The 55,000-nt window shown below is 42.0% G+C and overlaps 5 protein-coding genes and 1 long non-coding RNA gene across 7 annotated transcripts; 2 read left to right on the forward strand and 4 right to left on the reverse strand.

Annotated features, from left to right (window-relative positions):
- Positions 1 to 10,063: 10,063 nt before the first annotated feature.
- Positions 10,064 to 11,893, forward strand: LOC105184309 (GPN-loop GTPase 1). The gene is made up of 5 exons (XM_011143019.3): positions 10,064 to 10,218; positions 10,303 to 10,562; positions 10,670 to 11,034; positions 11,128 to 11,357; positions 11,468 to 11,893. Exons 2-5 carry the CDS (start codon positions 10,313 to 10,315, stop codon positions 11,808 to 11,810), a joined length of 1,188 nt encoding a protein of 395 aa, XP_011141321.1. The 5' UTR covers positions 10,064 to 10,218; positions 10,303 to 10,312; the 3' UTR covers positions 11,811 to 11,893.
- Positions 11,894 to 12,174: 281 nt separating this feature from the next.
- Positions 12,175 to 13,907, reverse strand: LOC105184310 (heat shock factor protein 2). The gene is made up of 3 exons (XM_011143021.3): positions 13,282 to 13,907; positions 12,991 to 13,105; positions 12,175 to 12,458 (listed from the first exon to the last, which is right to left on the reverse strand). Exons 1-3 carry the CDS (start codon positions 13,729 to 13,731, stop codon positions 12,304 to 12,306), a joined length of 720 nt encoding a protein of 239 aa, XP_011141323.1. The 5' UTR covers positions 13,732 to 13,907; the 3' UTR covers positions 12,175 to 12,303.
- A 522-nt stretch (positions 13,908 to 14,429) lies between these two features.
- Positions 14,430 to 21,987, reverse strand: LOC105184311 (tyrosine-protein kinase transmembrane receptor Ror). The gene is made up of 9 exons (XM_011143022.3): positions 21,117 to 21,987; positions 18,174 to 18,386; positions 17,979 to 18,067; positions 17,605 to 17,745; positions 17,227 to 17,389; positions 16,855 to 17,135; positions 16,304 to 16,477; positions 16,056 to 16,214; positions 14,430 to 15,973 (listed from the first exon to the last, which is right to left on the reverse strand). The coding sequence occupies exons 1-9, from the start codon at positions 21,172 to 21,174 to the stop codon at positions 15,671 to 15,673; spliced, it is 1,581 nt and encodes a 526-aa protein (XP_011141324.1). The 5' UTR covers positions 21,175 to 21,987; the 3' UTR covers positions 14,430 to 15,670.
- A 1,663-nt stretch (positions 21,988 to 23,650) lies between these two features.
- LOC112589992 (uncharacterized) lies at positions 23,651 to 25,018 on the reverse strand. Its single transcript, XR_003113915.1, has 3 exons — positions 24,422 to 25,018; positions 24,028 to 24,190; positions 23,651 to 23,736 (listed from the first exon to the last, which is right to left on the reverse strand). It is a non-coding gene; the product is annotated as an uncharacterized LOC112589992 (long non-coding RNA).
- A 2,750-nt stretch (positions 25,019 to 27,768) lies between these two features.
- Kap-alpha3 (karyopherin alpha3) lies at positions 27,769 to 33,068 on the forward strand. Its single transcript, XM_011143023.3, has 9 exons — positions 27,769 to 28,273; positions 29,292 to 29,394; positions 29,594 to 29,798; positions 30,005 to 30,165; positions 30,370 to 30,596; positions 30,677 to 31,042; positions 31,336 to 31,570; positions 31,720 to 31,811; positions 32,100 to 33,068. Exons 1-9 carry the CDS (start codon positions 28,202 to 28,204, stop codon positions 32,190 to 32,192), a joined length of 1,554 nt encoding a protein of 517 aa, XP_011141325.1. The 5' UTR covers positions 27,769 to 28,201; the 3' UTR covers positions 32,193 to 33,068.
- Positions 33,069 to 35,027: 1,959 nt separating this feature from the next.
- geminin (geminin DNA replication inhibitor) lies at positions 35,028 to 36,530 on the reverse strand. 2 transcript variants are annotated; one of them, XM_011143024.3, is made up of 5 exons: positions 36,361 to 36,530; positions 35,820 to 35,938; positions 35,619 to 35,746; positions 35,295 to 35,509; positions 35,028 to 35,212 (listed from the first exon to the last, which is right to left on the reverse strand). In XM_011143024.3, exons 1-5 carry the CDS (start codon positions 36,403 to 36,405, stop codon positions 35,153 to 35,155), a joined length of 567 nt encoding a protein of 188 aa, XP_011141326.1. In that variant the 5' UTR covers positions 36,406 to 36,530; the 3' UTR covers positions 35,028 to 35,152. The 2 variants fall into 2 exon arrangements, with proteins under 2 accessions (XP_011141326.1, XP_011141327.1); XM_011143025.3 differs by having other exon boundaries at positions 35,820 to 35,905; positions 36,361 to 36,526.
- Positions 36,531 to 55,000: the final 18,470 nt, after the last annotated feature.

Consider the following 55,000-nt stretch of genomic DNA (forward strand, 5'->3'; position numbering starts at 1 on the left):
AGTTTTTAAACTTTCTCCGTCGATATCCAGCCTTCATTCGTCGATATCTCCGCTTCTATTGGGAGTAGAGGGTCGTACATGTAGTCCAAAATGTAGGGTTTTGAAAGGGCTTTAATTTGGTACATGTCCGAAGCCTGTATCTCTAACCGTTTAGGAGATATCGAAGGTTAAAGTTTTCCAACCTTTCTCCGTCGATATCTCCGCTTCTACTGGGAGTAGAGAGTCGTCCATGTAGTCCAAAATGTAGGGTTTTGAAAGGGCTTTAATTTGGTACCTGTCCGAAGCCTGTATCTTAACCGTTTAGGAGATATCGAAGGTTAAAGTTTTCCAACCTTTCTCCGTCGATATCCAGCCTTCATCCGTCGATATCTCCGCTTCTATTGGGAGTAGAGGGTCGTCCATTGTAGTCCAAAATGTAGGGTTTTGAAAGGGCTTTAATTTGGTACCTGTCCGAAGCCTGTATCTCTAACCGTTTAGGAGATATCGAAGGTTAAAGTTTTCTAACCTTTCTCCGTCGATATCCAGCTTCATTCGTCGATATCTCCGCTTCTATTGGGAGTAGAGGGTCGTCATTGTAGTCCAAAATGTAGGGTTTTGAAAGGGCTTTAATTTGGTACCTGTCCGAAGCCTGTATCTCTAACCGTTTAGGAGATATCGAAGGTTAAAATTTTCTAACCTTTCTCCGTCGATATCCAGCCTTCATCCGTCGATATCTCCGCTTCTATTGGGAGTAGATGGTCGTCATTGTAGTCCAAAATGTAGGGTTTTGAAAGGGCTTTAATTTGGTACCTGTCCGAAGCCTGTATCTCTAACCGTTTAGGAGATATCGAAGGTTAAAGTTTTCTAACCTTTCTCCGTCGATATCCAGCCTTCATCCGTCGATATCTCCGCTTCTATTGGGAGTAGAGGGTCGTCATTGTAGTCCAAAATGTAGGGTTTTGAAAGGGCTTTAATTTGGTACCTGTCCGAAGCCTGTATCTCTAACCGTTTAGGAGATATCGAAGGTTAAAGTTTTCTAACCTTTCTCCGTCGATATCCAGCCTTCATCCGTCGATATCTCCGCTTCTATTGGGAGTAGAGGGTCGTCATGTAGTCCAAAATGTAGGGTTTTGAAAGGGCTTTAATTTGGTACCTGTCCGAAGCCTGTATCTCTAACCGTTTAGGAGATATCGAAGGTTAAAGTTTTCTAACCTTTCTCCGTCGATATCCAGCCTTCATCGTCGATATCTCCGCTTCTATTGGGAGTAGAGGGTCGTCCATGTAGTCCAAAATGTAGGGTTTTGAAAGGGCTTTAATTTGGTACCTGTCCGAAGCCTGTATCTCTAACCGTTTAGGAGATATCGAAGGTTAAAGTTTTCTAACCTTTCTCCGTCGATATCCAGCCTTCATCCGTCGATATCTCCGCTTCTATTGGGAGTAGAGGGTCGTCATTGTAGTCCAAAATGTAGGGTTTTGAAAGGGCTTTAATTTGGTACCTGTCCGAAGCCTGTATCTCTAACCGTTTAGGAGATATCGAAGGTTAAAGTTTTCTAACCTTTCTCCGTCGATATCCAGCCTTCATCCGTCGATATCTCCGCTTCTATTGGGAGTAGAGGGTCGTCATTGTAGTCCAAAATGTAGGGTTTTGAAAGGGCTTTAATTTGGTACCTGTCCGAAGCCTGTATCTCTAACCGTTTAGGAGATATCGAAGGTTAAAGTTTTCTAACCTTTCTCCGTCGATATCCAGCCTTCATCCGTCGATATCTCCGCTTCTATTGGGAGTAGAGGGTCGTCATGTAGTCCAAAATGTAGGGTTTTGAAAGGGCTTTAATTTGGTACCTGTCCGAAGCCTGTATCTCTAACCGTTTAGGAGATATCGAAGGTTAAAGTTTTCTAACCTTTCTCCGTCGATATCCAGCCTTCATCGTCGATATCTCCGCTTCTATTGGGAGTAGAGGGTCGTCATTGTAGTCCAAAATGTAGGGTTTTGAAAGGGCTTTAATTTGGTACCTGTCCGAAGCCTGTATCTCTAACCGTTTAGGAGATATCGAAGGTTAAAGTTTTCTAACCTTTCTCCGTCGATATCCAGCCTTCATCCGTCGATATCTCCGCTTCTATTGGGAGTAGAGGGTCGTCCATGTAGTCCAAAATGTAGGGTTTTGAAAGGGCTTTAATTTGGTACCTGTCCGAAGCCTGTATCTCTAACCGTTTAGGAGATATCGAAGGTTAAAGTTTTCTAACCTTTCTCCGTCGATATCCAGCCTTCATTCGTCGATATCTCCGCTTCTATTGGGAGTAGAGGGTCGTCCATGTAGTCCAAAATGTAGGGTTTTGAAAGGGCTTTAATTTGGTACCTGTCCGAAGCCTGTATCTCTAACCGTTTAGGAGATATCGAAGGTTAAAGTTTTCTAACCTTTCTCCGTCGATATCCAGCCTTCATCCGTCGATATCTCCGCTTCTATTGGGAGTAGAGGGTCGTCATTGTAGTCCAAAATGTAGGGTTTTGAAAGGGCTTTAATTTGGTACCTGTCCGAAGCCTGTATCTCTAACCGTTTAGGAGATATCGAAGGTTAAAGTTTTCTAACCTTTCTCCGTCGATATCCAGCCTTCATTCGTCGATATCTCCGCTTCTATTGGGAGTAGAGGGTCGTCCATGTAGTCCAAAATGTAGGGTTTTGAAAGGGCTTTAATTTGGTACCTGTCCGAAGCCTGTATCTCTAACCGTTTAGGAGATATCGAAGGTTAAAGTTTTCTAACCTTTCTCCGTCGATATCCAGCCTTCATTCGTCGATATCTCCGCTTCTATTGGGAGTAGAGGGTCGTCCATGTAGTCCAAAATGTAGGGTTTTGAAAGGGCTTTAATTTGGTACCTGTCCGAAGCCTGTATCTCTAACCGTTTAGGAGATATCGAAGGTTAAAGTTTTCTAACCTTTCTCCGTCGATATCCAGCCTTCATTCGTCGATATCTCCGCTTCTATTGGGAGTAGAGGGTCGTCATGTAGTCCAAAATGTAGGGTTTTGAAAGGGCTTTAATTTGGTACCTGTCCGAAGCCTGTATCTCTAACCGTTTAGGAGATATCGAAGGTTAAAGTTTTCTAACCTTTCTCCGTCGATATCCAGCCTTCATCCGTCGATATCTCCGCTTCTATTGGGAGTAGAGGGTCGTCCATGTAGTCCAAAATGTAGGGTTTTGAAAGGGCTTTAATTTGGTACCTGTCCGAAGCCTGTATCTCTAACCGTTTAGGAGATATCGAAGGTTAAAGTTTTCTAACCTTTCTCCGTCGATATCCAGCCTTCATCCGTCGATATCTCCGCTTCTATTGGGAGTAGAGGGTCGTCATTGTAGTCCAAAATGTAGGGTTTTGAAAGGGCTTTAATTTGGTACCTGTCCGAAGCCTGTATCTCTAACCGTTTAGGAGATATCGAAGGTTAAAGTTTTCCAGCCTTTCTCCGTCGATATCTCCGCTTCCACTGGGAGTAGAGAGTCATCCATGTAGTCCAAAATGTAGGGTTTTGAAAGGGCTTTAATTTGGTACCTGTCCGAAGCCTGTATCTCTAACCGTTTAGGAGATATCGAAGGTTAAAGTTTTCCAGCCTTTCTCTATCGATATCCAGCCTTCATCCATCGATATCTCCGCTTCTACTGGGAGTAGAGAGTCGTCAATGTAGTTGAAAATGAAGGGTTTTGAGAGGACTTTATTTTGGTGCCAGAACCAGGCCTGTATCTCTAGCTGTTTAGGAGATATCGAAGGTTAATGTTTTCCAACCTTTCTCCGTTGATATCTCCGCTTCTACTGGGAGTAGAGAGTCGTCAATGTAGTTAAAAATGAAGGGTTTTGAGAGGACTTTATTTTGGTGCCAGAACCAGGCCTGTATCTCTAGCCGTTTAGGAGATATCGAAGGTTAAAGTTTTCCATCTTGTATCTTTGATATCTCCGCTTCTACTGGGAATTGAGAGTGGAAATTTATGGTAAGATTAGGGTTGGTATAGGACTACATTGTGGCAAGAGCGCGTTCCTGTATCTTGAATCGTTTACGATATATAGCAATTTAAAGTGTTTAACTTGTGATATTAATATCTCCGTTTCTACTGTGAAATGAAAGTCGAGCTTATGGTCAAAGTAGGGTTCATATAGTACTATATTGCAAAAGAGCGTTCCTGTACCTTGAGACCTTTAGGAGATATCGAAGGTTAATTATGCTATCGATGATGTTCGCTTATAAGTTCCATTTATCTCAAGAGCGCTTCTCGGGAACATTCCGTTCGAAGGGTTAGTCCGCGATAAAAAGTTTCTTGCGATCTGAGGCCGCTGTTGTTTAAAGTTAAATTGCAGCAACAGTATTGTTATCGGTCAACCCTGAGACCGGCTGCTATCATCCATTTGTGACGAAATAAAAAAAAGCCAAACGAATGCAATTAAATGTTATTTATTATCATTGAATATTAGATGAAAAGTAGAAGAGTTATTGTCCGCAGCGGATAATCTAACATTTAATAAGAACGAGACAAAATTCGCATGTAATGAAATTCCACTTTTTAACGCTACCACGACCCTTAATTATTCTCCGAAAACGGCGTTACAACAACTTTGACATTCTGTACAATTAATTGCTAACATATTTTCTAATCGTACACATTCCTCCTTAATTAACATAAAGCTAACAAATATCCAATGCTTCGACAGAATAATTTTCTTTATTTTCAGTAATCAATAAGTAGTAAATCATTGTCGCGTACAGTTGAAAGGCCTCCTCGCATTTCCCTTGTTGTCCCGGAACCTTCGAGAAAAGAAAAGATGCCCAAGGGCAAGTCTCTCATGCTTCAACCGCCGCCGAGGCCCGCAATGTTTATATCGAGCCGATTGTGTTGATCGGCTCGCGAGCGACAACACTTTTTGCCCTTCGTTTGAAGTTCGACGAATTTTCCGGGAATAAGAAGTCGGAATTTCTCAGTTGGCGCTACTGTTCTAATATATCACTTCTTTTGTATTGATACATTAGAAATACATTAGAAAAGTGTTGCAGAGTTTTATTATAGTTATAAGTTTTACTTGTAAAAACTTATGTACACATATATACACATATAATAAAAAAAATAATTTGAGTTTGATACTTCTAAAAATAACACAATACGTGTTGCGCTTGTATTTGGCGCCTTTTTTTTTACCTTTTTGTTTAAAAAGGTAAGTTTTATATAATATTAAATATACGTACGTTTCACGTATAACGTGATTGACTTAGAGTACTCCGTGCCCACGCATGTTATTCATAGCGACGCATTCATACTTTCCCTGATCTGTTACATCGGATTCGATAATCTGCAAGGCACCTGAAACTTAAAATGTGATATTCTCGAACAGCGTTCCTCTCAGGATTTTCTTGTCCAAAGAAAGATCAATGATGTGATCGCAGATCTCGTGTATGTCATGTCAAAATAGAGACAGTTTGAATTCAGCGTAATATGATTCTTGGAACGTAAATAATTATTGTGAAGTTTGAAGCGACTCTCTCTCTCTCAGGCATGCTTTGAAAACACGAGTTGTTTTTATTTTCAGCTAACGGACGACGCAGGCATTAACATTGATCGGCAAGGTGGGGGGTAACCGTGCCTTCCCGATTGTTTGTTTTCGTACGCTTATATATGACTCCGTGATTGCGGAAAGGACATTGCGCCTCGGGCCGACGAACGACGCGCATGCCGCGACGCAGAACAGTGTCGGTTAATACGCGTTTCTTTGTCCCCGAATCTCACTTGCATGAGTGTTAGAGCTAGAGTCAGTGTGTCGCCAGTGCTACGATGGAATATCCGGGGGTGCTGCGACGGAGTAACAAAAGGAGGACGTCGGATCGAGAAGTCAGGATGGAGAGAGGACTCGGAGCGCGCCGAGAGATGTAGCCGAGGACAGCGATACATCATGTATGGTATTCGAGGTACCTCGAATAATTATTATTACGCAGGATTTTTCTAATTTTAACGGACCTTACTCGAAGTAAGGACATACCCGAGTCGAAATTAGATCAGCATTCATAGTTTATCATCTGAAAAATAGCTTGAGATTTGATTATTCGTTAAACTAATTTCACGTAACATGAGTTCTACTTTTCTTTTCTCGTAAAATATGAATGTCTATTCAAGCAAGGTTGCTGAGGCAAGCTAAGGTTTATGAATACAAATTTTTAATTATGTTCTCAATGAAAAATTGCACATAATTTAAAAAAAACTATGAATAATGATCTTAGAATCTGATATAAATTTTACAAGTGTTGATTTTTATTCGTCTAATAATGCTCAGATTGCTGTTTTCGTTTAGAATCTGCTAGAATGTCCGTTTCTCATTCTTGTTTATCTTTCTTATTGTACCGAATCAGAATAAAAATCTCTATTAGTGAAACAGCATTATTAGACATAACCGTTGTCTTTTTGCAGCTTCAGCTCTTTTAAGAGCTACAATTCTCATCATTTTCATTAGAAAAAAGAAAAGAAAAAAAAAGAGAAGAAAAAAGGAAAAAAGAACTTTAAGAATGATGAGAATAAAAAGTGTTTTTCATCCCCTATTTCCTTTAATTCTTATATGATTATTTAATCCTTATATATTTATCTCACACGCAGTTCTAACAAAGGCATTTCTATTTACGTTTTTATCTTTGTTCTCTTTCTTGCGCTGTTAAGCGAATATATAATCAGAATCAACAAAAATTGCTCATTTAAATTAAGAATATAAGGATTAAGTACATATACATTATCGAAATAAACGAGTATTAAATAACTGCGGAATATGTCACTGTTGAAGACTCATCATGGGCGAGACTGCGAGAGTAGCCAGATGTAACGTTCAGGTAGGACAAAGCTTGTTCACTATTGCGCACCTAGATATTCTACATTGATTTTTCAAATTGGATGCAATTTGCAGGATCAATGTAGAATTAATATTTCGACTCGGGAAAGACTCGGGAATGAGAACGAATTGTCATTGCACTTGGACAATCTTCTAACACTGATTTCTGGTATTGATCGACATTCGATTTTCGGTACTGATTTACTCTTTCATTCCTCTACAAGAAAAAAAAATTGATACGACTCGTCCATTTAACCGCGTTAATTTGATGAATAAATTAAATATTGATCGGTCTTCAATTTTCGGTACTGATTTATTCTCTCTTTTCTTTTATAAGACAAGAAAAATTGATATGAATCATTCGTTTATTCGAGTTAATTTGTTGAATAAGATTAGAGAGGTAAGTACCTGAAAAATGAGAACAAATTGTCATTGCATTTGGGCAATTTTTTAACGCTGATTTATAGTATTAATCAATATCCGGTTTTCGATACTGATTTAGTCTTTGATTTCTCTATAAAAGAAAAAAAGATTGATACATATTGTTCATTTATTCGCGTTAATTTGATGAAAAAATTAGATATTGAACGGTCTTTGATCTTTTTTCTATTGATTTATTTTCTCATTATTTTACAAGACAAAAAAAATTTATACGAATCGTTCGTTACCCGAGTTAATTTGTTGAATGAAATTAGAGGGGTAAATACCTGTAAAATGAGAACAAATTGTCATTGCACTTGGACAATTTTCTGACATTGATTTATGGTATTAATCGGTATTCGATTTTCGATACTGATTTACTCTTTCATTGCTCTATAAGAAAAGGAAAAATTGATATGAATCGTTCATTTATCCGCGTTAACTTTTTTTTTATTATATATAAGTGGTCCATAGGACGATTAAATATTCGAATACATGTTGCCGTATCAAAGTCTCTTCTATAATATACGATTTGACACGTCTGGGGACGCATGATGTATCGTTGCCCGCATCCCATTCCCTTCGTCCTACTTTTTTGTATAAAATGTCGAATTGAAACGTATTAAAAAGTATTGACATTTTGAATATGTCTGATTTTTGAATCTTTTTGATCTGAAGAAAAGGATTGAAAAATATTAGTTTCCATTAAATTTTACTGCGCTAAATGCGAGACGGTCTCTTTCACCCGAGTGCCTCACCAGGGAAATTTCTCTGGTACGCTAAATCCCGTAAGGTCATCAGTCTTTGTAGTATATCTCGTCGGTGCATAAGGTTTATATTACCTGTACATACATATTTTGAAACATTTTCTTTGGATATTATATCAAACGGATTTTGCTTGTCACGTAATATCCTTCGGACTACACGGACATTATTATTTTGATCAATTTGATTTCTTTGGTATTCATTGAATTATCCAGAACGCGCAACTGCCATGTTGAACGACTCAATTGTCGTGTGAAATGTTTCGATTTTCACAAATTCATATAAAATTTTTCATTTTTCACTGATTCACAGAAGCCTTTCACTTTTTATTAGTTCACGCTAGGGAAAAGATTCATGATCGCTGCCCTGAACAACTGCAACGCTTTTCGAATCATCTATGTCGGCGCGCTGTTACTCCTCAGATTTCTGTCATTAATAACTCGATAATTATTGCGAATCTCGCAAAATGGTATGGGACTTTTATGTTTGTCTCAACTCAATCTACCCTCACACTTCGGGTTGGCAGCTAATTACCGGACACTTCATATGATCTTCATGATATTAATCATACACAATGTCAATTCTTTTTTTTGTACATGTTAACATGTTAATTCATGTTATAAACGCGTAACAATGTGCGAGACCGTGCTCTTCAAATATGCTATTATGGTTGTAGCACGAACATAAACCGCCTAAAAATGGATGTAGCACGGACTGCCACCACATACAGGTTTTACCGCCGAAACCTGAATGTGAATGTAGCCTCGTAGTTCCCCTCTCAAAATGGATGCAGATGGCGACTTTTCCCAGTGCGAAAAATCGGTGTCGTCGAAAATACCGTGTTGGCCGCTCTCACGTTCCTTTCTGGTCAGACCTTATATTTAAGACTTCCTTAAGTTCCTTCCTTAAGTTATCTTCAGATGGTCTGAAGCCAATAAAATAATCCGTGCAGCATCTAAAGATGGATATAAGGAGGTCTCAAATATAAGGCCTGACTATGAATACGGGTATTAAGCCTTAAGAAATTGGCTAACCTTATTCAATTATTCTTGTAAAAATCGATTAGGATTGGTTAATTTCTTAAGGCTTAAAGCTTACTACACCTATTGTAGACCCGGCTTTATACCCTTATTCATAGACTACGTTTACACGGCTTCTAAAGTCAGCGGCACATGGTGCTTGATTTCGTGCTGGATTGCTTGCTAAATGAAAATACTGCATTCTGATTGGTGCATTTCCGAAGATGGATGGAAATGCACCAATCAGAACGCAGTATTTTCATCCAGCAAGCAATCCAGCACGAAAACAAGTACCGTGTGCCGCTGGCTTTAACTTCGATTTAATAACGCTAAAGGCTCGTCTACAATAGCTGTAAGAGTAAAGGCTCGTCTACATTAGCTGTAAGAGTAAGACTGTAAGGCTATAACGTAAGCTGTCAGCGAATGAAAATATTTCATTTCGTGTCTTGCAACCTTACAGTCTTACTCTTACAGCTATTGTAGACGAGCCTTAAGGGCAAGAGCACAGGCTTTTGCATAACGCATAATACACAACGCATAAGAGAATAAACCAATTAGTTTTCTTCATTTCCCTCCTCAGGATAGAAATAAAGAACTCTGGTTGATTCTCTTATGCGTTGTGTATTATGCAGAAGTCTGTGCTCTGGCCTTTTGGTTGTAGGTATAAGCAGTAAAAAATGGACCAACAATAATAGATTATTCTTATAATAATCGATTGTGGTTGATCTATTTCTTACTGCTTACGCCTAGAACCTTAGGTCCCTTGCACAATACCAGGCAACAAGCAATAAGAATAAAAATAGACCAATCACAATCGACTATTTACAAGAATAATCTATTGTGATTGGTCTATGAGCCGTATTCATAATCCGGTCTTATATTTAAGATCGTCTTAAGTTCATCTTCAGATGCTGTATAGATCATTTCATTGGTTACAGAATATCTGAACGTGAACTCAAGACGGTCTTAAATATAAGATCCGACTATGAATACGGCCCTATTTTTATTCTTATTGCCTGGCATTGTGCAAGGGGCTATATTCTTGCAGCCATTGTAGATGGGCCTTTAGACCAAGCGCTTGATAAATGACAGAATTTGAGATCTGGGATTCCTCACTTAGTCGATGAAGGCGCGGCGCGACACATCTTGGCTATCAGTCTGAAGTTAGCTACTGGCGTTCCATATTTCCATAGTCAAAGGTGCCTTTATATATTACAGAATAACAAATGCATAAATATATCTATAAGATTGCTGAGTACTAAGTTATTTTTTTTATTTTACAGACTGATAAATATGTCTGCATTGGAAGAAAAATATAATTTAGATACCACAGAAACACATGCTATGGCTGATATTAAATCTACAGTAGAAAATCAACATACAACAGAAAAAAAGATACCATGTATAATTGTACTTGGGATGGCTGGTTCTGGGAAAACAACATTTGTGCAGAGGCTAGTATCTAAATTGTATAATGATACAAAGCCATATGTCATTAATCTAGATCCTGCCTGTAAAGAGGTTCCATATCCTGCTAACATAGGTACCTAGAGAATTGTTATACAAGAATTATGCTACATTCAATAGTAAATATAATACAGTGAATATGTTATATTTGATTGTTTTGAAGAAAACTATATTTCTTTTCAGACATAAGGGATACTGTAAATTACAAAGAAGTGATGAAACAATATAAGCTTGGCCCAAATGGTGGCATAGTTACAACATTAAATCTGTTTTCTACAAAGTTTGATCAAGTAATTGAGCTTATTGAAAAAGCTAGTGAGGAGCATAGTTATGTGATTTTAGACACACCTGGACAGATTGAAGTATTCACATGGTCAGCCAGTGGGACAATTATAACAGAAGGATTAGCTTCTCAATTTCCAACTATAATTGTATATGTAGTGGACAGTGTAAGAAGCGTTAATCCAGTTACATTCATGTCCAATATGTTGTATGCTTGTTCTATACTTTATAAAACCAGATTGCCTTTTATTGTAGTTATGAACAAGGTATGGTTAAAATTTTAATACTCATGTTTATAATATACACATATAACTTTTGATTATATACAATCAATTGAATGCGAAATTAATACATTTTAGACTGATATTGTTGACCATCATTATGCAGTTAATTGGATGCGTGATTTTGAAGCTTTTGAAGAAGCAGTTGACATGGAAACCTCTTATGTCAGTAATTTGACACGTAGTATGTCACTTACACTTGATGAGTTTTATAAAAATTTGCAATGCTGTGGTGTTTCTTCAGTAACAGGAGCTGGATTTAATGATTTTCTTGAGTTGGTTAAAGATGCTGTAGAAAAGTATGAAACGTAAGTGTTGCTATTTATTTTAAAAACAGATTGTTACATTACTTAGTTGATAATGCATTATATCATCTCTTATAACAAAAATATCAATATAGCTTATTTCTTTCTTAAAGTGATTACAGAAAAGATTTTGAAAAAATGAAGAAGATAAGACAGGCTCAACGAAAAAAGACAAAAGATGAACAATTAGAGAATGCTAGTAAAGATGTAGCAGGTGAAAATGTACCTCTTGTGACAACTGTCAACACTGGTTGTGAAATCTCAGACGTCTACTTAAAGCATCCAGGTAATGAATCAAGTGAAGATGAAGATGGAACAGAAGAAATAAACAGGCGAAAGGAAGAGGATGAAGAAAAAGAAGAAGAATCTTTTACAGATTTCCTCAAAAGACGTAATATTCAACAGAATGCACGAGAAAACAAGCATCAATCTGATCCTAGTACAAGTAAAACTTAATAACCATGTAACTTGCATAATAACTAACTTCATGTATATAATTTTTCATATAAATAAATTTATACGAAAAGATACAATCTTCACATTAGTATGTTTAATTTATATAAAACAAAGTTCTAGAGTTTTTTACATCAGTCTGTTGTAAAACAAAATATTTTAAGCTTTATAGATATCACTTCATAAAGTATAATTAGACATTATTGTATTTACACAGAATTTTTGGTCTTGTTTAATATTTTAAGTATCATATAATCAATAATTCTATAATTATTTTTAAAACGATATCGAAAGTTCCATGTCTTTTTAACATAATTAAGTTAAATATATTAAACTAGTATTTTATATTTATAATGGAATCTATGATTCAAAATACAAAATATCGCATAACTGAAAACTCCATGTCTTTATGTTAGCAATGCAAATATTGTCTGAGCATTAAAACAAATAGTTCTAAGACAACTTCAATAATTATTTCGGATTCTATTTGCAAGTCTTATTTGTCCAATGTAATAATACGCCAAGATGAGATTTTTTCATGTTCGAATGATGCATTGATTGAGGGAGAGAATGTTGAATATTTCGTATTCCTCTCTATAGTGGGCCTCCAATTTGGAATTTTGTTGAATCTGATCTTGTGCAAGCTTGCAACTGAAACATATGCGATCGTTAACATTGAAACATCATTAATGTTATCAAAATTTGTAACAAAGTTTATCTGAATAATTATTATCCGTCACTTCTACCAAAGTATCAATATATAAAACAATGTATCAACAATTCAAATGATGTAATTGTTGTATAAGGTTTAATGAGTCAAAGCAGGATTGTATGAATGAATCACATACCAAGTTTAGGTCAGATTTTCATAGGTTTATACCATAGAAAGAAACCATTGTCTTGAATTTGTTCCAAATTTTTGTTTTAATCTATTCATTAAATATAACAATTTGTTGCATTGCTATTTTTATTGCTTATATCAATTGTCCATAATTAATTTGTAAATGATTTTTCATTAATGCATTGAATATTCAAATTATATCAAACTGATTAAAAGATTTTATCTCATATATTTAACTTTTATATTAATAAACAAAACAAGATGAACAACTCTTTTGTATAATACACCACAGCAGATAATTAAGTAGCCTAATAGCTTTAAGTAGCCAATATTCTATGACACCTGTATCCTGGGACTTTATCCTTTTCAGATTATTATGCTTCATTATTATCAATCTTTCTTCTTGTTTCTGTCGATATTCCTGAGTAATCTGCTCCAAAGTTTTAGTTAAAGCCAACTGTTGAAAATTATATTAATCTGGGTTACATAAATTTATATGTAATAATTATATTATTATATTTCATATCTATGATTATATGAATATGTATAAAACGTTTTTAAAATTATTTTACACTAATATATATGTTAATGATGTAGCAAAACTATTAGAAATAGGCGATATCATAACAATACCTGACACATCTTCAAGCGGGAGACGTAGTTGATCCTCAATCCTGGAGTATCTTCCGCACTTTTGGTAGCGTCGTGTTGGAAACATTTACCCTTGCTGCCGCTGGCCTTCCGGCAAACCTTGGATAGCAGGTCCGTGCGATCGGTGCGAAAACTGTCGTGCAGAAACTCGTGGACGTGTGGATTATGGGAGTTGCAAATCGGGTCGCGGCTGTGCGCGTACGTCACTTTGCGAAAGCCGTAGAGATTCAATTGCCTGATGAAACTCGTGATGTTGGTTGTCTTGAAGATGGGCCGTTGTGCGTCCAGATACTCTGTTTGGAATCTTTTGTAATCGAGCAGTATGGTATCGCCGTTCGCGCCCCATCGGATTGCGCCGGTCTTGCACTCGTTCACGATCTTCCAAAGCTTTTGCGGGAACCGCATCGATTGCAACACACAATCTTCGTACATTCTTCTTCACCGTCGTCGTCGTCGTTGTCTCGTAGTCGCGGCGGCAACGCGTCCGCCAAGAAATCGTTCGGTTCGAACGTGAATTTGAGAATGTTTCGAACGTGTCTGGCCGCGTCGTGTATCGTTGCACGCGTAACTCGCTCGATCCTGCCTCGAAACAAACAACTTTCGACACAAGAGACTGTCGTCGTGTAATAGACGACAATAATCCTGGTGATTTGCAGGAAAAGAGCCGAGAGCGTCGATCCCTCCAGCGTCTAAGAATCCGTTGATTCTTGATACTTGATGCTGCATTGTTTCGCAATTCGTTCTTCGCATCCTGTTTCAGTTCTATCCTACTTCCGTGATCCGAAAAAATCGGTTCGCTGCCAATTGGCGTCATGTCTATAGTAGTTTCGTCTCCATGGAATTAAAATTCGATGTATGTAAATCGTGACTAGTTCACTTTGCTGCATGCTTCAAGAAGTCGCGAGTTCGTACTAAAAATCTTAATAATCGTTCATGGGTGCATTTCACGCGCATTTCTTCGACATATCCGTCGAATATTCGACGTTCAAAATAGAGATGTTTGAAAGGTACGTGTTACATATAGAATATCTTTCATATATAAATCTTTTTCTTTTGTTCGCTTCCATCAATTTCTTCTTCTAGCGAGTTTCAAGTCGTGTCAAGAAAAGGGAAGATACAAGATAAAATTATCGAGCTTCTTAAGCTTTTAATAGAAATTACAGTTACAATACTATTACAATTACTAATATATTACAATTACCATATCAAAAACGTATGCGTAAACTAGTTTTAAAACGCCTTCCCTACTCGCTCTTTTTACAAGTCTTATTCTATGGACTTTGCAAGGTTAGGTACGTATATCGATATAAGATCGCAGATATGAAATTTTGCGTATGTGCGTCTTCATCAATTTGGAGAATTTACCAAATTATCGAAATTATGATATATTTTTGGAAACATCAGTAATAGTAGAAAATACGTGAAAATAATTCTAATATAAAGTCGATATTAATACTATCTCATGGGCATCTGAAAGCTTCAGTGTTTCAAGCTTTCATATTCCTGACATAACGAGTTTACATTTATCGAAAACTTAACGAAAATTGGATCGTTATCGCACCGAGAAAAATATCCGAAATATCCGATTATTAGTTTCGTCCGATAATACATCGTTCGAAATATATCGGACATTTGATCGGATAATAAAGTTAACAATTGGACGTTTTGGATATTTCTCTCAGTGCACGAAGATCGAAGTAGCGTAAGCATACATTTGTACCATGATATTAGTTCCGAGGTTTCCAGTTTATTAATCGACCAACCAATGCATTAACATGGACGATGATCAACTGATTAAAACGAATTGCTCCGGAGTCGATTTTCTTTTCGCGCCCTAGCTCAATATTCTTCACGAATTAGATTACGGCTTCCAGACACGGAAAGTCGATTCTGAACATATCGATCAACATCTGCCGCGAAAATTTGGCTGTATTTTCGGACAGATATCAATATGTTTGTTTCTGCCGAACAACGCGACCCAGTCAGAATCATAACGTTGATTCGACGTCGATGAGGATTGAATTAACGTTGATTCAACGTTTCAGCGATATCCAATATCAACGTCAAATCAACGTTATGGTTCTGACTGGGGACGAGACGAGAGAGAGAGAGAGAGAGAGAGAGAGAGAGAGAGAGAGAGAGAGAGAGAACTACGTGCCTCATATTCTGAACTTTTCAGCTGGCGGCACCGTGAACCGACGAGGACGATCTCACAATCGGAGTATCGCGAGTGTTCTTTACCTCACTCGAGCAGTTCGATTCGTCTCACACTTCTTCAGTTTCTTTCGCGCGTATACATCGCGTGCACCCTTGCACTCGCGTTCACTTCAGGAGTCAAAGTTCACACGATTTTGTCATCGCATGTATAGCATCAATCAGACAGCATCGGAAGAGTTTGCAGATACTCATGAGGAATCGCAGGGGCAGGAAGCAGATAACCGTCTGGGTCCAAGACATCCGGGGTACGTATTGTTACCGGTCCTTGAGGCGGTCTGGGCAACGTCCCTTGTTGGATCAGTTTACTCTGCGCCTTCTCCAACCTTTCCAGAATATCAGGGAACTTGATGCGATCCTGCGGCTTGCTCTTCCAGCAGTCTCGCATTATTTGGCAAACAATAGGCGGACACTCGTCAGGTGGTATCAAGACGGTTCCTTGACGTATGAGTTTCAACACCTGAAACGAGAATACGCGTTTCGTGTCTGTTGCAAGAGGTCTGAGGCGCACCAGGAGTCGGAGTTTCATCGGAGTCGCTCACCTCTTCGTTGCTATGGCCGTAATAGGGTATCTTCCCGAAGGAGAAGACTTCCCAGAGAACGACGCCGAAACTCCAAACGTCGGTTTCGAGGGTGAATCGCCCGTACATCACACTCTCCGGTGACATCCATCGAACCGGAAGTAGACGCGTCCCTCCGATCTGAAAGGCACGGTTTCCGCACAAGGTCAGTGCGGACTTTTACATTGGGAATGTCGCGATCGTCGCTTTGTCTTTGTGAACGAGTGTACCTTGTAGTAGTCGCACGTGTAAACGTCTCGCGACATGCCGAAATCGGCGATTTTCACTATCAGGTCCGAGCCGACGAGACAGTTTCGGCATGCCAGGTCGCGGTGCACGAATCGCTGCGCCGACAGATAAGTCATGCCGGCCGCGATTTGGATCGATATCCAGTGTAGGGAATCCTGCGGGAGAGAGAAAAAAGGAAGATTATCTTTACCAGTGAAACCTCGCTGTTAGTCACGCTTACGCGATATTTTTACTCTGAACTAACAAGCGGTAAAGTAATGAACGGTAATTTGTAATTTCTTACAAAAATTGCTCAAGTTCTCACGTAATGCTCTATACTTCTACCAACGAATGTTGAACAAGATTAAAAGAAATAGTTTAGTAATAAGTTAATACACATTCGTTCTTGCAGATGTTTTTTTCGAAAGCTTGTCATCTCGACCGCTCCCCGATGAAAACAGGTCGCGTTAATTGGCTCTAGTGTGAACGTTTGAAGCATGCACGGTGTCGTAAAAAGAGTCGTTAATTGGTTGTCGATCGCACGGTACGATACCATCGTCAACAACTGTAGTCCGTAGCTCGGCGATCTCAATTGCCGTGAATTCGCTCGCAGCACTTTGGCGAGGTCACCATGCGGCATGTACTCGAAGACCATGCACGGGCTGCTGCATGCATCGCGCAGCACCACCCCCTCCAGCGACAAGATGTTCGTGTGGCTGAACGTGGACATGATGTCCACTTCTCGCATGAAGTCCTCTTCGGTTTCGCGCGTCGCCGTATCCTTCAGCACCTTCACGGCGACAATCTCCTTCGTGTCTCCGTTGTGCCATTCACCTGCAACGTTTTCATCGCGAGAGAGATCTAACGACGTGTCGAACGACCAGCGAAACTGCACAACTGCTCGATCGTATGGCTCGGCTCATACCTTTGTAGACCTTGCCGAAGCATCCTTCGCCGATGTCTTCCAAGAAGACGAGGCTGTCGCGTTGTATGATTGAGACCTCCGGCGAAGTGCAGGTGAAGTACTGAGGATTCGGCGTGTATTTATTCGGTAACAGCAGGCCTTTCTTCAGGTTTATCGGAGTGCCCTAATGAAAGACGATGATAACGAGACGGTAAGAATTATTGGGACACGGTTGTTAATCTCAGTATGTGCAGAAAAAATGGAAAGCTACGGTAATGAAGATAGAGAAAGAGATAAAAATGACCTCAAAAAGATCATCTTCCTCTCGAATGTCGTCCATAGGTCAACCATAGGGTGAATATCTTAGGGGAAACATTATCTCGATGGGAAATAACTTACATCGAGAGAATTTTTCTGCGACTTGACGCTGTAACTCCGTCTTTTTACGCAGTATACGATGCCCAGTATAATCATGATCACTACGGCGAAAGCTACAGCTATCCCTATTATTTCAGGTACTTTGGGCCTCAGACCTTCCACCTGTTGCGACAATTGTGATTGATCCTCTTACGTTCAATTGCAACTAATCATCGAATTTTAATTAATATCACTGAGCGATCTTTAAATATCTCTTTAACAAACACTAATCTTACGCTAAATTTTATTGACTCTAGTCTAAATTTTCTTATTATTTTATTTTGTATTTCTTCCTTTTTTATAAATCTCTTCTTTCATAATTTGACTAGTAGATAGTTGATGAGTGGAAAAAGTACCTCTTCAGCCTCCGGGAGTCCAGTCGTACTGTTCGTACCGTTGATTTTAGGTGGTATTATGTTATGTATAGGGCGAGGCATTGGAGGAACTATGGGAAAATTTTTGAGTTATTCTTCAAATATGCGTCAAAAACAATGTTGATAGTCCGGCTTAAACTCTACTGCTGGCTGCTTGCAAAATAGATGAAGCTTTACCGATTGATCGTATCGGACACTTCAGGTCCGCTGTAGGTGGAGACGCATCGTGAGGACACACGCAATCCGATGTATTCCCCAGGATGCGGCAGGCCGCCTCCATACCGCAAATATCCGGATTGTCCTTGCATCCTTCGATCTTGACGAGTTTGTCAGTTATTTGCAGCAACAGCTCCGACTGCTGCTGATCGACCGTCCCGCTTAGCGATGATTCTGCAGTAATATTACCGAGATCAGAGCAATCGCAACTTCATGTGCATCCGGCGCATCGTAGGTTCCAGCTTCTGCCGGTGCAGAAACCGTCGCTCGGCGAATCAAATATATGCGCGGTAAATGTTTATTCCCTATTCTAACAGAACGTAAAAAAAATAACACAAAAGGGCACGATATGTTTCATTTCCAACAGACTTGCGATACGATCGATACATCTCTCTGCAAGAACGTAAAGGGTTGCGGCGATAATCTAATCGTCTCTCGTTTCCATCATGAGAAACGACCAAAAAAGGATACTTCTAAGGAACAAAGTGAGCGATATTCCTTATTTCTGAGTTACAACCACATTAAGTCGAAAAAAGAACGCACGTGAACAAATACAACATGTGTCATGTGGCTTTTCTTGTTTCTAGCACGAGGGTTTCACGGCGGACGCGCGGGATCTTCGCCGGCGGCGGCGGTGGCGGTGATGGCGATGCGCCGGCGAGCAAAGAGAGATGCTCTCGGATTCGCAGGACCATCGCAAACGGACTGTAAAGGGCAGCCAGGGAGGAAAAAGGGCTACATATTTGGATTGGGCACAGGAAGATAGAGACAGTGAAGGCATTCATTTGGTACTTGGAGCTTGCAACGGGTCAAAGCGTTATCTCTGCGGTCAGCGCTCCCCGACAACGAGTCTTGCTATGTGTACCTATTATCGCCCCGTATTCCTTCGCCTTCCAAAGTATCTCCGCGAGATTTCCCGTATTTACGAGATCGTCCGTTTTTACGCGCGCGCGCGTGCACGATTGACAGGGACGTTTCGACGATGAGCTCCCCGTCGCCGAAGTCGTCCTCGTAGTTTCCCGGTGCAGCGGCGGAACACAATTATATCTCGAGGCCAACACGTGCGGCTGCAACTCGAGCTTTCGTGAACGTGTGACGGAGACGTGTCACCAGCAAGGAGGCTAGTCCTCCCCTTCTTCGTCGTGACACACGTCGAAGTACTTGTACAAGCTTGCTGTGCGGGAAGAAGCTCGCAGATACAGTGCGGATAGATCGCGACGGTGATCGATTCCTACGATTCGTTAAGTTTCACGCCGACGATACAACCGCCGCTGCACCGCAATCAATTATCCCGCCGCCGCCGCGGATATCGCGATTTTCGCATTTACGCTGTATTATTGCTGACCTCTGCTCTTTGCCATTATATGCGCGACATAGAAACCACTATTGGCTCCGCTGACTGACCCTCGATAGCACGAGTAACGCGTAGTAAAGTCAGTCGAAGAATGATTGTTTTGGTCGACGCCTTTCTCGGCGAGGAGACACCCGCGCGTGCTGAGCGATTATGATGTAGCGCGAAATCATCGCGAGAACGACGATAATTTTCCGGCTTGAAACGCTCCGAGCGTTTCGGATTGCCGAGGGGCAATCGCCTCGAGGCCGGGGGAAAGTCGGTTTCGCGTTAAAATTAAGACGAGTCCCGGGAGACGCTTCGTGCATAAATATTGAATTCGAGAGCCAGCCGGGGGATATCTCGGCCGATGATGGCCGTTTTATCGGACGGAAAACTCTGACGGGTGCTTTCCGTTTGATAAAAAAGCAACAGATGGTAGCGACATTCGATCCTAATTGAATCGGACATATCGCCGTCCGATTGTTTTCGTTGGTTGATGGTAAATTTGGAAAGTTCGATGCGACCACGTGCGCCGAGTTGCTCGGTTTATTTGCAAATCCGAGCTTTAGGCCAAAGGCTACAATGGGGGCATTATGCGCGCGCGGGCGCCTCATCCTGCCTAAACTGTGTGATTCATGGAGGAGCCGAGAAGGAGAGAGAGATATAGAGGAGTATAGTGAGTGAGAGAGAGAGAGAGAGAGAGAGAGAGAGAGAGAGAGAAAAAGATCGATAAATCAGGAGGTGTTGGCGAAACAATACGTAGATACCAAATATGTACAGACCATTTCGAGGCCGGATTTTTGTGTGATTATCGTTAGTAGCGCTATATTTAAATCCGAGATAAAATTCTTCCGACGTCCGTTATCGTGCGTATCGTTATCGCCTTGAATCTCGAATTCCTTCGAGGGTAGGTACGGATATTATAGATAGTGATAGTGGACAAAAAAAGGGTCGGCCTTCACTTTTTCCGCTGAAGAGAAATGTTCGACATGTGCTCATGACATAAGTCAGTCGAGCCGCCGCCGTTAATCTCGTCGACTTGTTATGCGTCTCCTCATCGACGATAAGTTTCTCCGTTTTTACGTGTTCGATGTGTGAAACGTCTTCGCTGTCGTTTCGGTCGTTACCGCCAGTTGAGCAGTTCCTTATCGCGAGCGATGAATATAATTTGTAAAATTATATTATATCGTTATCAGCCTGCTGGATTCGCGATATATACTGCGCACAAATTACTACGGCCTTAATTAAATTTTACACACATTAGATGACTCTTGATCGTTCCGCGAACCTATTAACTTAATGAGGAGGGGGAACAAGCCACCGTGTGTATTCGGATTCCTCGGGAGAATCTTCGATTCTCAGCGTGAGCTACAACGCGTCTGCGAAAACAAGTCTCGGGAACAACAATATAATCGCAATGGAGGAGCAATCGAAGAGATTATACGTTTTCCGTCAATAGCGCTAATTTCATCGCGAGCATTACAAGGCCGCGGAAGCATATCGAATCGACGAGGCAAAAAGATCGAGGGAAAAATGTTCGTCGGCAGAAACAAAACGCCGTTCTCTCTCACCTGTTCGCGTCCTCAGGGAGAAGGGGTCTCTTCTTCGCGGCATTCTTCGTTGCGACATCGCGCGCGTGCTCGTAGGTAAACAGCCGATAAACGGACGAAACCACCCTCCGGCCACCGCAGGAAACAATTCCCCGCACTTCGTTTGTTACACTTTACACACGCTCCCTCTCTCGCTGTCCTTTTTTCTTTCGCTACGAGGTGCCAATTACCATCGACGCGCTAAGTGCATCGGATATTACCTCTAGCGAGAGAAAGAGCAAGAGGAGGAAAAGGAAGAGGCATCGCTGCCCCGTCGACAAGCACCATGGGCCTCGGGCCTGTCTGTGAGCGGAGGTCTTATTAAAATCCTGAATTGCCTTGGACGACCGCCTCGGATCATCGCGAGACGTTGATAAAGCACCGCGTCGCTCACGTTATCACGTGTGATGCGCTAACAGTTCGTCGACACGGAGGTGTCTCTTCACATCTTCATCCTCGTCGCATCCTAATCCGCTCAAGCCCGCGAAACGTTGTCCTTGGAGAATCTCCGTCGCGAGCCGTCGTGGTCCCGACCGAGGTCGATCCCGCAATAACGTCGGCTCATACTGCCGTGGCTGGTGAACGGAAATCTTTTGAGCACGCCCTTGAGGATAACGACGTTGTAGGTGGATGTTAAAACTTTAAGCCGGAAGCCGAAATCTCGTGTGGCCGGCCCAGGGTGACTCGGCGAGGGAGACGGCGGCGTGTAGGAGGAGACAGAAGGAGTGAGATGTATTCTCACTTCGATGAATGCTTAACCGAAACTGAAGACCGCCTTCGAGACTCCCTCGCTTCGCTACGCGCACCAAGCATCGGCGATCTCGTGCATATGTGTTTGTGTGCGTATATATGTGTGTACATGTATACCCATATACTGCGTTGGTGCGTACGCGCGATCATATACACGTGTACGCATACGAGAGTTTAACTCGGTTCATCATCTCTCTCGTATCTGCTCGACCTACGCTATCGTCAGAAAAAAAAAGGAGATAAAGAGAGCCGACGATGGCTCCTGTAGACCTACGGATTTATTAAGGGAAGGTATTTTCCGGTGTCTCGGCTGCTTCCTTACCTGCATCAAACGCAATCGCGGCCACCTACGTTATCGCGTAAATGAGCCTCTCGAAAAGGTCTCAGCTTTCGCGAAAATCTCGGGCGAGTTGCATCGCGAGATCGCGCGCGTTCACAACTTTGGAGCCGAGAAAAATGTTGAAAACTTTATCTGAAGACGGCAGTTACGTCGTGCGGTTGAGCACAGAACGGTAGATGCGCGTGTTGTCCTATCAATATGTTTGCTTTGCTTGTGTAGCGCGCGCCGACGTTATCAACAATTTATCGTTTATTTATTTTCAACGCAACAATATGTGCAGATATCGGTTGTTTATCTTTCAATGAATTCGAAGAGCACACACGTACGTCACGGCTGAGTCAGATCCTTATCGGAATAATCAGGATAATCGTAATCGTTGCGATTGACGCTTTTTAATCCAAAAGTTCAATGACGGTTGCTCACGGTTCGAGAATTGAATCATCGGACACACGTCAGCGGGAAAGTACGTCGCGACTTGGGAATTTCGCGTACCTCAGCCACTTTTTCGCGCGATTTTGCACTTCGACGATAATTTCTTTTTTCATAGACGGAAAACGAGCAGAGCGTGCGTTTCCTCGAGTCGAGCATCGTTTATTCATCTTTTTTCCCCCACGTAGCGAGTCGCGTAAATGAAAAATTTGATGTTCGCTATCGCGATCAGCTTGATACATTATTGCCTAACGAAGCGCCGTCCCCACTCCCTTTTACTCTTGGAGAACAACTCGACTTTTCAGCTTCCGATCATGATAAACAAGTCGACTGCGGCTTACGAGAACACGACTGTTCGTACAGAAGTCGTGTGCGCGCGGTCGCTAAATGTGTGTATTCGTGTCTCAATAAATGCGTATCTGCTGTACACACATATGCGCCCGAAACTCGTAATTGCATTCAATGTTGATGCAGCGTACCTCCGAGTAGCGATCGCCCGAAAAAGTCACCGTTGTCTCGGTGAATTATCGTCGAGCGCGATAACAGGATTGCGAATCATCAAAATCCAGGCGGTCAATGAGGATTCTTGTTTATCTCCGTGATATAGGAAAGCTAATTGATTATAATTATAGGTGACCTTGTGAGTCACTGCGATCTCTAGTCGACGAACTACGTCGACGTTTGACTACGCCTTGAAAAGTCGAGCCGCTTCAATCGGAGGATTAATAAATCCCTCACTTGGTTTCGAAACGCGTCAAGGCGAATGCATTTGGCTTAACTGGATAAATGACATCAATATCTCTGAAACACGAAGAAACAGGAAAAAAAGTTTATAAGGCTTAACGTCTCGTAGTTCAAATTTTGCAACTTAAGATTTAAATTAAAAACATTTTATAATTGGATATATTCGGTCTTACTCTGTTTCTCGAAGAAACAGATTTCTTCTTCGATTCTCTTTGCGAATAAATTGTAATTTTCACGATTTGCGTACCGATGATTTATTCCTCGCGATGAATAGCGACGGCTCGACGAAGAGAATGCTGTTTCCGTGAATCATTCCGTACGTTTGGGCCCGAAATAATCCTGAGGATCATCATTAAGATATTAACGCGCGGGATTGATGTCGTTTCCGTTCTCGTGGAATCGCGACAACCTTCTCCTCCTCGTTTTAGCCGGGGATCTGCGGGTCTTTAATACCGCGTGTAGTTTACAGTTTCGAGAGATCAAAACACGCGCGCAAGTAAACGAGAAATAGGTCGAAAAACAAAGGTCGAGGGGGTCGGGGACCAAGGGGGACACGTTAATAGTTTCCGAAGAGCCTCCGTCGGAATGGCGTAAGTGTTGTATATTTACACTGGCGTTACAAGCTCACACCTGGACGCAAGAATAGCGCCGGGGTTCTTCTTCTTCTTCTACTTCCACGAAGTATTTTCTCGCTCCATACATCAGGCCGTCCGTTTGACAAAAGCGATCGCCCATATTTCCGTCTAGATGCATTAAATGCACGGTTATTTCCGTAGTATACCGGGTTTTGTATCTGCATGGATGACAAATGTACCTTAAATATTGATTGAGAGACACATCCTCGTATGACGATAATAGATAGTAGACGATAGTAAGACGATAATAGAAGATGCATGATAAGACGCTCATCATATTTAAATTGAATAGTCGGTAATTATAATGGAGATAAGCTAATGCGCTTCTTCAGAGTCGCGAAAGTAGATCTATGAATAGAGTTTTTCATATTTTGAAGTTGAATAAGAACCTTCTGCCCGAGAAATATCGTTTTAATCGCTTGAGGACTGATTGAATTATCCGATTCTTTGAACCGTCATGAGTGCTTCCTTGTGACTCTACGAAAGACGATCTGCGGCTGCCGTGGAATTAAATGGGTGACATTTTCGTCTTTATATAGCCGCAACTCCGAAAAGGGAAGCCCTTCGTTCTGTGTTGATGCACCGGGAGAAGGGAAAGATGTGCGCAGGGTGGTTCACACCCGTCGAACGTTGCGAATTGTCGTCCGCGTTCGACAGCCGAGCGACGTAAAGCGTCAGCGTGCGTGCAGATGGTGGGCCGTAAGAGAGGGTGGTCTAAAAAAATAAAGCGGCAAGCACGAAGACGGGTGTTGTTTGTGTTTCCACGCGAGATGGGTGATTCTTAAATGACAGGAGACAACTGGAATAACTTATATTTCGGAACAATACTCCGTGGAAATCGGAAACGATGAAAAAAACGTACCCTCATGAGGGATCAGCTACAAAAAGTCGGAGACCCGAAGGGTTCTAAAGATATCCTGACAGATAAATATATGTGTCGAGTATGTAATATATATCGTAAGAATCGTCTATCGCGATGACACGCTCGGAAGAGCTGAAAAACAAATAAAGAGCCAGCCTTTAAGCATTTAAGAGCGATTTGTTGAATGACGCGTTGAAACAGAGATCATTTGCGATGCAGTAATAGTTGAAATGTATACTCATATGTTAAAAAATCATTCCCGCACATATCCTCTCTCCATATTAAATTAATCCGATTCAACTTTTATTACTCACAGTGATATAGTTTTATTGATAATTTTTTTTATAAATAATGAACGATGGCTAAAGTTTCTTGAAAGTTACTTAGGGTTACGTTCTTGACAATACGTATTAATATCAAGCTAATCGGAATTGTCTCCTATTGTGAACTTTTACCCTATATTCGCAACGCAATAGTTACAAAAACTAATTCTGAACAGAATATTATGTGTTTCTATATGAAAAATCCATAAATTATACGTTTATCGTTAAAATATGTTGGACTACCTTAATATCGCATAAAAAAAATTATTAATTTATATTCAAAGTTATTCACATTTTTCACCTATTACTTACATATTTATCACTGAGATATGCGATATACATTTCGAGGATCGCTATTAAAACAGCTTTCTAATTTGATACAAGATGCCTTATAAGTCAAATAGAACGACAGTCCACTGACGCGCGTAGGAGGCGTGAGAAATCGATCAAGCGCATTTGAAATGCGATTTTTGAACGTGAAGGACGCCTTTTATGGCTCGTTTACATAAGTCGCAACACGCAAAACGCAAATCGCAGGACGCAGAAATTGACCAGTCATAGTCGAGCATATTCGACTATGATTGGTCAATTTCTGGGGCTCGATTTCTGACGGCGTGCGAATGAGATGCGTATGCAAAAATCTATATAGGCTGCGTTCCGAAATTCACTGCCTGTACTGAAAATCTATAGTATACGTGACACAATCTATGTATTTTCAGTACTGGCAGTGAATTTCGGAACGCAGCCATTATATGTAACGTGAACTGTACATTTTCGCATACGCATCTCACTCGCACGCCGTCAGGAATCGAGCCTCTGTGTCCTGCAATCACACACTTCTATAATATAACTAAACTGCTAACTCCGACTCAATACATACCCCGAAAAGTATGTACCGTCCTGGTGTCCGACATTCACGTCTGATTGGTTGAATTAAAACACATTTCTTCTAATTGGATGGGCCATATTGCTTATATACCCCCTCTCCTTGTAGACTCCAATTCACGCATGCGCAGGTGTTTGATTCCCTTATGTAATACATACTTTTTGAGGTCAATTTTGTGCTACAATATATAAGGGAGTTAGCGGTCTAGTTATACTATAGAAGTCTGTGCCTGCAATCCGTCATTACTGCGAATCGCATGAAACATATGGGATTTGTTTTTTTAGCTGCATTGCTGAACTGGTGCAATAAGTTGGGGTGAGAAAAATATAGTTGTCTCGCTCTAACTTATTGCACCAGTTCAGCAGTGCAGCTAAAGAGAACAGACCAATGGTCGCGTTCAGCAGAAAAGACTGCTTACTAAGGCCTAGTTACACAACTTGCTTTAAACGGAGTTTAAAGCAAGTTGTAGAACTGGGCCTAAGCGCTTAGCGATTACCGTTCCTGATTGGTTCATTCCCCTAGATTTGTTAAAGATCTAAAAGTATACTTCAATCATAGATAATAATCACTTTATACAGCTGTATCTTTTACCATCTTAGAGCAAGAGCACAGGCTTTTGCATAACACATACTACATAACACATAAGAGAATAAACCAATTAGTTTTCTTCATTTCCCTTCTCAGGACAGAAATGAAGAACTCTGATTGGTTGGTTCTCTTATGCGTTGTGTATTATACATTATGCAGAAGTCTATGCTCTGGCCCTTACAATACTTTTATGCTTTTCTCTCTTCTATCAAGTGTCAAACCTATATTAAGCCAGCGGCACACGGTGCTTGTTTTCGTGCTGGATTGCTTGCTGGATGAAAATACTGCGTTCTGATTGGTGCATTTCCATCCATCATTGGAAAAGTACGAATCAAAACGCAGTATTTTCATCCAGCAAGCAACCCAGCACGAAAACAAGCATCGTGTGCCGCTGGCTTTACACTTTGTTTTAAGTACAGATAGTGCAACTTGGTGTAACTATAAAGGTCATTCTACAATACGTGTCGTAAGTGTAAGCCGTAAGAACTGACCAATTATAGCCGATTATTTTTATAATAATCGACTGTGATTCGTTAATTCTTACGACTTACACTTACGACACGTATTGTAGAATGACCTTAAAGGGCAGATCTATAACGATCATACATATATTTCACTATAATCATTACAGAATAAGGCCCAGTTCCACAAGTTGCTTTAAACGGAGTTTAAAGCAAGTTGTGGAACTGGGCCTAACAGATTGTATCAGTACAAATTGCAAAAATAAAAAGTAATAAATAGTATGGAAGGAAAAATAAGAAAAAGAGAACAAATAAAAGGAGGAAGAGAAAGAGGGGGGAGACAGCAGGGGATGAAACTGGAAGAATCGAAAGAAAAAAAAAAAAGCGAGAAAGAATAGCAAGAAAGAAAATGACGAGGGAGGAGAGCAAATGAACGTAGAATAAATTTTGGAGCACGGCCTGAGGCTGAGTGCTGAAAAGTTATAGTTTGAGTGACACAAACCATGTATTTTCTGTACTGGCAGTGAGTTTTGGAACACGGCCATAATTGTCGAGCGCGCGAAACAGAACATATCTTAGAACACACCGTCCTCATTGCGCGACGTTCCCCGATCACCCATTTCGCATTCATTTACGAACGTTGGAGGAGCTTCTTCGTGTGAGTCTGTTCCTGGTCAGTCTGTACGTCTGTTTCGCTCGATTACAGTGGTGAAAGAGGAGACAAATAAAATCTAATACAAACGAAGAGAGTTTCGTACTGTTTGAAGGAGCACTGTGCAGCGAGGATAACGGCGATCATCGTTACGTGATTGAGCGTGTTATGCATGATACTGCATATTGACGTTACACGACATAGCGGATTGCACGAGTCGGAATGCAGTTGTCGAGATAGATCGGAATAGGTGGGAACAAGTTGCAACCGGCCGAAAGAGGGAAGAACGGTGGGAGCTTACGCGGACGTGTGAGATTCAGCTGTAACAGACACACGGCAACAGCGTGCCGGCATCGTACATTGATCTACGCGAGGACGGAGATTGGTTATTGAAAAAATGGCGGCCGAGGCTCCGATGCTAAATAAGAACCGAATGATGGTGTTTAAGAACAAAGGCAAGGATCAAGAGGTGAGTGAAACGGGCTACCGTTCACAGGCGAGGTCTGGGAAGCGACTTTCGTCGCGCTGGACGGATGGACGAGTCATGTCGTCGAGACCGAGCACGTTCTAGAACTCTCTTAACGTGCAAATGTCGTTTTTCTCGTGCGTGCGTGCGTACGTGCGTGCATGCGGACACGCCGAACCATGCTCTTCTCTCATTTATTCTACGTTCATTTGCTCTCCTCCCTCGTCATTTCCTTTCTTGCTATTCATTCTCGCTTTTTTTTCTTTCGATTCTTCTAGTTTCATCCCCTGCTGTCTTCCCCCTCTTTCTCTTCCTCTCCCTTCCTCTTCCTCTTCCTGCTTTTATTTGTTCTCTTTTTCTTATTTTTCCTTCCATACTATTTATTACTTTTTAATTTTTGCAATTTGTACTGATACAATCTGCTATTCTGTAATGATTATAGTGAAATATATGTATGATCGTTATAGATCTGTCCTTTATAGCTACACCAAGTTGCACTATCTGTACTTAAAACAAAGTGTAATATAGATTTGACACTTGATAGAAGAGAAAAGCATAGAAGTATTGTAAGATGATAAAAGATACAGCTGTATAAAGAACAGACTAGATGTTATAACTTTATAAGGTAGTTCTTCTAGAAGAAAATTTTGTTACGTTATATATTACATTCAATTAGCATTCTTGATCGTTTCCTTCTTTGGAAGAACCTAGCAAATTAATTATACATGTATCTATGTGAAGTTACAGAATCCTCTAATTCTAAATATTTTTCTCATATCTATACCATTTGTGTAAAACATAATTACAGATTCATCCATGCTATTAATTCTGTTAATTACATAAATTTGATTTTTATGTTCCGCAACTAATAAACTCACATAATATCTTAGAATTGGTATATATGACATAAACAAAGTTTCACTTGCTTATTTGAATTACTTTCATCTCGACTGACATATTACAATTCTGATATCAAATAATATTGTAGTACAAAATAATACATCATTATTGATTATTTCAGGAGATGAGAAGAAGACGCAATGAAGTGACTGTAGAATTACGTAAAAATAAGCGTGAAGAGACTTTACAAAAACGAAGAAATGTGCCTATCACAGATTCAACAGGTAAAATATCTAAAAATAAGTTTTGATATAATTTTGTTATATATTTATATATGATAGCTTTAATATATATTAAATTAGATTGGATTTTCATAATACTTAGCAGAATATTTTTAACATAAATTCTTTGATTTTAGTCAAATACCAAATGATTATGTGAATTATAGTTTACAAATGTAATTCTAATTTCTTTTTTATATAGATGAAGATGATATTGATAAACATCTTGCAAAAATCAGTTTGGAAGAATTAGTAGCAAAGGCTGCTAGTTCAGATCCAACAGAACAATTACAAGCTGTACAATCAGCAAGAAAATTATTGTCATCAGATCGTAATCCACCTATTGATCCCTTGATAGAGAGTGGTATTTTACCAATTTTAGTTGGATGTCTGGAACAGCATAACAGGTATGAACAAATATGTACAGATATGAACAAATAAATAAATTGATAGATTAGATGCATTCAAAGTAATAACAAATAAAATTAATAAAAAAGGTCTGATTAAAAAAAAATATGCTGTAATTAAGAATCTTGTGCAAAAGTTCTTAAAAAGTATTTGTCAATGATAAGTTTAATACTGTATACATTATATGTAATATTAATGTTTTTAGCCCATCTTTACAATTTGAAGCAGCCTGGGCTTTAACAAATATTGCAAGTGGAACTTCAGCCCAAACGCAAGCTGTGGTAGCAGCTGGTGCTGTACCGCTGTTTTTACATTTGTTGCTTTCAAGTCAGCAGAACGTCTGTGAGCAGGCAGTATGGGCCCTAGGTATGGCACTTGATTATTATATTATTATATAAATCTTTTTTTATAAATTTATAAATTGCTCAACTTGTAACACACATACACACACACACACACACACACATGCAAGTCATTCCTTTTTTTTTTCCAAAATATATTATTTGCTAAAGCTGTTAACCCATCTAAAAATGAATTATTTTTGTAATTTACATCTTTATTTCTTTATAGGTAACATTATAGGAGATGGCCCAGTACCAAGAGATTATGTCATTAATCTTGGTGTTGTGCAGCCATTGCTAACGTTTATTAAACCAGATATACCTATTACATTTTTACGTAATGTTACCTGGGTCATTGTAAACTTATGTAGGAATAAAGACCCACCACCACCAGTTCAAACTATAAAGGACATTTTGCCTGCCCTAAATGCGCTTATTCATCATCAAGATATCAATGTGAGTATTACATTGTACAAATAAAATCCTTGATCATTCTATCATATGGATTGATAATCTAATAAAATTTTATTTGACAGATTCTTGTTGATACAGTATGGGCATTGAGCTATCTCACCGACGGTGGTAACGAGCAAATTCAAATGGTCATTGATAGTGGAGTTGTACCTCGTTTAATACCGCTCCTCTCGCACAAAGAAGTCAAGGTGCAAACTGCTGCGCTCAGAGCAGTTGGCAATATCGTGACTGGCACAGATGAACAAACGCAGACCGTTTTAAACTGTGATGCACTTTCGCATTTTCCTAATTTATTGACTCACCCCAAGGAAAAAATATGCAAGGAAGCAGTATGGTTCCTCTCGAACATCACGGCTGGCAATCAATCGCAAGTTCAAGCTGTTATAGACGCTGCGTTATTACCACTTATTATTCGTAATTTAGCAAAGGTAAGATTAATTATATAGTTAACTTTATAAACATAATATATTAAATTACCTATAATATAATTATATAAAACTAGACTATTCTGTTGATGAAAAGTCTATATAATATACAAACATTTTTTATTTTCTCAAATTCAATACAAAAAAAATATGTGTGTAATTTTTGAAAGAAATCATTTATGTGTGTAATTTTTTATCTAATACAAAGTTTTATATTTTATGTATTTTTTATGTATATTTTATGTATTATATTTTATGTATTGTTACATGCAGTACAATTTATGTTACTTTTGTAGGGAGAATTTCAAACACAGAAAGAAGCTGCATGGGCAATTAGCAATCTTACAGTAAGTGGTAATAGAGATCAAGTTGCACGGCTCATACAAGAAGGCGTAATCGGTCCCTTTTGCGATCTTCTGTCGTGTAAAGATACTCAAGTTGTACAGGTGGTGTTAGATGGAATACATAATATGCTTAAACTTGCGGGTCAACAGGTTGAGCAATTGGCAAATATGATCGAGGAGTGCGCCGGTTAGTATACTTTATCATCAATATTTTATCAAACATCCATCTCTTTATATTCTTCACAGGTACACGTACATTTATAAGAAAAAAAATTGAAAAATAAGTAAAAGCAACGAGTATGTACTTATATAATAATTACATTTACATTTTTACAGGTTTGGATAAGATTGAATCACTGCAAAATCATGAAAATGTAGATATCTACAAGTTAGCTTACGATATCATCGAGCAATACTTTTCGGAGGAGGTAAGAATAGCATTTTTTTACATGATCCATTAAAAGAACCATATAACTTTTCAATATATAATTATGTGTTTAAAACATTGGAATCATGTTTTAAACGCATAGCAGACACTAAATGAAAAAGATATATTTAGTGTTCATTATATATCCTGAATAAAAAGTCTTGAGGTGGGAAGCATCAGGAGATTTCTGATCTATCATTCCTGATCTGACTCTATTATTCTCTTCGTTCCGTTCGTTTCTAATAATAACGGTATGTATTTTGTCGTTATACATAATTATCGTTTTCAGGCTGACGATACGAATTTGGCACCACAAGTCGGAGAAGGAGCTTTCGAATTTGATCAGACGACGAGTATTCCGAGCGAAGGTTTTAAATTCTGAGAGGGCCTCCATTACTTCTTATCCGATCGTGCCGTCCCCCGACGAACTCCAATGTGGAGCCATTCTGCTTTCCCTTTGCTATTTCTACATCCACCTTTTGCTCCAGTAAAAGCATAGCAATATGACTTCATCTGTCTTGCGAATTACTACTGTAATAAACGATTATTATTATTATAGTAATAATACGGAGGATTATATTATTGCTTTTGCTGATCTAAAACATACAGCGTGACTTATCGATTTTTTCATATTCGGGATATAAGAATGGAGTTTAAAAAGTCTATTACGAAACGAAGAATCCGTAACCAAACACATCTGTGTATTTTGATTTCTATTTTTCTTTCCGACTTTCTCCATATAATGTGTATGTTATACTTTTTTTTTTATTATACATGATAAATGTATTAGTGAAGTTTTTAGTCAAACGCAGTTGCAGAACATAACATGTGCGCGCGTGTGTGCAGATAAATTATTCTAGTAAAATTAATTAGCTGCTCTGCATGGATTGAAACGCGAAACGAAACAGAAGGATCTTTCTAATTGCTTGATCTTGTTGCTCTCCACTCTAACTCAGGATGAGTCTTGGTTAGCGCGCGATATTACTTTTATAAAATAATTCGTGTATATTTTTTAGGCATGTTAAATTTATAATGATATTGATTACTAAATAAAAAATCAATTGACTACTCTTTACTAGCATAATTGATAATTGTGGACATTCTGTAAGGAGCCAGACAACCAATAAAATACCAACGGAAACTCGACAAGACTTTAACTATCAGTAGGTAGTTTTATTTCGACGTAATGATAATTTATATTATATGTAAGACGGAATATATATTACACGAGATTAAAAAATCGAATGTGCCTGCGGTATATCCTTGCTCTCTCTTTCTCTCTCTCTCTTTCTCTCTTCCCTTCTCTAAGATATTAGGTGTTCCGGTTAGTTTTGAAAGTTTAATATAGCTACAAATCTACTAGAGATATTTTAAAAGTTGGTACGCCATTTTAAAGCTTGAACATTTCTACAAATAATTTGACACATGGCATGTGCATAATTATGCTTTTTATGCGATTCGTGAACATAATTATGCTTTTTATGCGATTGAAAATGGAGCATAGTAAAGAGCATTTTCGACATTACTTTATTTTTCCGATTCGAAGAAAACAGCTGCTGAAGTCCACCTATTCATCTCAGAAACTTATTCTGACTTTTCTCCATCGGTCTAAACACGCGAGTACTGGTATCGGCGATTTCGGCCTGGTGATTTCGATTTGAAAGACAAAGAACGTTCAGGTCAAAAAAGTCAACCAGAAAAGGTTGAAGATGCCGAATTACAGACATTATTGAATGAAAACCCAGCTCAAATGCTTCAAGAATTAGCTGAAGCATTAAATGTTGGTAAATCAACCGTTTCAGATCGTTTGTATGCAACGGGGAGGATTTAAAAAGAAGTGGATGTGGATGTGGATGCAAATATAGAGAAACGCAGAAAAGCGCAATAAAACGCAGAAAAATAAAGGAAAACGATGAGAAACGCAAAAAGACGAAAAAAAAACGATGTGGATGTGGATGCGAATACAGAGAAACGCAGAAAAACGCTGAAAACGCAGAAAAACGTAAAAAAATGCAAAAAAACTGAGTAACGCAAAAGGACGAAAAAAACGGATGTGGATGCGAATTTTTTATATAATAAGACAGATATTATTATATATGTATGCATTATGTTGTCCTATAAAAAAATAGTATATTATAGAAATATAAAATATAGTAATACATATTATAAAAAAAAAGTTAGCACTGGGAGGACTTGAATACTTCTCGGATACAGACGACAAAATACTAGCGCGCGCCTTAGCTACTGCGCTTCATGCTTATTGAGTTCAAGTTACTATACTTAACATGTAACTGTTTTTTTAATTGCAAATTTCTCGCAAACAAAGGCCCATACATGCAAACCTTTTTAGGGTTTTAAATACTCAACTCTCCCATTCGATTGAAATGACTCATTTAATTATCGATTTTACATGTCTTGCCATCTCCTTATCAGTTGAATCTCTCTTTCAGCATCAAAAGGAATGTGCACTCAACTGAGTTATGACGTCACAAATGCGATTTATCTAAGTTTTGATGTAAATGGAAAGCAACTAGTATTCCAAAGTTTCAAGCAAATCAGTAAGGAAGCCCACCTCTTTCAAAATTACTGAAGAAATTGTGTTATCTTCAGTTAGCTATTCGCTGCATAAAAAAAGTCGTGTTTTTGGCAGCCATTCTAAATAACAGTATTTAGGTACTGACAGCAATTTACCTCGACTTGAAATATCAATACAAAAAATTAAAAAATAAATTGTTATAAGCATTATATAATTTGCTTTAACTTTCCTTTATATACCATGTTTTGCATCATTCCTCATACTAACAATATATCCGCTTATATTATAAAATAAAATACTTGTTACAAATTGACAATAAATGGCATATTTTTGTTCTAAGCATTTGTAGAAAAATTGGGGACTATTAATAATCTTTAGAAATATTTTGGATATATTAATTTCACATTGCTTTCTACTATATTTTCTTTTTTTATCTTTTAATTGTATACAATATAATTTTATATAATCTTACTCTAATTTTAACCTTTATCATTTTAAATGTTTAACGTGACCGGCAACTCTAACTTATCCTTGGCATATGCTTGTTTACAAGATTTGAAATGTCAATTTTAAAGTTTGATTAATAGATCGTAATGTGATCATATATACAGAAATCGGATAGTAAAAGAAAATAATCCAGCATACATCAAAAAGAAATCTGAGAGTAGCCACTCTAATATTTTGCTTTGATACTGTTTTACCAGGTGTGTCATATTTGTAAAATTGTACATATATAATATTAATATTTAATAATATGTTAATCATATGAGAAGTTATATATTATTTATGTATATATTATATTTATATCATGGCATGCTATCATCTAATGAATGATTTATGCCATTGCTGTCATTTTCAATCATATCCTGCAATAAAATATAGAATATATAGTAATTATAAGACAATAAATGCTGCACATTAAATATTAATGCTACATCTAAATATTACCTCCAGTACTGCAATAAGTGCCCTTGATTCTTTTAACATCTCCTCCTGCACAAGTTTTTCTGCTTTCAATTTTTCACTTTGTTCTTTTAGTTTATTTACTTCATCTTGTTTTTCTTGTATGCGATCTTTCAGTGTCTTAATTTCATCAAATGCATCATCAAGCGCTATTTGCCGTCTTTCAGCCAAGACTTCCCAATAGTTCTGACTTGGACCAGCTATAAACAAAAAATAAGAAATAAACATTTTCATCATTTAAAATAATTTAAAATGTCTTATCATATATATAAAAGATAAAAATAGCTAGAAAAAATATATTAATAATACCTGTAGATGTTAAATCCTCAACTTCAATTTTTATCTTTTCTCCCCGAGCAGTCTGTACAGCTTTGTCTTGAAATGTAATCTTTTTAGATTTAATTGAAAGATTAGATTTTGTTCTGCTTAAAGTAACACTGAAATGTTATATTAATATTTAGTCAATTTATCACAATAGACTTACATAATAGTCTTTTAAAATCAACTTACTTTTCAGTCTTTGCTTCTTTACTCTGTTTAGCAGACCTGAGAATTCTACCAGCAGCAACCAGGTTTTCTTTATCTGTGGCTGATGGCTGCAACATGTGCAATGATTCTCTAATCTTATCCTGTTTTAATAAAAGAAAATAATCATAAATATCTAATATATTTATTTTCTACAAAAGTGACATTATCATTTTTTTCTATTAATTAATTAATTAGTTTATCTCTGTTATTTTTCTTAGAAAGTAATTTAATATATAAAACAAACTTGTAATTTCTTGCTATGATATCACACCTTGAAATATCTTATTTATACTTAAAAAAGTAACAAGAATAATATCTCTGTTTGCAATAATAAATAAGTGAGAAAAACGGTAAAATCGAGAGTAAAAGAATTTATTGCGCAAATCCTGTTGCATTAGAGAAGTAGGCACATGAATTTGAAGTTTACAAGTGATTGAGGCTAGATAATTGAGGCTTATCAAACAGAAATGTTACAACGTCGTGTGTATACATTTCTCATATCAGAAGAAATGAGTATACTAACCTCAGCAGTGGTGTTCTCTTTGGCGGTAGATCCTGATACCTTCATCTTTCTGGCTATAAATGATCAAAGAAAGAATATTCACACTTTACATATATCATAGAAAAGACTGAAAAAGTCTGAAAGCGCGGCTATGCCGGTATTTTGATTAAACCGTTTCTTATAGAGAGAAGCTTGAGAGCGGCTGCTGATTCGGATTTCAAGAAACGCTTTTTTCGACGCGCCCTCTGAGAAAGTGTATGTGAACTACGCTCGCCCCAATGGTTCATGCAATGAGCTATCCATAATTCAAATATTAAAAAGTATTTCGAGACCATGCAGACTATACTTCTAGCAATAACGCTAACGGGTGGCCATTTTTATATTTAATTTTATAATTTGCATACTCGGTTATGAACATACATATACATGCATACATTATTAAATTTTACTTGTTATTAATATTAAGTTTTTTATTTATATTTAACCGTTTTATCTAATTCATTTTAATCTTCGAGAAATTAATTATTAAATTTAATTCTAGCGACTCATCGAAAAGGTTTGAATCTTGGCTAAGCGAGCGATACATATTGATTAAAGAAGGTTCGGGTCTTGAGTAATTTTGAATTTAATTCCCAAGTCTCCGCTATGAGCCGCCACCATACTTATTGAACAATCTCTTCTATTTTGTAAGTAATAAAAGTTGCTGTTTCCAAATTCGATAAACGTTAATTGTATAAGATTATTTAACAATTTAATTATGTGTAATTCGACTCTCGTTTATGTGATCCTGTGTGTGTAACTATAAACTTCCTCGAAAGTTTCGGTAATTATGCTCAAATATTGACGTATTTTAAATTATTTTCGTGTATAGTGCCATAAAAAATAAGAAAACTTTGCATTTATTAATATATATGAAAATTATATAATTCAAGCTATAAAGTACTTTTTGAACGACTTTGCTATCGTTTTTGTTGAGAATATCTGTTGAATTTTCCTTTCTATTGATCGTGAGAAATGAGATTTTATATTGTAATTACATTTATTATATATTTTAAAAAAAATTACGTCGAATTAGGCGTGAACATACAAAATTATATAATTGTAACGCTAACATCGATTCTAATTAATATATCTTTTGAAATTCATACTATATATGATACGAATTTCTCGACCATCTTTCGTTCGTATCTGCGTGGTGAATGAACTTAACCTTAATTTTAATCCAGTAGGTCTGATAATCAGGCACGGTAAAATGTGTTTGAAGACATCGTGACAACAGAAATATAAGACGAAATGGGCGGAGAACGCTTTGTTTAAGTCAAGAAGAAAAAACAACTTCAGAGAGAGAGAATATAGTAAATATATCATATGTTAATGTTATTATACTGATCTGTGAATTACAACGCAACGATAGATAACAGTAGATAACGTTGCGTAGACAATTCAATAATATCTAAATACGGACGTTTATTTTTTAGAATTTAATTAAACAACAGATTGAATGTACTTCTGCTTCCATCTATACTAATAAAAGGTCAAAGGTCCATCTAAGCCAACGTTCAATTATATGAGTCAAGAATGAAAATTTGCACAGAACAGGTTAGCTTTCGAAACAATTGAAATAAAGTACAAATGTCGTATATTTTTATACTTCCCAGAAAAGACACATGGTAACGTGTTAATGATGTTACTGATGTCATTGATACATCATCAATACGTCATTGTGTGTACTGGGTTACGTATCATAGTGTCGTAATATCATGTTAACATATATCGTACTTATTCTCTTTACAGTGTTCTACACAGGCAGAATATCACTGGTCGGGAGAATCGCACGGGTCCGAGTAAGTAGAATCATTTTTCTTTGATGTAAAGCATATGTCGGCGTTTTTCATCGCGGTCGGTACGAAGCCAAAAGCTGCTGAGATTCGAATGTCAGACGAGCCCCTCGTCTTGACAAAGCGTCTGTGTTTGCTGCGTATTCTACAGAAGGCACTTATGTTGACGCGTCAGGTCAACCGATGATATAATCAGCTTGTTTCCGCTCTCTCGCGTACGACACAAGTACGTAAGAATGCTCAATCAGCATGTAGAGATCAGGTGAATTTGATATTTTATACACACGCACATATAAAGAGTTTCTGACATAGGCGTTAATTAAATTTAAAAACTAATTGAATTTAAAAATGTTGTTTAAACGTCCTGATTAAAGTTTATTTTAGACATGCGAAACTTTATATATATATATATAATAATAATTATTATTATTATTTTTTTTATATAATATATTGTGACGATCATTGTCGTGACGCGATAAAATTGAACCGCCGTGTGACGCGAAGCCCGAACAGGTGAATGGTCGCGGGAAGGCACGAATGATGAACGTGGCGGGGGTGTAGGAGACCGATAGGATACGGGCGTCGGATGGTGTTGGATCTCTTGACGGGTGCATCGATGTCCACTGGCTCCCAAGGGAAATCCACTTCATGATGGGAATCCCATTATTTCCCGAGCGATATAAAAGTAGGTAGTCCAGTCGTCCACGTGCTGTCCAGTTGAGGCTATTCCGACGGCCGTCCTCCATCCTCCCACGCCACATTGAGGCTCTCTTTTTCTCCGTTTCGCTCTTCCTTCTCTTTTTTCCTGTCTGCCCCCGTTCTCCCCGTTTCTCTCCCTCTCTCTCTCTCTCTCTCTCTCTCTCTCTCTCTCTCTCTCTCTCTCTCTCTCTCTCTCTCTCTCTCTCTCTCTCTCTCTCTCTCTTCCTTTCCTCTTACACCATTACCATTGTCTCCTCTCGTTCGCGCCCACTGTTCTCCGTCCATTCGCAATCCATTTGATTCCGGGCCTGTCCCCCGAAGGCGACGCTTCGACTATGCGAAGGACCATTTTTAGTTTAGATTAATACCGTGTACCATCCCCGAGATTCTGGGGGCCGGGCCGTGCGCGAGCTGATAAACGGGTTCTCACCGTTTCCTGCAACATTCGATGCGCGCGTCCTGGCGGTCGGGCTCGCGATCGAATCGAGTTCCTCGAGAATCCACATTACGTTGGAATACATGAACGATTATAATTTACATGACACATGTAAAAATGATATTTCTCAAAATATGGTTCGCGTAACAACTCGGGAGGGTGTGCGCAGTTTCTCGAAACAATTCGATGCTGAATACTCGAGGCGTCGACGTTGGCCATAAGACGTTGGCGAGCCGCGTTTGCGTCGTAAGAATCAAAACGCGATGCGCATGGATTTCGCGAAAATGACGTCTCTCGATTCAATTCGAGGGGGCATTCGGCCGATAGGCGATAGATGTAGGTTCCGTTACGTTGCCGTGGAAGGGCGACTTGATAAAGAATTCCATCCCGGGGTCGGGAACGGTCGTGCAAGGTGTGCGGGCAGTATAAAATAAATATGTGAGACGCAGGGGGTGGCACTCCAGAAAAGATGGACGCCTGGAGAGAGGGCGTGAGTGCTCGACGCTGCCTCCGTGCCGGGGAAAGAGCGGAGAACGGGCTAGGTTGGGTGGACCGTGTGTAGAGATCGGCTGCAGGACTCGTGTGTGTTGCTGGGTAATTGATTTCTTTGATACCACCCGCGCCAAAGGAACATTGTAGATGCTTGCCTGCGTACGTACTACGTAGAGCTCTCTCGTAGAAAGGGACGGACGCTCCTCTCTCTTTTTCTCTCTCTCTCTCTCACACACACACACACATATATATATATATACACACATACTCTCCTGCTCTTCTTCTTCTCTCTTTCTCTCTCTCTCTCTCTCTCTCTCTCTCTCATTCTCTCTCGCCGCTTCACCCTCGTAGGAGTCGCCGCTAGGTGAAGGGGGTGAAGGAGGGGGAGAATCCTCCCCAGGATATAGAATGTAAGAAGGGGGTAGATTCGAGGACGGTGGCGGATCCACCGTCCTTCGGATCGATGGATATCTCTGCGCTGGACAAGACCCCCAGCCTCCACCCAGCCCTACCCTTCCATCTTCCCCCCAAGGATGACCAATAACAAACACCGTCGCTTTTCTCTCTCTAATGGAGTTTTTACCGATAAAAAATTCACTCCCTTTTCTCCTTTTTCCCGCGGACGGCTCCTACCCGTTTCCTCCTCCTCCTCCTCCTCCTCCTTCTCCACCTCCTCCTTCTCTTCCTCCACCTCCTCTACCAGTACACTCACCACCGACACGAGCACACTTACGTTCCCATTCGTCCGACTGACGGACCACCACCGCCACCACCATCACCACTCTGTATGGCACCTTCCGAGCGCTGCCTATGGAACGACACTTTCTTCGCGACATCTCCGAGTTACGACGTGGCCGTCGCATTTGACTGAGGACACTGCGAGAGCAGAGTATCGTCACAGGGGAGAGGGATGAAACGCGCTGCTCCGTAACGGGGAAGGCGCTTCTGACGATTGTATTGTAGATGCTGACGGCAACGAACGTGAGAGCTGACGGGGATATTACTTAAGTGCACACCGCTGATCATTTATAGTTTTTTCCTCACGAGTTGCTTAACTCGACGTTTATATCTGTGCATAGTATTCGAATGTAGACACATGCATCTACCTTATGACATTCTGTCGTGCTTGTGACGACTGTTATAAGTTATTAAATGCAATCACCCAAAAAAAAAAAGTAATTTCAGAACAAGCGGAATCACATCTAAATTTTAGAGGATTTTATTCATATATATAGCCTCAGGAGGATTCCTCCAAGATTAAGAGAAAAATATTACAAACACATTATTCTTAAAGTTAGAGGGATTGCATGTTATATATATATAATGCAAATCTTATTGATTTTAATATAAATTTCCTCTTATACATAGATTATTTAATCTTTCTTTAAGATGACTATTATTTATTCTTACTGTACTTTATTCTTACTGGTTATACTGGTTAATTTGAAAAAATTATTATAATATATAGCGAAAAGTAATATACATATATAGAAGTAATATACATATATGCACTTCTGGCTCCAGTTCTACAATAAACAGGTACGAATGAAATAAGATCATCATAACAAATAAATTTCCAATCAGTTTTGTTATGGATTTCATAGCTACAAAGGTGTTCATCATAACTAATTGTATGAAATATAGTTAAAAGAAAGAATATATTATTCAACTTGTTGCAATAGATTATGAACCGTATTTGATCAAATATGGGTAAATTATCTTCGTTATATGTTACGCCAACATACATACCTTTTTTAAAAAGCGTTCCAAATATTCTGATCCATGGTTACTTTTTCGTTCATGTCTGGAAGTAAAGCATGACTGAACAAAAGAAACTGACATTCAAATCAACATATTCCTCTTCATATAAGAGGAAATCTTTTTGAAATAAGAGGAAAACAGAATAATATCTAATAAATTTTAAATGAGCGGTTCTCTTTAATTGCTTCATCGAAAGAGGAATCCTTTTTCTGTGAAAGGTTTCGTTTAGAATATGACACTATGGGAAAAATCACTTTACAAATAGAATACATTTTTGGGTGATCTATATATGTTACTTCCTCCGCAAGATGGAGCACCTTTACAAATATTTTCAACAGCTGGGTTGTCTCAAGTAATCGTGAAATTCATACTTCACAAGGAAGTTCTTCGAAAGTAATATACCGAATACGAGTGATTTGTATGAAAAATTCCATTCTGACGTGCCATCCGTCTCGTTTCATCACTTGTACGACTGAAGTGAAAGGACGACGAATCAAGAAGGAAATATCACAAAGCTCAGCTCTCGGAGATAGGGTCGAATACAATTGTCGCGATTTACAATGTTCGCTCCCGCGAGCGTACGGGGGACAGGTAGGCAAAATGGTTTTGAGATTGTGGTCGCCGCCTTGTAAGATATGCAAAGTGACACGCGGACGGGGAACTAGGTAGTTTGTGGTCATTGAACGGCTGCAGCGCGCGGTCGGTTGGCTTAGTTCGGGCAACGGGCGCCGGGAATTTGAGCTCCATCGTGCTGACGGTATGTATCGATTGTTCTGCGATATAATGCTAGCCACGCACATATGAGACCATGCGGGTGCTTCGTGTGTAAACTATCGGGCTTGTGTGTCCGATTCACCGCGCCACCGCCGCGCCGTGTCGTACGTATTCGCGCAGACATTTTATGCGACTGGCTCCTTTCGGATGCTTACCGCGACCGTCTTCGAGATGTAAATTAGCATCTATGTGCGTGCGCCTCGTGAAGATACGCAGGGTGTCGCAGGATACCGCATCTTTCACGATAGACTCCTCAAATAATTCGAGAGTTGGTCTCTCCTCCCTTGAAACAAGCATCGAGGAAGTATCCGAGATTCTTCAACTGTCAAACGGTACAACGTTTGGCGAATTCTCTCCCCGTAGAGAAAATCTTCGTACGTAGAAAAAGAAAACGGAAGATGAGATAGAGGCTGAGAAGAGACGAGGTTTATACCACGAGATTCTTTATACCACGTGCTCGAGTAATCAGAATCCTGATAAAAATTCCGCAGTTCGGTTCATTCCGAATAAATAGAATGTGTCGTATGATTTTATATAGTGGCTTGATTTTTCCTTTTCTCAGAGTCTGATCCTCCAAGTTCCCCATTGTTGAAAAAAGAAAAGGCAACCCCAACCGAGTTGGGGATATCGCAGATCCTTTTCCAGATTTCCGTGCTCGGTAGGAACATGCGAGAGGTCTCGCGTGTGAGCGCATTTGCGTAAGCCCGAGCGGGTCTGCGTTGTTCACGTGCCGATCTAATTGCTAAACCAATTAAAAGCGACCTGTGCGTCGAAATGTCGGCTTTCAGACGTAGCTGCGCCGCGAACAGTTTGACATCATTATCACTTTGCGCTTAAAAAGCGACGAACGTTGCTCGTTCGTTGGTTCGTTCGTTTGTCAACAGCGTTCGGCGCTACTGCCGAGAGCTGTCATACATATATGCATGTAAAGGAGCAAAGGAAGCACATGTAGGGCTTCGGGATAGAAACAATGCTGGACAGGATACGCGCGAGAGAACTGACTACCGCGAAACCGTCGTTCGTACGATCGAATGTCCAATGAGAGGACCACGGTCCTTGCTGAACCGACATCTCCGAAGATGCTCCAAATGCTCTCCAAGCAGGATCTTTTTCTCAGATCCTGCGCTGAGCAATTATTTATCTTGCAACCGTCCTCAACGTTCCATCGGAGGGTAAACAAATGCAATCGCATGAAAAATCAAAACGTGTCACGGCAAATCCAAACGCGTACGTCCGCAGGATGCTGTTAACGCGTGCGTTAACGCGACCGTCATGCGTGTGTACGTGTGTACGTGTGTGTGCAAAAAGGACAGGAATCGCATTCTGTGGTCTAAGAGACGATGGTAGACGGTGGTGGTAGCGCGAGGAAACCGGCGATCGCGACGCCGTCACTCGCGCGGTTGTCCAGCGAGACGAAGAAGGTCCACGCTCGAAGAAGGTCGACAAACGAGTAGCGTCGGCGCTGCCCTTGCAAGCTTCCTCGTGTATTGATCCTCATAATTCGGGCGGGGGTGGAGGGTGGCCGGAGCGGCGGGGTGGAGGTGGCGGGCGCGCAGAGAGAGAAAGAGAGAGAGAGAGAGAATGTGAGAGAGAGAGAGAGAGAGAGAGAGAGAGAGAGAGAGAGAGAGAGAGAGAGAGAGAGAGAGAGAGAGAGAGAGAGAGAGAGAGAGAGAGAGAGAGAGAGAGAGGAGAGAGAGAACGGTCGGGGCTAGAAGGGGAAGCGGCAGAGTTGGCAGGGGAGAGGTGGCGGATAGCGGGGGTTGTGCCCCACCTCACCCAACCGAGAAACGTATGCGTCGAGGCGCGGAACACGGCTCGGGGGTGGCTGGAAGAACGGAAGAAAGGAAGGAGCGAAGGAGGCAGAGTAGGGCGCACCCGCGACCAATAATACACCGGCCGCGTTATGATAATGTCATATCATAGCGCGAACGATATCGCATCGCGTTATGATTGGAGCCGCGGATCTTCCAATGGAATCGCGCGACCTCGTCCTATCCATATTCATATACAGCGATTCGCTCCTGTATCTCGGCCTGTACCGAGTTTGCGGCTTGGTGCCTATATAGCGCCGGTGCATCCATAGTTGGAGCTGCATCGGCGGATGTTGCGCTCGCGAAGAGGAAGCTGAGAGGCAAATCCGTATCATGTTTATAATTCATACGGAAGTATGACGTTTCGCACGCGTGTGAGGATCTCCTGTCTCCTGTCGCTTTGCGTAATCTTCGTTCCTCTCGACGATTTTACTCAAGCAGGTATCGCAATTTTTACGATTCTTAAGATTTTATGAAATATCGCGTAATACCACCGCGTAAGATTGTCTCGTCGATGATAATAGACCTGGTCGCTTGAAGGCGAGAGTACATTTCTTTTTATTTGACTCGTTGAGATTTTTAACATTCGCGTATTTTATGTTTTCTCATTTTGAGATCATGAGAAACGCGAAACGTTTCCCCGACACATTCGCCGTAATGCACGGCGGGCGTAGCGACTGTTTGTATATGTGTACATAGCGTACCTTCCTGAGTTGCTCTCCTTTACATCGATATTTCTTTCCCCGCGATAAAATTCAACCTTTCAGCCGACCAGTGTTTTACGGCCAATAGGAGGCCAGGAAGAGAATCGCCGGAATAGCGCAATACACGTAGGTATGGCGTTTTATTGGCGGTGGAAATGGGTTCGTATATAGCTTTCGGAGTATGGTATCGGAGGATATTGATCCCCGCGTCCGTCAAGCAGTCTGATGGTCTTCGAGTCTTCCCTGCTCCTGCGCCTCGCGCGCGCTCCTCTCATCGTCGGTTTCTTTTGGTCCTGCGGCAGTCTACGGGGGACAGGAGAGCTAGCCCTCGAGAATCGAAATTCTCTCGTCTGCGCGTCACGCGAGATCATGCTCGAGCTATCAACGCTCTCATCATCATTCTACTCTACGTTCATTGTCGTCTGGTTCTGTTATTTTCGATAGACTCTCCCTCTCTCTTTCTCTCTCCGTTCTCACACAGATACCACTTACAACTCGAGATTCGCGAGTTTTCTAGACTTCACTGCCGCCGCATCGATAGTCGCCACTCGAGTGGAATCGGCCTGAAATCGTCGAAGACTACCATTTCCGACGGCCGTAGCGTGAACGTTTGTCCCTTTTGAAAATTCCATAACACATACGAGCGGCGAGCGGGCGTCTGTCTCGCAAAGGGTCCGTGTGCGTCGCGACGCTGCTCTGCATTACCGGGCAAATTTCCGATCCCTCCGGGAGAAACGTCTCGCGTCGTAGGGCGTAGGGGCGCCGCGCGGATGAGGAAAGAACGTCGGCTGGCGAGAAGAGTGGACAGCGGTCTCTGCAGGTCGGACTCGGGCTCTCTCTCTCTCTCTCTCTCTCTCTCTCTCTCTCTCTCTCTCGCTCGCAAGACTCGCGCGCGCGCACAACCCTCGGCAACCCCACCAGCGTGGATGCCCTTTTGAACCCACCTACACACGAGAGCGCACCACTCCTCCGCGAGCACCACCGCGAGCAAGTTCTTAACGCGGGTGCTCCGCGCGACGGCGGCTTCGCGTATCCTCTCGCTTTTCCCCGGAGGAAAAATTCAATATTAATAACAAGGCGGAGTGAAGGAAAGTCCGCAATGCGCCAAAGCGCCGGCGGCGAAGGCGACGGCGACGGCGACGGCGACGGCGACGGTGACGGCGACGGCGACGGCGACGGTGGTGGCGGCGGTGTGGATTCAGATCGCGCACTCACTCCGCCATAAACCCACGCGGTCCCCGTAGGTGTGAGATCATAATGCCGACCAATGGGTGCGAGGGCGGCACGGTCCGTTGGGGTGAGAACGATATGATGGATTTATGGATCTAATAAAAAGAGCTCGCGGGATTGGCCCTCGCGGAATATGACGGGCGGGGCTGGCAACAGAGACGGTACACCCCGTTGAATTCAGCCACAACCACCGCCGTCACCCACCCTCCCGTCGTCCTTTACCTCCTCATCCACCTACAATCTCCCTCGCGTTCCCCTGCAACGACCACGAGAAGGGGAGAACGTCCTCTCCCGTCCTCCGCGATGTCGAGTGGGGGATGCAATCTTGATGTATTTCGCCTTCTCCTCGTCTCTCTCTCTCTCTCTCTCTCTCTCTCTCTCTCTCTCTCTCTTCCTTCCCCCTCTTTCTCTCTCCGTCTCTTCCACCCGCTGCTTCTCTCGTCCTTTCGCGCACCTTTTCTTCCCTCTTTCTCCCTTTCTCTCTGTCTCCTCCTCATTTTCGTCATTTCCGCGTTTCTCCGTTTCCTTACCGTCCCCTCTCGCTCCTCGCGATTTTCTCCGAATTAGACCGAGAGATCGGACGACGAAAAACAGGTGAGGGTCGTATGCGGTGGAGTCATATTTACCCACCCGTAGGTAGTCCTTAGCACTTTGGGTCAGTTCTGTCTAGTTTCGAGCGTCTCTTTACAAGGTTGAAGTGCTTCACGAGCGGCGTTGCTCGATTTTGAGGAAGGTAGACAGCGTATCGGGTAAAAGGAGAAAATCTCCCGGCAGATCTCTCGGTAAATACAACCGGACATGTGAACAGCTCGATCGGGACGTATAAGGGCAAAGAACATTTCTCGATAATTAATATTACGAATAATTAATTCGATGTGGTATATCTCTCATTTACTTTCCGTCTGATAATATCTCTCAAACACAATGAAACATGTATAAAATTGTGTGTGCATGTGTTCGCGTTACGTATGTGTGCGTGTATGCGCACACGAATGTTGGAACTTCAAACGGTAGAGGCGCGCCGCGGATCCATTTTTTGCCATTGCGATGAATCCGATGACGAATAACATGATTTGATTCTGATTAAAGTTCCGTCTTTCTGTGTTGAAAGTTGCGACTAGAAGTAACGGGGCTCTCTCACTACGTTTATAAAAGCGCGTTCTCTTTTTCATCTTTGCCTTTTCCCTCTATTTTGCTGCGCCCGGAAGTTCCATCGTCGCGCCGACGACGAGAAGCCGAAAGTGCTGTATTGCACAAACTTTCTCCTTCTTTATTAAATTTTATTATTATCGAAAGCCCGATAGCCACTCCGTATCGATCCAACCTTCTTTTCTGTAACCCTCACGATCCAGTGGCTTATAGCATTCGTCATTGTCTCGTTGACTTCGTCGATCATGTTTTATCTGACGGAGAATATTGGGGGAAGACTTTACCATCGAGGTAAATCTTCTTTTAAATCAATGACATTCGACGTGAGCGTACAACGTGTTTTCGGGAGATATTTTCTATTCGCATTTCCACGTCGAAGAGCGATTTTATAGACGGAAGTCTAGCAGAAAATTCGCTGCGGAGCATGCTTCAGAGACGCGAAATTTGTATATAATATAAATAATCAATGGAGTTCGCAAAACTGACATAAAAATATCGGTGGTAAAAGAGCTCTAGTGGCTTCATAACCGTTCATAATTTTTCGACTTGTTAAGTTCCATACGATTGATAAAAAATATTAAGTACACAAGATATTTTATGCAAAAGATCCTTTTTTATATAAGAATAGTTTGAGACAAAGTCATAAAATATAGAATACCGAATGAGAGCAAAAAAAAGAAGACACCTCGTTCGGATGGCGGTCGAATGCCGGAGCTGCTCCTCGAAGGTACAAGAGAGGGGTTCGGAGAGATAAATAATATCCCCATTTCAGACACGAGAGGGGTAATTAATCTGTATAATATGCCGTAGTTGAGTCGCTCATCAGTTACCTCTCGCGGGAAGAACTTCTCGGCCCCACCCCCGACAAGGGGCCTCTATTATCGATTTTGAATGCAATAATCACCGTCACTAACGGCGAATCTAACATAACAGACGCGAGAAATTCCACCGTAAGGTGGACATGTGGATTAAAATTATCCGACGAAGGGTAGTGGAGATTATCTCAGCTCGTGTCCGAAATAGCATAACTGCATGCTGTACCGCAGAAAGAGAGAGAGAGAGAGAGAGAGAGAGAGAGAGAGAGAGAGAGAGAGAGAAAGAAAGAGAGGTCACGATAATACTCATTGCGTGTGCCACGTTTCTTCCTTTTCTCCTCCTCTATTTATTTTTTATTTTAACGACTGCAGCGCGCTCTCTCTCTCTCTCTCTCTCTCTTTCTCTTACGAGAAAAGTACTACAGCTCTTGAAACTTTTCTGAAAGAACGTTTTCAAAGCCGAAGCTTGCGGCTCGGGCGCAATGGCGCCCCACACAGCCCCACGTGTCGGCGTATTGCGCTAAGATAAATCTTTAAAAACGGTCGACGCTTACCAGGGGCGTCGGCGGGCATAAGTCAGCCCCTATCTGAAAATATATAGCAAACTCGCCGATTTAGAAGTAAACTGTTTACAGCGTGTTACTCCGCGCCGCGGGATATCGGGGCATACTCATCCCGCGCACCCCCAACCCCCTGACAACCACCCACCCAACCACCGGAGCCACCCCCTCGACACCCACTTCCCGCCCCATACTGCGAACGTGAACGTCGAGAAAAGGGTGAATTCCACGTGGCGCACGGAGGTGGAAACGAAGGTGGGTAGAGGGTGGGAGGGCGGGAGGGAGGATAGGCGGAGGAGTGTGCCGCGAGGCATTTCAGTACGTTATCTAAGCGTTGAGTTTTCGACTCGGGCTGAAACCGGGGAAGGTTCAGGTGGAAAGGAACGGAATGGCGCGCGGGGGGTGCTGAGTGGGTATAGGGGTGGGTGATCGCGGGCTCGCTGGCATTGCTTAGCCGTTTATTCTTCATAGCAATGGTTTCGAGGGTTTCTCTCTCTGGCCGAGGGGAGGCTGCGCGAAAAGGAGGCGGCGGTGGCGGTTGCGGGAGGATGAGCGGGAGGGAGGGAGGTGACGGAGAGTGGGGATGAGATCAAGATATAACCACGGAGAGAATTACTTTCAGGCTCCCGGCCGCATTATATCCACGCCGCTTCGGCGGCTGTGAGAGGGTGGCAGGGCGGGAGGGAGGGAGGGAGGGAGCGCAGGAGGCTGGAAGGGTGCGGGTAACGGGTGAGAGCAGCAGCAGCAGCAGCAGCAGCAAGAGGAGGAGGAGGAGGGTGGACCGGTTGGTTCAGAGCGATAGAAGAGGCAGAAGCGGGCGAAGTGGGGGAGGTATAGCCGAGGAGCGGCTCTTTAATGGCCGGATCTCGGAAATTGTGCGCACATATATCTGCTGGCAGATTTATGAAAGTGCTTTTCTTCTGAAGTGGGGAAAGCTGCTGCTGCTGCTGCTGCTACTGCCGCCGCCACCGCCGCCGCCGCCTCCGCCGTCGCTGCCGCCACCGCCGCCACCGCCGCCACCACTGCCGCCTCTGCTGCTGCTGCTGCTGCTGCTGCTGCTGCTGCTGCTGCTTCCGCCGCCGCTGCCACCACCGTTGCCTTCGTTGCCGCTGCTACTACGTTCTGTTGCCGCCACCACTACCACCACCATCAGCACCACCACCATCGCAGCCGTCACCGATGTTGCTGCTGTCGCTGTTATTGCTACTACTACTGGATTTGGGGTAGTGCTGGTGGTGATGGTGACGGCGGTGTTGGTAGAGGAGAGAAGGCGGCGGCAGCCGGGGTGGCGGATGGCAAAAGGAGAGGGGAAGTATACGCTTTACCCCAACCCCCGGGATCTCCGAGCCTCGCCTCGCCCTCTACTCTCCGAGCCGCCTCACCTTTACCGATCGAGGGAAGTCTCGCGCTTTCTATCCTCTTCGTGCCTCCTTCCCTTCCCTCCTCCACCGACCCCGCCGCTCTCGCGCTCGCTCGCCCACCTTCGATGCAAACTTTCCTTCTCATCCTTTCTTTTCCGCGATCTCTCCGTCTATCTCGCATTGCTGTAATTTTCCAGCCAGAGATTTATACGACGTTAAGATATGTGTTGTATACCTTACCGCGCGTCGCTGTTCGCCGCTTTCCGTCGTGCGCGGCCGCGCTGATTTATCGAAATATTTGCCGAACAATACGCGCACCTCCGGCACCTTTCCCTTCTCACTCCGCCCCCGCTGCCGTTTCCCTTCTCGCGCGCTCGGTCTTTATTTCTCCTCCTCTCCTTCCTGTTGCCGATCAGATTATTTTCGCATCGACGCGAACGCGGGCGGCGTCTGGCGAGCGAGAAGGGCCTCGGTTTCAACCCGGCGGCCGATATATCGAATAAGCAAATCGCACATTGTCATAAACAATATCGCACGTTGCATCACGAAAACTCACGGGCAGTCATTTCTTGTCCACCGTAACACATGAGTGTACAATACAAGAGAAGGGATACCGTTCGATCTTGAGAGCCGCGCGAGAAGAGGGCGATGTAATGCGACAGCGAGTGAGTTATCCTCGCGATAAGTGCGAACGAGGCGTGAAAGAGGGAAAGTTTCCGCGCGATCATTCCGCCCTTTCCTCCCCCCCCCACCTCCTCCCCACTCCTCGCCTCTTTTCTTACGGTACAGCTATCGAGCCTTTCGTCTTCGCTGATGATCCACCTGAAATCTTCGCTACGCGAGATACATCACCGCGCGCCGCGAGTTCCGGGCGCATTAGGCGCGGCGGAAAACACGAGGCTGCATTGTGGAGAGAGAAAGACAGAGAAAGGGGGAGAGAGAGAGAGAGAGGGAGAGAGAGAGAGAGAGAGAGAGAGAGAGAGAGAGAGAGAGAAAGAGAGAACCGGTCATCCTCGCCACTTTCCCTCTCGTCGCCCTTTCATCATCCCCTCTTTTTTATCTCTCAAACGCGCGCGCGCTTGACGGCTCAGAATCGCCGATGAAAATCGCTCCGCCGGACTCGGGGCGACGGGTAGGGTGGGTGGGGAGAGGAAAGGGGGCGAAACGCGGCCGCGTGTCGAATCGCGAAAGTAAAAATGGCAATCGCGGTTTGATATCCATCCGCCAGCCCTCTCTCCCCCCTCCCACTTTCGGTTTGCTTTTCCCTACCATCGCCCCGCCATTACCCTACCAACGCGCCCGTTCGTTTCCCGTCTCGCTCGTTCTCGCGATACCGCCGGCGCCCGGGCTCCTTGTCGGAATACATCACCGTGCCCAAACTCGTATAAGTATAAAACAAAGCTTCCACCCCTCAGTTTCATCCCTATCGGCGCATAAACGGGGCCGCTTACGGAGAACGAGGCGCGGCGCGGTGCGCGCGCTTGGGGTGGCTTCCTTCGCTTGATTTCTCAACGCTGCGTATAAATTGATGCGCCGTATGGAAGGGAGGGAAAATCTCGCGTCCTCTCTCTTTCTTCCTTCCTCTCGCGTCCGCGGCGATGTTTCCCTTTTTAAACGGCCGATATTCCACGCGGGATGCGGCGGAACGCTCTCGTGAGCGACGACGCGAGGTCGATATTAAAAGTTGAAACAGATCGCACCGTAATTTCCGCGTTCCACAGCCGCTCTCCTCTCCCCTCCGACGCTTTTCGACGCTCCGTGGAGGACTCGACGCGTGCACGAACGAGACTCCGTGTCTAATCATACGCACTCATGTGCACGTAGAATTTCGCATGTATCATTGTCCGTGTGCTCTTTTTTACTACCAAGGTTTTTCTACGAATGTAGATATCAGGGAGAGATGAAAAAGAGGTGAGAGGACTCGAAAGAGAGATAGAATGAATTTCCTCGTTTACCGATATCATTGCATTTTTGAATCGTACTCGATAGTACTGAATAGTATTAATTTTTTCCAATATGAATAATTTGGAAGAAAAGGTAGCATCAAAATTTCAAGGACCCATTGTCGTTATCTCGAGTTGTGCGTTTTCTCTCCTTCAATGTTGTGCGTTTTCTCTCCTTCAACGTACAATTTTCCTTCTTACCGAATCACACGCACGCGTGTTTCTTCTCGTTGCGCAACAGGATCAGAATCGCTCTCTCGTCGCGCACGCAACCTCGTTACTGCATCTCTGTCTTCGTCGTGTTGCTCTTGCTGGACGGTATCAGCGTTTACGAGAAGCGTCATTCGTTCAATGACTCCGCGGGAGAAAAGAAGGATAAAGCGTCCGTCGAGGCATCAGGAACCGATCGCAGGCAGACGAACGGGCGGAACATCATCCGACGTTCCAGTGAGCGCAGAATTTACCGGAGCAGAAGTAACGGCTGGCGTGGTTGTGACAGCAACCCTCTATCTCTTGGTTTAACCCCCTCGCCGCTCTCGTCCCGCCCCCCTCTCCCCCTCGGGCGCCCTCGCCCCCTTTTGCTCCGACCTTACGTTTTCACCGCAATTCACCCCCTCATTGCTGCTCAAACGTCTTAAGCGTCCCGCTGTACCTGACGTTTGCAATCTTCTTGAACTCCCGGAAAATTATAATACGAAGACGTCGCCACATCAACGACGATCAAGCGTCATTCTTTTGTCTTTTCTTTTTTCCTCGTGCGGGGCGAAATCTGGAATCGAATATCGTGGCTCAGAGGTTGAGAATGATTTTGATCGCCTTTGTTTCATCGTGAGTCGCGATAAATGATGTAAGAAGGAAACTCGACTATGTTGAGAGTTAAATCGAACTTTTCGGTGGCTTGAGATCAATAAAAATTCGATTTAAATTCAACAAGTACGTTCCGCAACGCGGAATAAAAAATATATCAAGAGTTGTCATATCGACATTAAGCTTAATATACGAAACGTAATCGCTGTCTCTCTTTTCCTCTTACGTAACCCGAAAGGATCTCTCCTGTAGGCGGTACGATGGTTATGATATCAGCTTATGAATGGGACAACCGTAGAATGTTATTGGCCGGTTGGACCGAACCGACCCATAGCCAGGGGTTATCATATCTGTCGGATGATACGCCCTCGCTGTATGCTCCACCCCGAGCAACAATAATTTAAGAGCACGAGGGGTAGGCCAGCGCGCACTATTGTGCCTGGGGAAAAAAAGCGGAAAAATGAAGGCGCGTGATTTCGAGCGAGAAAATGGCCGGATTCGTTTTGTACTATTATTTATAAACAAGTTCTTATTTCTCTTCTTTAAATCGTTCGCAATTTTTACTAATTTACGCGAGAGTGTTTAAATTGGAGAGCGAGACACCTGTGTAACGCGATGAGTCACTACGTGAGAACACGGTAACTTTGGAAGATCTCTCGATCACGCGTGACGTCACAAAAGATTATCACACGAGTTGGCTCCCACGAATCTTTCGCGTTCGAGAAAAAAACTGGACTCAGAGGTAGCATGCGCGTCGAGATTGAACGAAGATTCGCGGAGGATCAGAATCTTGACGTCACCAGAGAGAAATCTTTGGAAGTCTTGGAGGCCGCTAGGAATGCCAACCCTCCAGCCTCATTAACATCTTGCGTTTCCATCACCCTCGACCTTGTCCTCCCGAGAAGACCATCTTCATCGTAGCGACTGCCTTTAATATTTCTCTCTCGCGCTACTGTTTTATCGTTTTATCGTCTTTTTTGCTACCAAAAAAATCGTTCGTTCAACGATCATAACTTGCACGTAATCGGTGACGAGTAATCCCCATAATCCTCATAATCATATAATCCATCCTGAAGACCAGCGTTCGCGCATCCGCGTCTACATCGATCGAGGAACGCGCGAGCTGAAAAGCGGTAGCTCTTATTAATTATCAATTATCGCGCGCCCCACGGGCGCATTAGACGCGCGGCAGTTTCGCGTGGTCGTCGATGAAGCGCGCGAAGCGAAGCCCATTCCGTGGGATCGAAGGAGTGCGGATGGTGGGTCGAATCGAGTGGAATGGAGCGAAGTGAGTGGAGTGGCATGCTGGAACCAGAGCCGGGATGTTTACGTTGGGGAAATCTTACTAAAGAATGGCGCGCGGGGCGGAAAACGGCCGGGCAAGAAACCAGCTCGCATCTCATAACGAGGGACTTCTTCGCCTCCTTCTTCTTCTATCTTCCAGGAGTGTTATCGGGGAACACGAGGGCCGTGGCGCGAGAGGAGGGCGTGAGAAGAAGGTAGCTGCTGAGAGGGGGAGAGAGAGAGAGAGAGAGAGAGAGAGAGAGAGATAGAGAGAGAGGAAGGGAGGGAGAGAGAAGAGAGAAAGAGCGAGAGGGGGTGGACCAGGCTGTGGCAATTATGCTACCGCTGTCCCCGGATAATATAAAGTGTCCCCTCGACCCGTGCTGCCTTCTTTGTAATCTTGCATAATTTATTTCTCGCTATTGTTCCCGCCGTCGAATTTTTGCTTCGCCCTGTCGAGGGAGAAGTGAGAGGCGCGCCACGACGACGACGGCGGCTCGCGCGGCCCGCCGTGTGTCTCCACTTCGTCGAAGAAAATTCCGACCGGGGAATTTTGTGGCCTCTCCTTGTTGCCGGCAATCCTCGAATTTATCGCGCCGCGCTCTCCGGAATTTCGCCGTTGCTTGTTATTCTTTCTCCCGGCTCTCTCCTCGTTTTCCGAAAGCGCATCGCCACGGGACGAGCTGTATCCGTCCGTTTGTATAAAAGAGCACACGTCGCGCGGCCGCGCGATTAGTGCGTCGCGCGCTCGTCGCTCTCGGCTAACATTCGGCGCGCGCGCGCGCATCTTCGCGGAGAACAATAAATTATATCGCTCGTCGCGCGAAACGCGTCTTCTTCTGTCGCGAGCAGAGTCGTCGTCGTCGTCGTCGTCGTCGAGCGATAATCCCTCGCGAGAGAAGGAGAGAAATAAACAGACCGCGTCGGGACGGAGTGCAGAAACTAATTGAGATTTCAGCCCCTTCGCGCCGATCGGTCGATATCGCCGTAAAAACCG

The sequence above is a fragment of the Harpegnathos saltator genome, unplaced genomic scaffold (genome assembly GCF_003227715.2).
Source record: "Harpegnathos saltator strain DR-91 unplaced genomic scaffold, Hsal_v8.6 scaffold688, whole genome shotgun sequence".
Classification (NCBI taxonomy): Eukaryota; Metazoa; Arthropoda; class Insecta; order Hymenoptera; family Formicidae; genus Harpegnathos; species Harpegnathos saltator.

Excerpts from the sequence above, each read along its gene's own strand:
- LOC105184309 (XM_011143019.3), top strand. The coding sequence starts at position 10,313 with ATGTCTGCATTGGAAGAAAAATATAATTTAGATACCACAGAAACACAT. Across the intron at positions 11,035-11,127 it reads TTATTGTAGTTATGAACAAG|ACTGATATTGTTGACCATCA; the intron begins GTATGGTTAAAA and ends AATACATTTTAG. Across the intron at positions 11,358-11,467 it reads GCTGTAGAAAAGTATGAAAC|TGATTACAGAAAAGATTTTG; the intron begins GTAAGTGTTGCT and ends TCTTTCTTAAAG.
- LOC105184310 (XM_011143021.3), bottom strand. The coding sequence starts at position 13,731 with ATGTACGAAGATTGTGTGTTGCAATCGATGCGGTTCCCGCAAAAGCTT. Across the intron at positions 13,106-13,281 it reads CCCGCTTGAAGATGTGTCAG|TTGGCTTTAACTAAAACTTT; the intron begins GTATTGTTATGA and ends AATTTTCAACAG. Across the intron at positions 12,459-12,990 it reads GATAAAGTCCCAGGATACAG|TTGCAAGCTTGCACAAGATC; the intron begins GTGTCATAGAAT and ends CATATGTTTCAG.
- LOC105184311 (XM_011143022.3), bottom strand. The coding sequence starts at position 21,174 with ATGTCGCAACGAAGAATGCCGCGAAGAAGAGACCCCTTCTCCCTGAGG. Across the intron at positions 17,746-17,978 it reads GACTCCCGGAGGCTGAAGAG|GTGGAAGGTCTGAGGCCCAA; the intron begins GTACTTTTTCCA and ends TTGTCGCAACAG. Across the intron at positions 16,215-16,303 it reads ACACGTGCGACTACTACAAG|ATCGGAGGGACGCGTCTACT; the intron begins GTACACTCGTTC and ends CGTGCCTTTCAG.
- Kap-alpha3 (XM_011143023.3), top strand. The coding sequence starts at position 28,202 with ATGGCGGCCGAGGCTCCGATGCTAAATAAGAACCGAATGATGGTGTTT. Across the intron at positions 30,166-30,369 it reads GCAGGCAGTATGGGCCCTAG|GTAACATTATAGGAGATGGC; the intron begins GTATGGCACTTG and ends ATTTCTTTATAG. Across the intron at positions 30,597-30,676 it reads TTCATCATCAAGATATCAAT|ATTCTTGTTGATACAGTATG; the intron begins GTGAGTATTACA and ends TTTATTTGACAG.
- geminin (XM_011143024.3), bottom strand. The coding sequence starts at position 36,405 with ATGAAGGTATCAGGATCTACCGCCAAAGAGAACACCACTGCTGAG. Across the intron at positions 35,747-35,819 it reads AAAGAAGCAAAGACTGAAAA|TGTTACTTTAAGCAGAACAA; the intron begins GTAAGTTGATTT and ends ATAACATTTCAG. Across the intron at positions 35,213-35,294 it reads CACTTATTGCAGTACTGGAG|GATATGATTGAAAATGACAG; the intron begins GTAATATTTAGA and ends ATTTTATTGCAG.